The sequence below is a fragment of the Lasioglossum baleicum genome, unplaced genomic scaffold (assembly GCF_051020765.1).
Source record: "Lasioglossum baleicum unplaced genomic scaffold, iyLasBale1 scaffold0895, whole genome shotgun sequence".
In the NCBI taxonomy this organism is placed as follows: domain Eukaryota; kingdom Metazoa; phylum Arthropoda; class Insecta; order Hymenoptera; family Halictidae; genus Lasioglossum; species Lasioglossum baleicum.
In genome coordinates, this window is record NW_027469954.1 from 1 (window position 1) to 51,189 (window position 51,189).

Genomic DNA, 51,189 nt, shown 5'->3' on the forward strand with positions numbered 1-51,189 from the left:
AAAACAGTGGGGCAGAATGACGAAAACAAAGTACAATTAATGATACAAACATCTAGTAACTGACACCCTATTGAAGTATTTCAAGAAAGGAAGGGTGAAGAACAAAAAGTATCGGCAAAAGCAAGAAGTGGTTCTCTGGAGAACGCAAACCTGAGAGCATTAGGGAGACTTCAGTTGGATGATGCAAACATCATCAACATCTGAAGAAGATTCAAGGTGAGGAAGGAATTGCAGGAGGGTTAAATTGGCTTAGAAAACTAGACAAGGCAAAGAGAGCAAAATAGAATAGAGAGAGGTTAATCTAAAATCTAAAAACGATAACTGAAATAAGATAAGACGCACTAGAACCGTGTATCTAGCATGGGGGATCAAAATGACTCGTTTCGAACATTTTATTTTCGCGATTGCTGAAAATATGCAGCTGCTTTTGGTAAAAATTATGCCGATTTCTCTTCAAACAGGGTCGCAATTAATTAATACCAATCGCATGCGTTATATTTAAGTACATAGACATATTATACATTATGATATTAAGTATACAGACCGATAGTTCAAGCGTGAAGATATGTCGCGTACAGACGTTTAAACCAAAGTCTGTTGAAATAAAGATAACACGAGATACAGCTTTTCCTTGATTCCGGACAGTTTGGACGAGGCACGCGCGAGAAAATGACCATCGACCACGATCTGCCAGTTGTAAATTTGCAAAGGGAGCAAGATGACGAGTTGCCTCGTCGGTGGAAGCACGTGCTCGAGCGATAAGTCAAGGCAAGAGGGATGGTCCGAACGGTCTCGCCGATGCCGAAGAATTATCATTTCCGGTGTGCTGGTGTCGGCTGACGCGGCGCGAATTCCCGCGGAATTGGCTCCGAAACGCGGCAAATATTTCGACCTGCGGAATTTCTTGGTGGGAGCTTTTTGACGTAGCTGGTATCTTATAAAAAGACGCGCGGCGTCGCGACGCTGCAATTCGCACACGAGAGACGTCGCGAGAATAGTCCGCGGTCCAGAGGAACCGGTCACACGCGATTTCCATCGTGTTTTCCCTTTTATCCCACCGTACAGTATTAAACGCACAGCCTGATCCACATTTCGTCGGTTTCTGTCTCTTCGCCTAATCGCTTCCGCCTCGTCTGTCATCTTTATCGTACCTGTCGGGTGTTGCAACAGTTGACGGTGAAACCATGTCTTCGGTGATGTTTGTGAGTATCCTACGAGTGGTTTATTTATCCGCTTGGCGTGGATTTCGAGGTGGCTTCTCAGCCGCGACAGTGAACTTGAACATAGCCGGAAATAGGCTAGAAACCGACCGTCTTCTTCGAGCTGTCGTGTGTTTACGTTCCTTCCACCACTGAACGTTAGTCGCTTCTTCTATTCCCCATCGATTTAAGTCGAAATTTGCATGCTTCGTGAATTTACTTTTGCGTAACTTTGTGCTTTGGTATTATCTATTTCTATCTCTGTTTCTCGTGTCGTCTTTAGTTGACTCGACGAAGAATTAAAATTCTTACGAGTCATTTTAATTTTGCCACTTTTCGTGTATTGTATAACTGGTTCATCGATTAACGATACCAGTGTACTACGGAAGTTTGAATCTCGAAGAGTCCAGATATTTTACATGGATGACAGAATTTTGATTGCCAGAATATGGCAGTGTTTCATCGAGAATTGTTTAATGAAATTCCTCTTGAGCGTTAAAGAAGCGCCGGTAATTTTAACGTTCATTGATCACTTGCTCGCGTGATCATTTTTCCCGATTCACGAAACCGATTCAGGTGTCGAGGTGTCGAGTATATGCGTTCCCGGCGGAATTTGTCAGGATGCCATCCAGGTGTCTTTTATGGCCAGGGCCGGTCTTTAAATGGTCCAGGCTGGCCATCGTCCAACATCGTTGGTCAAACTCACAGTGGCATCGTGGTCTGTCTAGCTGTTGCCTCGAGTTCTTAGTCTGCTCTACGAACTTCCATTAGCTCAAGAAACTCGAGATATCCTTTACCTTCCTCCATGGATGTAAGTGGCGCTCATTCGGAACACCGTTTGTAAGTGAAACTGCTTCGAAATTACTACGACATGTGTCAATATTTGTTGTTCTCCTGTGTCCCGAGATAAAAGCGTTTAATTTCTTATTACGTTATACCATTACGTCGTATTACAGTGTAATTCATCTTAGGTTTTCAAAGATTGCAGTTAATCCAAACCGAATCTGACTCCAGCAATTTAATTCTTAAGAAATCGGCAGAGAGATTTCTGCAAAATAAAATGCTTCCGAGTGGCCATTGGCTTAAAACTGACACGACCTGGTGATTTTTGCATCGCGTTATAATTGACCCAAAATTGAAGCCGCGCATTCTTGGCATTTCAACGAGACAAATATATTTAAGTGCGCGCGAGGAAGAAATTGCCGTTTCTGCTAATCGAGGAAAATGTTGTACAGTGAAAGTGGTGTATAAAATTTCACCGAGGTGGCATTAACATCGTTGATCTCCTTAAAAAAATGACTAAGCGCTAATAATTCAATTACTAACCGGAGTGATTGTACGTATATTCGCTGGCACGTCGTATCCTCAAGCTGCTTTCACGGTTACGCGAATCGAATACTTTCTCAGCCAGATAACTCGAGATTTAGAAGCCTTACTGTTATTCCCAACAACGTTACACCAGTTCTTATTCGGCTACGCTGTGATCCGCTCGTCGACGTTTCTTTCCTCGCTTTTCAACAGCTCCGTATATTTCACAGTTCTCTCTTCGTCGTAAAGACACTCCGTTTCGTGTATTTTACTCGCTGTTACGCGAATATTACGAACCGATACACCTTCGTCGTTTTGTCGCATCGAATTTCGTTCCCTCGACTAATTTCGTGACTTGACAAACTCATCTAGTGAGTCTGAATAAAGCGATCTATCTATCTAGTATGAATATCGGAGCGAGCGAAACGAAATTAATTTTGACGAATGTGGACGAATGATCGAGAAATGCGTGTCTTATGACAATATAAATTCTGAGATTGATTAGAATCCGACGATTCAACGTTTCTTTCTCCGTTACAGGAATCGCTCAGCGACAAAGTGGCGATGTTCGACCAATACGCGAACAAGCACAAAGACAAGCAGAGCAAAAATCCGTTCACGTCTGGCGTAAATCTCGAGAAACGGACATTCTCGAAGGAAGAATATGGCAGGTGAGGTCACCTGGAATATTTTCGGATTAATTGCCGCGAAGCGTGCAATAACGGTAATTGGTTTTTCGTCGATTTCAGACCGGAAGCTGGCTCTTTGACAGACATCCGTGGCCGCAAAGCCACGGCGCACATTCTGAAAGAGGTGCTCGAACTCTGCGAGATCATTCATCAAGAGGGCACACCGTGTCGGGACCAACCAGAGGTCATCGCGATCACGTTTGGTGATTTATTCAACATTTACACCCACATCAGCGACAAATGCGTGGGTCTTCTGCTGAGAGCCAGGAAACAGAAGCTCGTGGAGTTTGAGGGAGAAGTACTGTTTCAGGTAAATCATTCGTAATTGCACCGCTGGAAACATTTCTTTATTAATTAAGAGACACGACTCATGAATTTCTGTAATTAACGGTGAGAAATTTTGAGAACCGATTAGCGATTTATCATAATCGGGTTAACGAGGAAATCTGCACGGTCGATAAAATAGTTTCAAAGTGGAAAATCAGTGCTCCGTTTTATATATTTCGCGCTAAAAGGAAAATTGTTCTCCCATTCCTTTAAAGAAATTCCTACGACTGTGACCACCAAGGGGTTAGTAATAGCAATTGCAATTAATTGGTTACAGAGACGAGACGATGACGTGCCGATCTATCTGGTGAAGCCGATCAGGGAAATTCGCGAATCGTTCAATCTACGGTTAAAAGAAATGGCAAAGGAGACGTCGATAAGTTAACGATCACCTTCCTTTCCCGATGTTTCCGTTCTTCGACGAATAATTCCACGTTGAGGAGTCCCCGATTCAACACGTTACCCTGTATTTATTTTACAACACAGCCGTAGAAGTACCGCGAACGACCATTGTATATTTCTTAAGTTTTATTCGACGTGTAACTGAAACGAGTGAGTGAGGCTGAAACTGAAGAATGAGCTGATGTAGATGGGTAAACGAAAGGACAAATATGTACAATGTGATATTTCCATAGAATTATTAGAAATAAAGAACCTTTTATAACAAAATATTCCCTTACCAAATTTCTCTCTCGAATCGATATCGCGTCTGAGAATAAACTCGAAGCTTTGCCAATCCTACCAACTTTTAAAGAGAATTCGTAGAAGCAACATATAAAGAGCGTAAGGGAATTAAATTTTAGCTGAACAGATACGAATGAGAATAAAATAGGGTGTCAGTCGCTGTGTTGTAGATTGGTCGAATAAAATGCAGCTGGCTGAAAAATCAGGATCAGTGGCAGACCATTGGCTCCGTTACTTCCAAACCTTTATTCGTACAGAACCGTTCACGTACAACATTAAAAATAACGCAAGGTTTGTCGCCGTCTTTTGGAAGATTACAACCAAGTTTCTCGACGTGTACTCCGACCTCGAGCGAGAACGATTAGGCAACGTCCTTTGATTTCGCGTAACAAGGGTTATAAACAACTAACACGGCGTCCATTCCGCTAACACACCGCCATTGTCTTTTGCAATCGAATTGTCCTCGATACTTTTTATTACCTTTGTCTTTCAATAATCACTTTGACAGCGTGCTTAACTTACATTACACTAGATTTAACAAGATAATCATCGTCTCTTATTAAAGATCTCGAGAAGTTCGCGTAAAGCTTTAATCGCTAGTTTGAGAAGTAGTTTGAAAAAGCGGTAACAAGTGACGATACGTGGAGGGTAGATACAGAAAGATAGAGAGAGAGATAGAGATATAGAAGAGTTAAAAACGGGGTTGAACGATGGAAGAACTCGAAAAGTTTATAATTCGTTAAACGATATCAGTTTTACACGCTGCAACGCGTTTCTCATCGGCTTTGGCCGATACCGAACCGAGCGTGTTTCAAAAATTGCCACTTTGTTACATAGTTTATTTAGCGAACAGCGTTTAAAGCTTGAAATCCCTAGAGAATTTACTCGCAGTTGCTGGTACTTGTTAAAAATATGCGACGGTTCGCCTTAAGGATAGCATTTTATAATATCGAGTTAATCCGCACCTTTAACCGACCAAATTAATTCCGAGAACATTCCCTTCCTGTTAAGTGTTTAAGTTCATCTTTAAGACGCAAGACTCGAATTGGTTATTTTAATTCTAGAAACAACGCGCTCCCCGCTTGGGATCTAGCTTGGCCAGCGGGATATTAATTCCTCGCGAAACGTCAGGTAAAAAAACTTGCAAACAACTACGAGCCACTGGCTCTTCCTGGCACAGACAGCGAAATTAATCGTTTCGAATTCCGCGTCGCGTTCGAGTTTCAGACTCGTCGTCGGCGTCGCGACTCGATGGATAACGGCCGAGATGAAACGCAATGAAATCAACGAAACACACTCCCACGGACGTTCTATCGTTCCCTCGTGCTATCCAACGCTGTTACTAGGACGGAGAGAAGATAGGAGACAGAGAGAGAGAGAGAGAGACGAGAGAAAAAAAAGGAAAAGAAAGAAAAGAAAGACGAAGATCCTGCCGGCGGTTCGAGCGATAAGAAGTGGGAGGCAGATGGAAGAAAAAGGAATCGAGGTAAAAGAAAGATAATTTTTTTTCTTTTTTTCCTAACAATCAGAATATTCACAGGCAGTTAAATTCCATCTTAATATTAAACCAATAAACTCGAAATCAGGAAACGAAGGTGAGAAAGAAAAGGCACAGGGGGGAACCGGGTTTCCATTTCTGTCGATTCGAATCCTTCTCGCTCGAGAGGCGTCCGTTCGACTATTCGAGAGGTCGCTCGGGCCACGACTGTCTGTGCGCTTTCTTCACGAAGAAAAATATATGTATATATATATTTAATGTCTCTTAATCGTAATAATCAATTTCTCTTTAAACATCGCGCGTGGCAACGTATCTCTCCGTTGCCCTTTTATGTACAATGGTTAAATCTCGTGAGCTTCGCCGACATATTTTTTTTCCCTTCTTTTTTTTGTGTGTGTGTGTGTATATTTCTTTTTTTTTCCTTTTTTCCTTCTTTCCTCCAGTGGCGTAAGTTTCGCGAGTATCCGGAAGCTTCTCCGCGATCGCTGTGTGCCCGTTTGGAAAACGAATCATCGATCATGATCGCAAGAACGACGACCGTCTCGCCGGAAGCCTCCGTTGAAAGTTACGCCACTGATCGGAATACACCGTTTATTTATATATATATATATTTTTTAAAATATTTTCTTTCACTCGTCCTAAAACGCGTACCACTCGATCCAACGACAAAAGGGAGGCAGGCAACGCTTCTTCGATGGCTTTCACTGTCTCTCCATCGTTTCCGCAGCCGGTTTCGATGCGCGTTAGTCTTCGTCGATCTGGTGCCTTGGAGACTTCCCCTGCTTGGCTTCTAAGATCGATACCGAACACGAGAACGATACTCGGGCTCGTGGTTGGTACGCCCTGGTTGGCAGGGAACCGAGGATCATCGTGACGATCATCGCGACGATGATCTTGGCGGAAACGCATGGGACGCACGTTCTATCGTGCTCTAGCGTCCTGGCAGACGTTCGACGGTGTCCATTGGACCGTTTCGTGGTTACTGGAGTATTTTTTGGATAGGAACCTTGAACGTATTTCAAGGGAAAGTCTTTCCAGGTGACAAACAGGCGTGATACTTTCTCGTTTTTCTTCGGTAGAAAATATAAAGTGTCTTTAAAGACGGTGATTGTTAGCGATAAGAGTACACGATTAGAGAGAAGAAACGTAGTATGGAAATTAAGAGAGAGAGAGAGAGAGAGAGAGAGAGAGAGAGAGAGAGAAAGATCGAAAAAGAAAAAGAATTGGAAAGAAGAAAGAAGAAACTAGGAGAGAAACAGAATAAGGGAAAAGGGAGAAATAAGTGGAAAGAAGAGAATAAAGAGATGCGAGATATATAGACACGTCCGGTGACGAGTTCGCCGATTAATCGGACAAGAGAAGAAAACAAATTCCTATTTAAACAATCGGATCGAAAGAACCTCTTTCCTCTTTCCATCCGATTTAATACCTGACCCGTTTGTCTGTTCGGAATCTCGAACCACGACTTTTGGATCAAACTTTCCAAACTCTTTCTCTCCACGGTGTCCTCGTTTACCGACGATACGATACAACGCGATACGACTATGTACACTCTCTACGCGAAGAGCAAGAAACACGGGAACGAAGTTTGCCCCCGGAATCGAGGACGATGAAACGGAAAAGCAGTAGCAGCAGTGCTTGGCGCGGTAGCCAGGCAAGGAAATGGAGGTTTGCAGAGAACGAGCGACCTATGGCATCCCTGCATAGCGTGGATTTCACTGAAAATCGTGGAGATTCGCGCGAGACCCGTCTGGTACCTCTCCGCTTCCGTGCCTCTGTCTCCCGTCTTTCCGCTTCCGGCCGTGCTCGCTCCTCTCCCGCGCTCTCGTTACCTCTTAGTTTCGTGACAGGATTATATCGTTACTGGTTAACATTCGCAGAGGGATTTTGTTGCCAACGGCACACGGCGAGACAGGCCTAGGCTCACTTGTCGACCACCGTTTCCCTTACTGCAACATAACACGGGCACATATCCATTAGTTCGATCCTTCCCTAAACCGTCCCAGACGAATCCCAACGTGCCCCTTCGCGATCCATGGATCTCTCTGTTCCGATCGGACGTTCCCTGCCGTTTCTCTTTCGGATTCTCCAAGCCCAGTGTCCCAAACTGACGATCGATCGTGTGCGTCTCCATTTTCTCTTCGTCAAAGCGACTTTTCTCGATTTCCATTGCCCTTTCTGCTCGAAAAAACGCTCGCACCGCCGTGGATCACGGGTGCTCCCCCTTGTCCTCTATGAATCCGAATCTCTCTCACTCTTTCTCCGAACATCCCTCTACTAGGGCGTGGTCACTATATTGAGCATAATCGATGGAACGAGTATAGCGAGGAATATTCCAAGGTTCCGAAAGTTCACGAAATTTCGCATCATCAGGGGCGCGCACGTAGCACGATTGTCTTTTCCTAATGTAATTAACGTCTTTTTTTCGTTTTCTTTTTTACGTCGCGGCAAGAGGAGAATAACAACGCGGATCCGAGTGATCGTCGAAGGAAAACCAGCAACGATAAACGCGCGAACGCAGCGAGAGAACGAGATTAACACCCAGGCTCAGGATATCTCGTCCGTGGTCCGGGAAATTCGCTAGAAACTCGCCATACTCGTTCTACCAGAAAGTACACGTTGCTCTTAACGAAAGAGAGAGAAAAAAAAAGAGAAAAAAACGCGTCCCCGCCATCTTTTCGTTTGCCCGTTTCATTTTCTCTATATACGACTCCTATGCTGCTCTGTATGTTTGTGTATGTATTGTGTGTACATATCGCGTGTGTCCGTGTATACGTGTCGATAGTGTCTCATAAAGATCTCTGTTCCGGCTCGATCCCATCGGTCAACTTGCGGGTTGTTGCTTGGGTGGGTGTTAAGTGCCATTCTGACGATTTTTCTCTGTGCCCGGACTGATGTCGATTTTTCGTCCTATCTAGTCCCCGAGCTTTATTTCGGCGGCGTCACAGGCGGTGCCACTGAAAGCATACACGCATAGCGTCGATTAATCATCGAGAAATCGTACAACGGGGAACAAGAATATTGTTCCCGGATACCTTAACAACTCGGTCGTAATGTCCGTGTTACGTTTTCTCCTATTTTCTTCCTTTTTCCTTTTTCAAAGGCTACGAACGCGGTACGGGATCACGCGTGTTTCTCACGGATCGTTCAGATTCGATAATCGCGAACAAGGATCTTAACCCTTTGCACTCGACGATATTTTGGCTAGAGTAAAAATTCAAACAATTTTTTTTATATAAAACTGACGATATTTTCGAGCGATGAATATGGAATCGTGTAGTAATTAATATCGTTACATTATCTGAAAATTTGATAGTTGAAAGTCGCCTCTCGAATGCAAAGGGTCAATTGTCAGATCGTTTAATCGAAATACCTTTACGTTTTGCAGTTGTACCGTCTTTCGTTAACGCATTGCGCAAAAAGTACTATTGAAAACATTTTTCCGTACAACGTGAATTATTCGGATTCTTTTTATTCAAAAACTGAACCGATACGGCTACTTCTTCTCTGTTTATGGAAACTATATCGTACGCGACAAATACGAGTATTTCGTGTTTCAAATGCAATGCGTTAAACGAAAAATCGTATTCTACTGTACGAAATGCGACTCGATTTTTCAAAGGAATCGATCGTCGGAAGAAAAGAGGAAGTACTCTGGAAGAAAATCAACTACCAGCGAATCGTCAACTCTCGATGTTCTTTTCAAGCGAACGATAATCGCTGTTTCACTGTAATTACAAATCGTGTCTCTTCTCGTTTCGTTGTCACAGTTTCGTCAAATACGTCGTGTCTCGTGGTGTTTTTCACAGGGCGACAAATAACAGGACATACATTATCCAGTAGGAGAAATAACGGAGAAAATGAAACTGTTACCTGATTGGTCCACGCATGGAGCGGAGTCTCTCCGATCGTATTGGTTTTACTCAATGACTGAATAGTTTTCACACACCAGCAGGCAGGAGTTAGCAAAAAAAAGTGTGTCGGGGACAACTTCTTCGATTAGGAGTAGCTTTTTTTTTCCGGTTCATTCCAGGCCAACACGACAGTTATATTGGTATTTTGTTGACTTTTGTCTCTCAGTTTGCTTTCATTTGTCCAGAGGATGCATGCAAAAATTCAAACAACAATTTCGGGGAGGGAACACAGAATGGCCGTGATGATGACGTATAATATAACGCGAGATGGCTGTGGCTGTTCCAGCTCCGTCCTTCGCCACTTCTTTGCCACTTCCGGTTGCACGAGGAATTTCGGATCCATCCGACGATATCCGTACGTTCGACCGATAACGGAGCGATCTTGCGATCCAGATTTCGGTAATTAAGAAAACGGTAGAGATCTCGGAGTGTCCATAGTGTCTTTGCAAAGGCTTTCGGGACGCTTTACGAGCGAGAGCTTTCTCTTTGTGCTTCCGCTTGGAAATGAAAGGTAGATAACAACAATTGAAGTCACTTCGAGTGATCAAAGTCGATCGAAGACGGTCATGGTCTTCGTTTCTCAAGCGAAATACGATCTCGACGAGAAAAAGAAAGGATAACGAAATAAAAATAAGAGGAGATATTTTTCGGAAAAGTACCATGCACACCCAGAAATCGCTGACAGTGGGAACTAAAGAGCAAAGGTGGTGGCACGATCGAGGATAAGGTGTGACAATAGTGAGCGATGGAAAGGGGAGCATAGTCGCAGGCGTGAATGGATATAAACACTTATTACAGTTCACATTGTATTAAGTGTTCGATGTTCGTACACGCGGCAGATGCCACTCTGAAGCGAGATATACCGTATTCTATCCAACGACCTCTAACTCGTAGTACTAGGCCGATCGTCGAAACTTTGAATACGCATTAGTAACACATCGTTTTTTGTATCTTTCTTAATATTCTCTTTTTTTTCCTTCTTTCTTCTTATTACAACAAGTAACACACTACTACGTCGGACCTTCGCTAATCGTCGTCAACGAAACGAATCGTAGCCGCGATAAATATTACTTTCACTTATAATTGTTCCTCCGGATCGAACCTCTGTGTATCTGCGATTGTGTATATGCGTACACGAATAAATAAAACGAACTGATAAATAAACCCTTTTTTTTTTTTTTTTTTTCTTTTCACTAACGGCAGATGAAAATACCTGTTGCCTATAGATCGACCGGGGTGCTTCTGTTAATTTACAATAGTCGATCGACATCGGTATACACGTATATGTACATATATATATGTGTATATATGCATAGAGAGAGATTGTTCTGTTTCACTGCGGTCTTGCGAATAATTCGCGATCGTTAATGACTCTTTGTATCGTTGTTTCTCCGTGTACATGACCAAACCTCGTCCCGATTATTCGTTAGACCGTGAATGTACTCGGGTCTAATTAATTAGGATCATCACACCGTGGCTCGCCACAACGTGCGTCTGTGGCGATGATAGTATGCATCAAAAAAAATCATTCAATGTAATCGCACTCTCTATTATAAGTTATTAATTATTATTATTATTAATATTATTCTTATTATCTTATTATCATTAGAAATAGGTACTTCCTGCACGAACGATGCAACCGTGGTTTCATCATCGTAGCTTTATCGTACTAGATTAGGTTAATCGGAGCGTTAGGCAAGCTTTGCGCGATTTTGCGCGATTCGCAATACAAGAAACGCGAAATTTTTGGTAACTTTACTCTCCCTTTCTCTCTCTCTCTCTCTCTCACTCTCTTTCTAGTTTTTAATTTTATCGTTGGTTAATTCGTTTCGAGTTATATCTCCTTCGGCTATGGAAGGTAAGGGGATTGATGTTATGGTTACAGGACAGGGGGCAGGTGAAAATAGATATTTCCCGACGGATTCCAAAATAATTTCTCTTCCGATCGTGAATCGAAGGAGATACACGCTCGAATACGCGCGGATCATGGTTCCGATCCGCGCGAATCGCGTGGCAATTCGCTTGCCCAACGCTGCGTTGGCTTTCTCTTTCGTCGATGGCACTCTACTGCTCCTTGGTTTCTTTTCACGATCTTTTTGAGGAAAGAAACGGAGAAAAAAGAAAGAGAAATGTAAACAAAATAGCGATAGAACGAAATACCATCCACACAATATGCAAGTACTTACAAACGTTCGAAACGTTGAGTGAACACAAGAAAGTACGAAATTTCTCTCGTCAACGTTCATTGAGCGTCGGTGAAGTGCTGTCAGACCGTGCCGTTTTTTTTTCTTTCTTTTTAATTACTTGTTTTTCCCATTTTTTTTTTTTTTTTTTCTTTTTTTTTCGTTTTTCAATTGTATCGGCACCATGATTTTCGCCATATCTTTATACCCATACGATCACACGATATTCGAGGAAGGAACAAAGTTAAATATTTTGAATGAATTCTCTGATTGTTTCGACTATAACGTTCCGCGCAGAAATGTCGAAGAAGATCGTGCCGATACGTGGATCGATATCTCGCTGTACAAAAAGTAAATCTCGTTATTTCGAATAAAACACACGAGTTAGTGGGTATCATCAATGCGTTGAAAAATACGTTCCAGAAGGGAGGAAAAGGAATGAAATAAAAGAGAAGCGTGATCTAGGGTGAGCTTACGCTCGAAGACTGCACCCCAAGTACGTGAACAAATATATCATACAAAATCTTGTCGGTTTCTTTACGAATCCTTGCTTCACGGATCTGATTAAGTTTAGTTATGCCTATACCAAAGTAGTATCACACCCTAACCGGTAATTAATATATAATATATATATATTTATATATATTACACAAGTCGTAACACTGCGGATGACGCTGTTTCACGCAAAATTAAATTAGTTATGCACTCGTCGCGCCGAACAAACAGTGGACACACAAAAGGAAAAAGAGAAAGAGAGAAAAAGAGAAAACGTTCTCGCTTCGGCTTTCTTTTTTGAACGCAAAAAGTACGCAAACCGCTCCTCGGGGCCACATCATCAGTCTTGTTGCGTTTGCACGTGGTCGAAAAGCGGTTCTCCGATTTATACTCTTCGCCTTCATCTCTCGCAAAAAAAAGATTTAAAAAAAAAAAAAAAAAAAAAAGAAAAACAGAAATGAAAACACGGCCCTCGACTCGGCCGAACGATACTCTATGTTCGTATCTTCCTAACGTCGTACGATTTATAAAACCTCGAATGAGAGAAATGACTAAGAGACAGGAGTTAGATGCGTTAAACAGGCCCACGTATACTCGTGACAACACCGGATTTTCCATTTTCGCATGTGGCGCGTGTGTACTCAATGGTGATTTTGAACTCGAAATCTCGCTCAATACTCGAGCACTGTTACATACATCGTTAATATCAACAGTGAGAAATAATAGAGGTGGAAGAAATGAATATCTACACGGTTCTCTTGGGTAACGACCTAAACAACGTTATAAATTTCAACATTGTTCAGATTTCAATAACTAAGAATCAACCACTAAGAATCAACGGATAAAAGTGAACAAAAATTATAAATGAATTTAACTTATCGCGTACTATTGTGAATGAATTCCTATATTTTCTTAAATTCATTGTTATTAAACCTTTTAGGTCTGTCATTAAATAATGAACGTTTATGACGGTGGCAACTCGTTCAAAACTCCTTTAATATTATTTGTCTAACAATGTATACGTTCGTAGAGACTATTATTCAAATTTATTTAAATTATTATCCTCTATTTATCTATTTCCACAATAAAAGAGCTGTGTCGGGAGTTGGCAATGTTCTAAATCATTTAGGAACGAAGTGCCCAGTCATTTTCGCTAATAGGAACGAAGATGTATCTTGAGAACGAGCATCTTCGTGTTCATATCACCATATTGAGGAAGGGAAAACATTAATATGACGAGACACGGACTGCCAAAGACAAACTAATAGTGCATTGTTTAATTTTCTTTCTTTCTTTAGTATCTTACACGCATGAGTCGTTGGAGTCCGTGTCTGGTAAATTAGTGGTATTACAAATTGTGTGGCATTAATCGGTTAGAGATACATAAATTACACCCGATAAAGGTAACAGAGTGGATGCAATGATAGTGCAAAGATGTTAGAATAATCCTGCCGTGCTGACGTAATTGAATAATAAAGATTAAAATATACGTAAATTTTTGTGTTTTACTTGCACGTAATTGAGGTTGAGTTTTATTTGAACTAGGCAAAATATCGTATAATTAATAAGACCGTAAAAATGAAACAGTTAATTGAGTATCATCGAAGAGATAGGTGTAGCACAGCAGGATTCGCTAACCGTTGACAGTGATTGTTCTACGAGGTGAATTTTCTTTTAGTTAGGATGTATCATCGGTAATACACTTGTGCATGCAATTATTCGTCAGGAAGGAAGACATAATAATAGATAGGTTCAAAGGTGAGATCCATTAATTTCGTAACTTCATGCACAATCTTTGCGTTGACATTTCAGCAACGGACTAGGCAGTTCCAGTTTTGACGTCTTGATTGAAGGGGACACTCCGGATGCTGGGAATTAATGAACAACAACCAGTTTTTTAAAATAAGCAACAATACAAGCGGTTAAGTGAATAGAAAGATAAATAGCGAGAGAAATAAATTAAGAGTGAAAAGTATAAAATATTCAAAATTTTCCACGGAGTACTGAAATGAAAATATTATATTTAGTGATGTGAGCTGCTGTGCGTTAAAAAAGTTAAGTGCCCAAAAATAGAACTACCGCAAAATAGGGTGCAACATGCTCTCTAGGACCTTATTCCGTTCTGTCGATGTTTTAACTAATTCAAAAAAAAATTTGGTATTCGATACTACTCAAAATACGCATTTACTTAAAAAAAAAAAAAGAAAAACTAAAAAAATAAATAAAGAAAACAGATTGTAAAAATAAAGCAAAATAAAAGTGTCAAGTTTTTTTTACACGTTGCTAAGACATCGTCAGATATGTGGTACACGTAGAACAGTGGGATGCTGATTACCAAAGGGACTACCGAAAAACTATTGAAGAATAAATTCGTGTTTTCGAAGTGCATTGTGCTCAAACATCATGCAATGTATAGGTGTTCGAAACAAGGGTCTAGGAAACGGATGTACTAACATATCAGGGTTAGAAAAAAACATTGATGGGTGTTGTTTTTCTTTTTGTTTGGGAGGAAAAGTTAATGTTTAAAAGGCACTCGTAGAAAATAATTTAACAATCACAATTGTTTTGATTGCGCGGGGTCTCTTTTTCATCACTCGAAGCCACTGAAACCCGTAATATGATTGTAGAGCGACTTCAGGGTACGGTGTGATGCGGGCATGGTGGGCCTTGGTGGCAAATCTGTATTGGTTGTACTAACACCATGCACAACAGTCAAACTGGTTAAAATCTCACTTAAACGCACTTCAATTAATAACTTATCTTCGAGGCTTCCCGGGCAACGGGGAAGAACTTCGTTTTTTGTTTAAATGCAATTGCAAGTCCGAAAACTCAGTTGCAAAATGTTTTCCATAGGAAAAACACTGTCTGTTAGACTAAATGTTTGTTTTCGCGGACGTTCTATATGGGACAAATAATTAATAGTCCAAAGAACACAGCCCACATTAGAACGATCCAAAGCACTGTGTCAATTGGACTCTCACCATCTGTGAACTTTCTGGCAATGAACTTCAGGGTTTCGTCGAGAAGTACCACTGGAATGGAAAACTTCATAACGGTAACCCACTCCTCGCCCGTTAGAGGGGTAACTTGGAATACAGACTGGAACAAATAATAATTCGCATTATTATATTACACCGATAAGAGTAGCAGAAAAAGAGTGAGCAACAATTTCATTTTGTCGCATCTGTATATACCGAAAGGACGTCGACGTAAAGGATGACAAAGTGGAGTGTGAAAGAAAGAGCCATAGAGGCAATGAGCCACATGTTAGACCAAGGCGGCATAGTGATGAGAGATTGATTCTCAGATAAACTGGAAGGAAGCAAAAATAAAAATAATATAGAAATTAATATAAATTTGAACGTATAGAAAAGATTTATTTACACGACGTTACCTGTTCATAGCGTTTAACATTTCAATGGTTACAAGTACAGACAGAGCCATTGTCATAGGATGAGGATCCGTGAAGATCTTACAGTTCACGCCCTTGAATTCGTCTCCGCCTCCAAGGCACGCCAAGTGATGAGTCTGCGAATTACAGCAATTAAGGTTACGGCTACATACCAAGGACGTCGTTTAATATAGTAATTACCAATTGGTAATAGTTCATCTGTGGTCCATTCGGACTGTACAGGAACCACCATGCAGCTGATCCAACAGTTGCAGCACCTACATATCCGCCAATAGCCAGATAGCGGAAGAACAACCAGCCAGAAATAAGAGATTCGTCAGCTTTGCGGGGAGGCTGTAATATTTTAAGTACAATTATAGTTTTCTTTCTTTCATATTTTCATAACTAAATAAAATTCGTCAGTACCTTGCTCATGATGTCCAAGTCTGGTGGATTAAAGCCAAGAGCAGTAGCCGGAAGACCATCAGTGACCAAGTTGACCCACAAAAGTTGTACAGGGATCAGAGCTTCGGGAAGACCAAGAGCGGCAGTCAAGAATATACTATAATTTACAAGAAGAACTTATTGGTTGTTTACATGCGTGTTAAATGTATTTAATGGGTGTATTAATTTTCCTACGCCTACCTTACGACTTCACCAATATTGGAAGAAATCAGATAACGAATGAACTGTTTCATGTTGTTATAGATGGCACGACCTTCTTCAACAGCGGCGACAATGGAAGAGAAGTTGTCGTCAGCCAGTACCATCTCAGAAGCTGATTTCGCAACAGCAGTTCCAGAACCCATAGCAATACCAATCTCAGCTTTTTTTAAGGCAGGGGCGTCATTCACACCATCACCAGTCTACAGTGGAGAAAGAGAAAACTAAAAATCATAATCTGTACTTCCTGGACTGCATACGCATCGATTAATCGGATAACCTACCATAGCTGAGATTTCGTTCATGCTTTGTAGGTACTCAACAATCTTAGATTTGTGAGCGGGTTCCACTCGAGAGAAGAGACGAGCTCTAGCGCAAGCAGCTTTCTGTTCCGATGAAGGAAGGTCGTCGAACTCACGTCCAGAGTACGATTTTCCAGTCGTGTCCTCGTCTTCACCGAAAACACCGATACGTCTGCAGATGGCTTCAGCAGTGGCTTTGTTGTCTCCAGTGATGACAATTACACGAATACCAGCAGCACGACACCTCGCGATAGAGTCGAACACTTCTTTGCGAGGTGGATCAAGCATACCAACGACACCGATAAAGGTGAGATCCTTCTCATAGGTATAGAACTTTGTGGAGTCGCCAAGATCCATATCGTCAGGCTTCATTGGGTGATCAGCAGTGGCAAGAGCAAGACAACGCAGAGTGTCTCGACCAGTACCGTATTGACGAGTCAAGTCTAAGATACGGTTCTTCAAAGTAGAAGTAAGAGGAACCTTATTAGAGCCAACACGGGCATGCGTGCACCTGTCCAAGACACCTTCTGGAGCGCCCTTAACGAAGAGTTTCGGTCCAGTGCCCAATTTAGTCGGTTTCAACGGTGTACAATAAGAGGACATAGATTTACGGTCACGGGAGAATTCCAAGGTGAATTCCTTCTTCCATTTCGTCTCCATGTCCTGCCTAACAACGATAGCAGCATTACGCCTGTCCAGTCCATTCTTGGAGGCACCGTACGGGTTGATCTTCTCTGCAAGCACGATAAGAGCGGTTTCCGTTGCCTCGCCAACCTTCTCGAATGCTTGTTTGAATTCGTTGAAATCGATAGCAGAGTCGTTGCACATGATGCAAATCGTGCCAATCTCATGAAGAGTTTCATAGTCTTGACCACGGATTTTCTTGCCCCTCACGAAAATGTCACCCACCGGCTCGTAAGTCGAGCCAGTGATCTCGAACTCGTGGAAGCTGCTATCGTTGCCCTCGATTTTGTCGAAGATGAACATTCTGTAGATAGTATCGATAAATGTTTAGTAATCCACAGCAAAGATTAAAACTACTTTTCGAACTATACAGATCGCGAATTAAATCGACGGATACGCGAGACTATGTTAATACCTTAATTGATTGATAGAACTTACCGACTAACAGACATTTGGTTGGTGGTCAAGGTACCGGTCTTGTCCGAGCAGATAACAGAGGTACAACCAAGGGTCTCGACGGATGGCAAGGATCGCACGATAGCGTTCTTTTTTGCCATACGACGCGTACCCAAAGCCAAGCAAGTGGTAATTACAGCCGGCAAACCTTCGGGAATGGCGGCTACAGCCAGAGCAACGGCAATCTTGAAGTAATAGATGGCTCCCTTGATCCAGGATCCACCGTGAGCAGGATCGTTGAAGTGTCCAATATTGATAGCCCAGACAGCCACGCAAATCACGGAGATAACTTTCGACAATTGTTCGCCGAACTCGTCCAGCTTTTGTTGCAGAGGCGTTTTGATCTCCTCGGTCTCGGACATCTCCGTACGGATCTTACCAATAGCGGTATTCAGTCCGGTTCCAATCACTACACCGCGAGCCTTGCCAGCGGCCACATTAGTACCGGAGAACAAGATGTTCTTCTTGTCCTGTTCCACGAAAGAAATACGATTACGGTAAAGCCTGCATTAGAAGTATTACCATCTGTATTACTGCGGGAATGGAGAGCAAACTGATATATTAAGAGAGATAGCAGATCTTACAAGGAGATTGCAAGGCCTTGGGGTCACCCCGATTTAGTTCAAATTTTGAAGAATGACAGATTCCACTACTCAATAATTCAAATTGCAACTGGGTTGGGTTTAATTCAATTTTGTTTGAAATAATGATTAGATAATGGTTCAATGCGCTCTACTAAATCGTTACGCGGCAATTATATGAAACAAAATTAAATTAAATCAAATATCTATGAAATTATTGAGTAGTGGTCCCTATAATCTTAAATTTTCATCGTCAGGAGAAACTAAATCTACCATCCTGTAAAATTAAAATTAAATCGATGACCTCAGGGCCTTGCAGTCTCTTTGTTAGTTTCAATGAAAGGAACCGTGTACAAGAAAATCGAATGAACGAGCATATCCATGACAGTGCCGAATGTTTAGGATACGTAAGAAAAGCATGATTGAAGAAGAGAGCATGAGTATGAAAGAAGACGGAATGCAAGGTTTAAATAAGGGCGATAGGATATGAGCGAATGGCAGAGTCAGTGTTCGAGAATTGTCAGTTCCAGTAGCCAGGGAAATTTAGAACTTTTTGCCACAGGCTCCAAGATTTCATTTTAAAGGAATTCCGAAAAATCTAGTGATACTTAGTTTCAGATACAGTGCTAAAAAGGCATTTATCTTTTCTAATAATTTCTAACTCGTACGGTTATAAACTTATTCCGTGACCAATTACAATCTACTACGAGATATCTCGTAGTTAGCAGTGAATGGGTTAACCCCTTAACATACAATGACGAGTTAGACTTGTAATTTCTTTCAAGGACCGTCTTTGATTTTTCTAAGTATTTCTCTCCGTTGTATGTCAAGAGATAAATTTTATGAATCAATCTTATCAATAAAAATCCAATATTAAAAAAAAAGATATGTATTCCTTTTCAGCTTCCATTCTCTAGTTCAACTTAGCGAAATAAAATAGTATTTTTCAATCGTATCAAGTGTATTTAATTTGTGTGTCAAGGGGTTAAGGATAGTCAATACGTAAGTTTGGGCTGGTGCAACAATGAAATCCTACGTTACCAACCTGATTGACAGCGCGTGGGTCAGGAACGGGGTCCGTGTGTTTGATGACCGAGACTGATTCACCAGTCAGGATAGACTGATCGATCCTGAGGGTGGTCGAGAAGATCTTGGTTAAACGGATATCAGCCGGGATCTTGTCACCGACGGACACCTCGACGATGTCCCCGGGCACGATCTCCTTGGCACGAATCCTTTGGACACCGGATTTGTCCATTCGTAAGACCTTGCCCATCTCGGGCTCGTATTCCTTCAACGCTTCGATCGCAGACTCGGCGTTACGTTCTTGCCACACACCGACCACGGCGTTGGCGATGAGGATGAGCAAAATAACGAAGGGCTCGACGAAGGCCGTGAACGCATCTTCGTGCTCTTCAAATAAAGCTAATACCTGGAAAATCGTCGATCCACCGATTAGAAGCCGCTTTTCAATCTTTACTCGATACGCCAAGAAATACCGAGAGAAACGGGAATAACGAGCATGGTTATCTGGCTTCGGGATTTTTATTCTTATCTTTTTATTTGCGAGCAAAGGATTGTTTATTCGAAAACCGAGACTCGTCGTCGAGGAATTATAATCAGCTGGTTTTGCCAGCTGGAATATTTATCTTTATCTCTATCCTCATTTCTCGGATACGCTGTAACGATAGGAATTTCGATGATTTATAAATATAGGGGAAATTTTGTATCGGCGTGAATAGGATATTCGCAAAGAGGAAAATTTACTTTGGTAAAACACACGGCAGAGAGGATAAGCCGAAAGCACGAGCGTTTTATATACGTTCACGAACAAAGGATATGTCAATATGTAAACATGGTTTCTCAACAGGATCGTCTGGCCAAAAAGCGATAAGAGAAAGATGAAATAAAGGAAGCAAAAATACATTTATTATCGATTCACTGCCTCAACTGAACAGGTCGGCGACATTTATTTAATCTGTTTATCCAAGGCGTATTTACCAGACGAAACCATTGAACGCAATCAATATAATTCTTCTTAGTATCAACAATCAACGAGTTGTATAATCCGTTATCAAGTGTTTAATATTTATATCGCCAATAAAGGAAAATTTTTTCAGTCATCAATTTTGATTCTCGTCTCTTATAGCTTAATCTTTCTATTTCTCGCTTCTGTGTCCGGGGATAAACGTCGAATAAATAATTAAAACAGGAAATGGAATTGACTTAAGAAGTTACGTATTTAAGACACTTTGAAAGCTTAAATATTTGTTCTCACCTTTAGCATATGACTAGTCGGAATATTAAAAACACGAAAAAAGAAGAAAAAATATCATTTTTTACTCCATAAAATAGAATTCGAGGCTACATCTGAATTTTCCATATCCTGACCTTTATTTTACAAGTATCCATCACGAATTCCCTACACGTGCGTAAGGATAACTATACTGTCGGTAACGGCGACAGATCGATGGGCTATTTTTTCACCTTTGAAACCAAATGTATTTATAATGAGTGAGCCTTGAACCCCCTTGTAAACATAGTACGACTTCGAAGCTAACTAATAATTACTTAGCCGCTCGCGGATGAGCATAATATGCTGCTTCGATTTTATTAATTACCGTCGTCTCGCGTCACGTCTAAAAATAAGCAACCATCGGTTGCATTCGATTATTTATCCTCGATAAAATCAGCGGTTCAACGTTTTTCCAATGGCGACCAATGATTATCGCGCAAATCCACGGAATGAGAGAAATTACCTCCTTTATTTCCATTTATTAATATTAATCGAAGTGCTCGTCATCGAAATTGATTTCAAATTGAAGATTATCGTAACCGATAACGGATCGCTAAAGGTGACTTCGAGGAATTGTAAAGGATCCTCTCGTTATTTGTTGGATGCCGATGAACTATCGGTAGATGTTCACTTGGCTGAATTTATTTTAACTCTTTGCACTCGAAGACCAAAAAACTTTCGCCATAAAGCTTTCCTTACGTTTCTATGAGCTCGGTGATACCTTTTGCGTCAAAATATTCAAAGAAAATTATACGTTTGCGTTTAGAATAAGCGGAATTATTTCGATATTTCGCGCGTAGTTATTTTTAATATTGTCTCTTATTCGTGTTTAAATTATGGCATTAAAACGAACGGTGACTGAGAGTCGCCGCTCGAGTGCAAAGGGTTAAAACATGAACGATAGTAACATCGAGTGTATACGTACAAAAGAAATAATAGCGGCTAATAGAAGAATCTTAACTAGAAGGTCGTCGAATTGCTCCAGGACGAGTTGCCATATAGACTTTCCTGAAATTAGCAAGCAGAAAAGTGTTAAATCTCGCTGTTTTACAATTTTACGTTGCAGCAGAGTTCAAAACGATCGTTTCGGTAAGCAAACGTGAGAAATAAATTTGGGAACGGTTCGAGGAGTAACAAATTGGCATTTTACAATTTTGTCACGAGATTGGCTGTCGTCCGATCCTCGGGGAAAAAAGGGTCAGTTATTCGTCAACGGGATCCAGCGACGATTCGTGGAAGCGCTGGGTGACCATAACAAGGCACTCGACTTCGTATCGTGACGCGACATCTTTCGCAAAAAACTTACCACATTTTCCAATTTAACGTACGATCCAGAGCGATATATTCGAGCAAACGATAACAGGCAACGATCTAAGAACCTCCGTCAACTTTGAACGACATAAATTTGCGTGGATTTAAAATTGAAAAAGAAACGAAACATAGCTAACGTAATTGTCTGATAAGCTGTCTAACTTCTTACGCGGTTCGAGTACCAGTTTCTCGGTTAATTCCGATTCAATCCCATCCAGGGAGAAAATCACAACTTGGAAAGGGTACCAAGCGACGTCCTCGAAGGCATACTCGATGCAAAAATCGGAAGCGAAGTACCATCGAGCAAAACGCGTAACCATGGGATCAACTTAAACGGTCGAGTATGCCATTTCGATGATCCAAGAAGGAAATATCACGACCTGTTGACATCACGACTAGACAAGCGTGAAAAGAAAACGGAAAACGCGGGCAAAGAGGGAAAAGAGGAAAGATGGCGGAAGCAAGAGTAATCGGGAGCAGGCCCTGGTGTCCTTGACGGCAAGTGCCTTTTGCCAGCACGCGATTGACGTCACGTCGCTCCAACGTGCCGTACAATCGACCATTTCATTAATTGTAATCTACGAGCAGAGACGAGTGAAAATCCGATTGCCGGCCAATTATAGGAACGCGTTTCTACCTCGTCGATCCCTATCTGTCTTCGCGTTTCTTCTGGCCATCCTCGCTGATCATCTTTTCCACCAGATGCACTTAAACCTTCGCTTGCTGTGCTCGAATTTCGTTACGATGTATAGATCTAATTTCTACTTCCTCCTCTCTTCCCTCTTTTTCCTTTTTTAATTTTTTAATGCATTAGTTTAACGACGAAGTAATGCATTTTGCATCTCTATTACGGCTACTCTTTCGTAATTACGATTTTGATACATTTTACACCGGTGCCCTTTCTTCGTTGAAAAATCCGAATATCGGCCTATTAACCGTTTTAATTTATCAAATAAAATATTCGTGTCGCAAAAAGGCAGATCTCGTCGTTAAAGCGTATTTAAAGGAAGGAATATTTCATTCGAGAGACTGGAATGTTAACTGTTCGCTGCCAAACAAAATTTGAATGGAAAAAAAAAATGTAGGTACTATTTTTCTCAAAAAATGAAGAGCGTTTGAAAAATGTCGGTTTCGAGTGGCAACGGTGACTCGACGAAACGCGATTTGCGACAGCGATATGTCATCGATGTCCCTTTCGATGACTCTTGTGCAAGCATCAGTTTCATCACCGTATTTGTCTACGCAATACGGATATTGTTAGTCGATCAATGACGCTCGAGCGCGGAACGAGCAACGAGCAACGAGAACGAAGCGAGAAAGAGAGACACGGCTTTCCGCCTTTGCGGGCCCGTCGCCGTCGAATTATAAAAGAAATTTCATTAACGCGAGCCTTGATTGGCAGACAGACGTCAAGGAGAGAATCTTGCGGCACGAAATCAACGGTAACGGAAGCGCGTGGTTACGTGGAACGAAGAATAATGAGCGGCACGAAACAGCTCGGGGCAACTTTTGCGATCTGTTCCATTCTATCAGCGACAGTCGATTTTTCTAGCATTCAAAGGACAATCGTTAGTCGATAATTTGATTTCCCGGAAACAGACCTGATTGGAAATCGAGAATTTCGATTTGTAAGTTGTCGACTCGCTTCTAAAGCGGAAGGCGGAATGACAGAGTGGTTGCACGGACGAGTTTCAGATGATTCCGAAGTTAAATCGAGTTACGAGATTTTCGTTTTACGAACACCTTGACACCGTTGTACTTTTCAACGATACAAGACCGTACGAACATTCTCGCGATTTTCATCAAAATTCTATTCGATCGATTTAATGGACAATATAGGAGGGTAAGTTAATAATTTTGAACTATGGCCGACATGCATCGATCCTCGCCAAAAGCTTGTACCGCTTCGCCGTCCCCCTCGCTGATTACTCGGTCGAACACGGGAACACGAGACTCGTGGTCACGGATCGCGTGCTGCTCTGTTCAATTACCAGCAGTTACACTTTGCATCGCGATTCGCGTCGCTTTGGACATTAATAGATCATCGTGCTTGTTGCTCGAGGGTTTAGCTTATCCCGGAGAAAGTAAACAGGGGTCGCGAAAAAAGGAACGAAAAATAGAGGAAGCGTTTAACCCTTTGCACATTTATTCGTTTCAGGAAAATAGTCATTCGAAAATGGTAAATAAGAAATCGTATAGAAATTAAGACGTAGAATTGTCTTACATTCCACGCATCGTTGGCTAATTTTAAATTCGACATATTAATTAACATCGACGTTTAGAATCTAATTAAATGACGACTGAGCGTCGGATCTCGATTGCAAAGGGTCAAAGAAACTTATAACGAGAATTTCGATAAAAAGATTCAGATTTAGCAGCTCGAACGTCTAGACATTTTCCCGAATTAAAAATTCACCGAGAATATTCGCGGAGTACTCGGCAAAATAGACTATTCCTCGAACTTTACCTAACTAATGTACCATCCAGAAGTTCACAGCTACTCCATAACCAGAGACAAATGTTCCAAAATTGGCGAGAAACTCGGCAGCCTTACCCTACGTTCTAGAACTGCATAACCGGTTTCAAACTAATCCAACATTTCAATTCCGCTAACTCTCTCGATCAAAACTCCGTCGCTCCTCGACTTTCAGCCCACATCGGCTAATCCCAACTCCGATTCGAAATATCCTTGGCAATCATCCTGTTCTCTGGAGCGGAAAGTGCGAACCATCTCGGGAAACGAGTCAATCCTCCGTCGAAGGGCAACCTCGGCTAACGTAACGAGGCGCATTATCCCTCGAATCGACCATGCATACTGTTGACTCGCAATTACATGGCGTAGCAAGTAGCGAATTAAACGACGAGCGGGATGACCGACGTCTACTCGTCCAGCTTCTCCAATTTCTCAGCCACGCACATGGTTAAGGGAACACGTGAAACGGTAATGCAACGTACGCGAAGGCCTGGCCTGCTTCGATAATCACGTTTTCTATGCACCCACGACGCGTGCCTTCTTCTCTGGGCTCGACTTCTGGCCTAAGTGCTCGATATTGCAGCCGCGTTCCGTATTTTCGAAGGCGCTCTGCATCTTTGAGTACCTCCGATCGACCGTCCTTTGATGTCGTTCGCAGATGTGAGCTTCTTCCTCGCTTTAAACGCGGCAATATCTAGAATCGAGTACGATAACGGAGGAAATTGGGTCGTTCGATTGATCGAGACGTTTCGCTGATTCGTTTGGAACTTTGATTTTAGTTGCAGCCGTGATCAGTTGCGGTGAGTCTGGTTCTATTTGCCGTCGTAAATTTCATTTCGGCGTTTAACCGTTTGAATGCCAAAATCGCGCTTCTATTTTGTGTTCAAAAGTGCTTTAGCCGACAATCATAACGTGCTCGGTTTTTGTTGATGCGTTTACAGTTACCATTCAGTTTTAGGCACACTAACCCTTTAACATACAATGACGAGTTAGACTTGTCATTTATTCCAAGGTCCTTTTTTTACTTTGGTAAGTATTTCTCTCCATTGTATGTCAAGAGATAAGTTTTATGAATCAATGTTATCAATAAAAATGTAATATTTAAAAAAAAATGTATATTACTTTTCAGCTTCCATTTTCTGGTTCAACTTAGCGAAATAAAATAATATTTCTCAATCGCATCAAGTGTATTTAATTTGTATGTCAAGGGATTAAGATAAAATTGGAGTAATATTATAAACGATATAACGAAAGAATTAAAACTTATCGCGTATAAATAAAAATCAGCGCAATCGGCTTCCTTGGCATTTTTGGACGCGGAATATGACAAGCGTTATCACGCTGCTTGGCAATTTTCGATTGGCAATCAACAAAGACGATTAAAACGTACAATGAGATATTGGCATCTGGAATAATTGAAATAAATAAATAAATTATCGCTGTGAAAAGGTTCCAAGAAATTTTCAGGAAGCGATCATTAAGCTGCAGATCGTGACTCGCAATTTGTTTGCGATACTCGTTCATTATACTGTTAATACTTCTCCCACCACGTTCGCCAGTAACCAGTGATGGATATTCATGTCTGTTTTGACTTAAAACAAACGGTGCGTACGGGTTATCTTCTCGGATAACGAGATGTTTACTGTTTTCTTATTATCGCCGTCTTCGTTGTTCTCGATAACATCTTGATTAAGTCCAAACATTTCCCAAGCTCCAACGTGCTGAATACCGGAAAATATTTTTCAACGCAAAGTTACACATTGCCGGTCGATTTAAACTCCAAAGTAGAAACGTCGGGAAACGTTACAAGACTCGTGGTATTCTAGCAATAATGAACTCTCGAGGTAAAAAGAAATTCCCGCAACAACGGAAACGCATTCCCCTGCAATCTAAACGAACGTAAATCCCCCGTCGTGCTTCATACCCTTTTCGAGTCTTCCTGAAACCGGCTAGATTTTTCCTCCTGCGTTCCAAGAATCGAGGAAATGGGAGACGGGTATATCTACGATAACCCCGATATTTCATTCGCGAACCTAATCCAAACCGAAATTGCTTTGGGAAATCCCTGGAGGCGAGCCGGGGAGAATCCAGCTGACGAAGAGAAGCTTGCCTCTTTGAAAATAATTAGCGACAGCTAAGAGGAAGGTGAAATCGATCACGCCTCTAGGAACAAGACCACGTACAAGTGCGTCTATTTTTAAGGGATCGCAAGGTACGCGGAATCACGTGTCGAGTACGTAAACAACGAGAAGGAAGCCTCGATTTTGCATGATCCGAAAGCTCCGGGAGAACCTATAACTGCTAGAGATCTGGCATTAAACGCTCGTTTTTTGTGTCATCGTGGCTGACGCGCGATCCGGTAACGTTGGAAGGGGCATTTTCTCGTTGGGAAAACGTCAGTAGTGACGTTGAGATGCAAAATCATCGGCGTGGCCGACTAGCGGAGTGCAACGAGATAAGAGTCGCCTCTCGTACGATAGTTAATGGCCTCCCGAAGCAAGTGATACTTTTTCCGCGATGCTTTTGCTATTCTTGCTGTACGCTCTGTTTGCACCGTTGCGTGCCTGTATTTCGAAACGGAAATACGTAGGAACGTTTCGTATTGAGTAACAGGGACACTCTCGTCTCGACCGTGCATACGGGGAAACGTATGGTTTTAACGAAAGCTGAGAAAAGGAGCGCGAGATGTTTCGAGAGATACTTCGTCGCGAACAATGTCGCGAGCGTTATGTATGCAAATTTAGCCAATTAGAACCGCCGAGTAGTACCATTTGGAACTATTATATCTGACAAACAGACGTGTATATCGTTTGCATCGCGTATCTCTTTACGCTCTCGCACCTACGAACTGCGAACACGTGGAATCGGTCGCGAAATAATCCTATCGCTATCTCGACGAACGTCTCCGTTATCCCGAGACGCTCTAAACAAGATCAATGCCAATTTGTTAACAGACGAGCTTACCGTGTCGATCGTCGTCGAAAGAGGAAAAGCATTCGCTGGTAGAGACTTACCCTCCTCGGCCGGCAATTCTGAAACAGACAAAACGAAACGGAGATAAGTAACCGTTGTTCCAATCGGACGTTGCTTTTTGTCGATTTTTAATCCTCTGTAATGGAATTTTTCGTTCTCGGTGCGGCAACCACGAGTCACAGAGGGTTAAAATCGAACCGAAAGGCTAGCCCGTGAACGGGGTCGTTCGTTATCGTGAACCAATTATTATTTAGGTCGTTTCTAATCCTCGCAAACGTTCTCAAATACGATCTATTAGCACTATGCTGTCCGGTAGCACCACGTTGGTGCCATGCGCGAAACAACACAAACAATCTTGTACTTATTTACACATGTACATCCTTGGAATTTTGAGAAAATAGAGGGACAGGATTGAAAATTCACGAGAAGGAGATTTGTAAAACTTGACGATTTATTATATCCAAAGAATCACGGTTAGATGTGCGTACGACATAGTGTTAACCCATTCGCATCTTCGCTCTAAAGAGAGTTTATCAAGCCTTTGATTGAAATTAAGCGTAACAAAGGAACTCTTGTTTATATTCAATCGAAAAATTATACGTACTCTAAAATCAAATCATTTTATACGACGTTATAACGTAAATACTCATTTTTGCAGGTAGTTGCGCGGTAAATAAATTTAAAATAGACCAGTAACAGTTAACGGGCGCGGATTATTTTGCTAAATGATGCAAATGGGTTAATATAATTATATTCTCGTACCGCGGAGATGTGGTGTATAAATGTCCACGTCGAAGGTATCGAGGATTTGCGATCAACCCTTTGTAAACGGGTTAAAAAGCCAGTTAGGGTGGTTCGTACGTGCAATCTCGATGGTTTAACCCATGGCAGCTCGCAGCATCTCCTTTAAGCTAGCCTACTTCGAATTGCTGAAGCACCGTTCGCGTACTGACATCGCAAACATCGTTTTCCTAATCGATAATAAACGCCCTTACATGGTGACGGCTCATCGGCGCTCGTTACCGTGACAACCGATAAAAACTGGTCCAATCTGGGGGAGGGGAAAAAAAAAAAAAAAAATAACGCGAAATTTCCCAGTGGCTTTTCAACGAAGAAACCATACGGTTTTCGAGTGAAATTCTAGAGGCTGACGCCTCTGATCCGACACGTGCTGGGGGGTCTGACGCAATTTAGGATCCACCGAGGCGCCATCGCGTCGATTGGACTTGATGGACGTGTACTTGCGTACCGTACGAAAAGGGTGTTAAAGTGTTCTCCATTAGTTAAATTCAATTGTAATCCATGGAATTCGATATTCGCGAAAAAAACATACCGTATCTATAAATATTCTCCTTTTTACCGAAATATTTCGAAATTCGGTTTACGTGATTTTCGAGGATGTCTTCGATTTGACAGGTTTCTTTCTTCTTTTTCTTCCTTTAGTTCGCGTGAATTATTTAAAGAATAAACGGGTATTTTAATCCTCCCAGGTATTTTATACTAATTTTCTAATTTCGTTGCAGATCCTGTGGGGATGAGGAAAGTTTAGGAACTCTATTTACGTATTCTGATAATATTTCCGATGTGCCGAGTTCACTTTTAATCAAAGATGCCATAATTTCTAAGAAACAACGCGAAGTTTATGTTTGCAAAAGTAGATTCGGAAAGTTCGCGGATGTTATTTACGCGCAATTTTGAAACGAGGAAAGGCAAACGAGACGCGGAGCTGCGATTCGGATAACAAGTTCCGGGAAGCAAACCGGAAGCAAACCCGATCTCCGGTGCAGTTTTTGCTAGATTCGGCAAATTCGACGCGGTATCGCATTCCGGCTGGGCTCGCCTCAAAAACACGTCGAAAAATAGGGCCGAGACCTCGTTCTCCATCGAGAATTCTCCGTCTATGGGGATAGAACATCGTGTACCCTTGGGATATTCCGTGCGGGAACCGTGCACTCGGTAGTACTTTCAATTTTAACGAAAAAACTTTGGAGATCCGGCGAAAGCATTAAACTAGGGAAAAGATTATGTAAATTCGGTAATCTTACTTCCTTACAAGGAACAACCTTCTGTTCTATAGCTTCTATCGTTCTTTCAGTCTTCAACGTTCGAGAACTTTAGTTGCGTTCTCTTTGCTTTCTCTCTCTTAAAGCCCTATCGATTCTCTTACGTTTCTTTATTTAAAAATGCCAGTACAGAAATCGCGTTGGTTATAACTCGCCACGCATAAAAGCCGTAAACGTAGAACTATAGGCAAGAAGGAAAAAGAAAAATTATAACTCTGAACTGATGTCTTGTGTGGCAATTTGGCTGCACGACGTCGATAGCTCCTCGAAAGAAGAATCATCCTCATATCATGTCATCCGCGATATGAGCACCATGGAAATCGATACCGATGCGTCCAACGATTATGCAAGTTTCACGTAAACGAACCGTTTATGCGAACGCTCCTCGAGCGCCTGAGTCATCAAGTTGAAGATCGTCGAGTTCCTAAACCAACCATCGAAATAGCTTAGTGGTCCACGTAACCATTTCCCGAGGATTAATCGTTCTCTTCGCAGAAGCTGCAAGAATTCGTTGGAAACGGTAGGAAAATGAGTCGGTTTAACGGAGAACGAGGTGCATTATATCTCTCTTGAAAGAGAGAGCAGACAAAGAGAGGAGTGAGATATGGAACGTGAATGTCACGAATTTTCGTACGAGGAAGTGGCGTGCCGCCAAGAGGATCGGGGTTGTTTGCATTTTGCGGATGACAGAGACTCGATGAGATCGGATTTGTGGCAACTGGCCCGAGTCCCGAGGGAACGAGAGCGGCGACTGGATTTTCGTGGTTAGAGATAGTAAAATCGTCTTTATATTCCTTGCATCCCCTCGTGTCTGCGATAATTTAACCGGGAGAAAGTGGAAAGTCGAGAGTCGGAATGAAACGCGATAGTCGAAACAGAAGTGCAATTTTGGCCGAATATAATTCGCGAATTATTTTATACTGACACGAGATACCGAGAAATTGATTGTCCGGAGAGAGAATTTCTTTTTAATTTCACCGAGCTTGAAATTGGACAGGAAATGTAAAAACACGAGAAAAAAATTGAATAACAGGGAATCAATGATGTATACGAGAAAGCGCAAATCGCGTGTTTGCCGACGTTCATCCGCTGACGTATACTGAAAACGCAGCAAGTTGTAAGTAGAACAAAAGTAGATCAATCGCAGGAACTCGGTGTTAAACGCGTGTTTGTGCACGCACGAACACGTACGTTTGTACGGAAGTGATTTGCAATCTTGACGCAAGTTAGAAAATACGTAGCTAGAAAGAAGTCGATATCGTCGTTGCAAGCGCTTCACGGGTGTTGGTAATATCGAAAAAAGATCGGAATCTCCTTCGACAACTGCGATAATAACGATCTATATCGAATAGGAGATCCTCGCGTCCATTTCTCCAATTTTCAAACTTACAATTCATCCTTCATCCCGCCGCTTCACACCGCGCGTACCCCTGGACACGTAATACCATTATTTCCATTCATACTCCGTCCATGTTCTTCCAACGAGCGTGAATTCTCGTTTCCGAGGTCTGCGTTAATTTCATCCCCTTCTGCGTCACGCGGATCGGCATTCGAATACGCCCGATTCGATATTGGATTACTCGAACGCTTAGAGGCTTTCACACGCGCGAATTACGTCTCGCGGTTGCCGTTGCGGTTAACTAACGTATCTATGCATCAACCGAATCGCGATATCGTCTAATCTGCGGTGTAAAAACAAAGCAATTAACCAATATCCAATTCGACACCGGTCATCCATCATTTCCAGCCTCGAACCAACGGACGCGGAACACTGATTCGATGATAATCGAATTTTATCTCGATTATTACTCGAAGACGTTTTCGTTACGAAGAAGCTTTGCTTATGTTTCTATAAGCTCGGTGATATCTTTTACGTCAAAGTTATACATTTGCGTAGCGGAATTATTTTTATTATTATTTCATTATTATTTTTTTATATTTCGCGTGTAGTTATCGTCGCTTACTCGTGTTTAGGTTATGACATTAAAACGAATGGTGACCGAGAATCGCCTCTCGAGTGCAAAGGGTTAATCTGCGTTGAAACGAAGTAGCATTATCAGAGAACGAAGTAGAGAACAACGAATATCATCGTAAATCTGTCGGTGGAAAGATTTACAAACGATTCTCGAAATTCCAGTTCCCCTCGACAAAGTATGTCTCTCCTTTCAGGTTTTACCACTGCGCGACAGATGCGAGTTCGCATAATAGGGGCGCGTTTCATTCGCAGAGAACCACTTTTATTTACTCGAGGGACAAGGGTGTTTCGACGCCGGTCCTCGAAAGGTATAGTTTGTTTATATCGGACCGTTTTACTCATTGCTGATTTGCGCAGAGAAATTATTAATTCTTGGTTCACTCGTCGGAACGGGAAACTATATTCGATCGTAATCTTGCAGACGAGCAGAGAAAAATCCGATTAGAAAAGGTTAATACGGTATTAACACATTCCCTAACACTGTTGGCCACATGCGCTGTCTGTCGAACTTTCCGTTCAAGTCGGATATTTCTCTAGCTAAATCTGGCACGATACATTTCGTAAAATCGCCAGTCGGTGTACAAACAGCCCGAATTTTTTATCCCGCTTATTTTCCTTTCTAATACGCATATAAATGAACACCACGCACTCGTGTTAAATAAACATCTCGGAATCTACGCGTTTAAACGTAAATCGATGTTGAGGTAAATGCGTCCTGTAATTTATTTATTTATTCAGCCAGGTGTTCTTTCGAAACACGGTCAAACCAGAATCGGACATTATTATTGCCAAAAGGTATCGCGTCTCCGAATTAAAAGAATATCAGAAATAACCCTCGAAAAACTGACAGCTTTTTGGGGATTCGAGAGTAATTCAAGAGAAGTGCCAAACTTTATTACCCCATCTACTGCACCCTGGGGTCACCTTAACCCCGCCGGATTATTCGTCGAGAATAAACCGAATCCGATTTACTAGCGAACCGATTACATTCCCAAACCAAAGAGATAAAAGAGAGGAATAAAATAAACTCGAAAGAAATTCGGGATTCAAAGTCAAAGAGTTAGAATGACCAAGGTCGGTCAACCAGGCACCAGGATCCAGCAAACGTAGAAGGCATGCAAACCTCGCTCGCGACTGTCGCGAATTTTCCGCGTTTGCTTTTCGCGAATGGCCTCTGATACCCGTTCAGAAGGCACATCGATCGCGACCACGTACACCGTGTGTGCGACACACGCTCTCGCGAGAACAATGCGCCACCTCCGTGCGAGTAGAAACGTCCGGGGAACGTGGGAGAAGAAAGAGAAAGAAATAAAAACGAAAAGGCAGAAGGGAAAAAAAATATGAAAAGAAAAATGTCCAGTCCTCCCGTTGGCGGAGCGTCACGGTTACGAATTAATCACACAACGCTGAGTCGATGGCACACGATGCTAACACCAGGGCTACAAAGCTGGGCTAGAGCCGTGACAAACGCCACGTTGACACAAATTTCGGATTAATTTTCCTTTTCCATCGGCTGAAATTTGTTCGAGAAAAGAACGCTTTGGGAATATCGGATTTTTCTTTTAAAGATGAACGGACATTGAAGAAACTTGACGAAAACGGTGAAAGATTGCGTGGAGAAGTCGAACTCGAGGTGGAGAAGTAACCTCGGTGCATCTCGGGAAAGCGTGGTAGGGTAAACGAGACTCGACGTCCTCGAAGGGCCATCTTCGACACGAGCTATAGCCCCGTAACCTATCACCTTTGCGTTCGAAATTTTATTCTTCAGCCTTGACACGCGAAATCTCGGAACTTGGCGGAAGAATATTCTTGAAAGAAAGTCGCGTTAAATAGTTTCAGTTTCAACTGTTGGTTTTCCAAGTGGTAGTTGCCGATCGGTCGGTCGTTAATGGCGGGAACTTTCCTACGCGATCGTTCGGCTCGAAATTTGGGAAATATAGCGAATCTCGGGCCGGATATAAATACCGGGCGGGCATTTCACGTGCTTCTGTGCCCGCCTCTCGGGTCTGATTGTGTATTTTTGAAATGTAGGTTACGGAATGCCAGCAAATGCAAGTATCTGATAAAAGGTTACGTAAGTTTTGGCAAGTACATCGAGGTGGAGATCTATTTGCGTTGTAAAAACACCGCCTCGTGCGTATTGTTATTTATTAACGCGGGCTAGCTGCATAATCGTGATTTATGACATCGTAATTAGAATGTACACGGTGCGAGTCATCGGAGCACGGTGGCCCGAGTTCCTCGCAGATCGAACGGGCAAATCGCGAGATTTGATAGCTGCGAGTTACATAACCGATGTCTCGTAGGTGAAAGATCGACTTCGAGAATCGACCGGCAGAAAATTCCGTGCTATTACGCAGGAAAATGGCTTGGAGGATTTCTGCGTTACACGATTCTGGAATATCGTTAGTATCGTTAGTATATATAAGATGAGATTCGCGTTGTTCCACGAATTTCGAAACTTCCGATGCTCCGTGTCAGGTCACCCGGTATAACGACGCGTTTCCAACGCGAAACCATTAAGTCAGCTCGTTACGAGTTGCACAGAGAAGGTCATCGATTCGCGTGCTCGCGTTCTCCCTAAGCGAAATGTTAATTGGATCTGTTTTAACGTAATTACATTTGCGGAGCGAGAAGACGAGGCACGATCGACACTCGGCCCGGAAATCCCTCGCGTCTTCGGCTCTGCCGCGAAATCCTTTCGGGGCTGTATTAAAGAACTGTGCAAACTCGGGTTCTTTAACACTTGGTCGACTAAATCAGCACCGTGACACGTCTGCAACGGCCGAGTGTACTTTGAAATTTGTCGCGTAAGCTGCCTTTTTCCTCTACCAATGTCAAATCCCGACGTCGTCGCGGTAATGAAAGTCGTTGGAAGCGGCTGAAAAATTCCGCGCAAATCGCGAATTCGCCGTTGAAACGTTTATCGGAAATTGTGGCCGATGAAAGTGTCTCGTCTCGGCCTCGAGTAATAATGAAAATCTCGAGTTTGCGAGCCGGAAGAGGCCACGAAACCACGAGTTTCTCAAGTTTCTGGCTCGCTTTACGCTAGGATACACCGCGCCTCGGCGTTGCTTATTTCTGGTGTGCTACATTACGCTATCACGTGTGACGATTTATCAGCGTTTCGAAGGAGGGAAAACATCGGTTCTAGAGTGCATCGAGGGAAACGGGACCATCTGCGTGCATTTTTCCGGGCCAATTACGCGACATGATTAACGATAATGAAACGCTCGAAAATATAGCGCGCATCGCTATCTTTAAACCTAGGATCCATGGAGCTCGGGTATCTTGGCCCAGCTGACCATCAATTACTTTCCTCCGCGGATAGATGCACGATTCTATTTCGATTTCCAATCCGAAGTGTCGCGGCGCTGAATTTTATGGCGATCGGTTTCCCGTACTTCGCAATCGTTCCGAATCCCGTTGAATCGGATTGCGAATTAAATCGAGACACCTTGCATCTGGCGATAAATTTCCATTCGTTGTCCTGTGAATTGTATTAGAACGGAGATCGATTTTGACGCTGTTTAATAGATAAATCTCGGATGATCGTCTATTTTTACGGTACCAAAAGACGTATTCATCTCGCGCAAAAGCGTTGCTAATTCGAAGAACAATCGCGCCATTGTAGCAAAATTGAAACTATCGCGAACTTGAAACCGAACTTGAAACGGCTACTCGTGTTTAACCTAGACATTTTTCCTGTATTTCCAACCAAATCGCTATTCCTGGTCTATCCCCAGCGGCTAAGAATAAAACAGAGAGATCCGTTGTTAAAGCACATAAAAAATATAGATCACTCTGCGATAAACGAAATTAAAATAAATTGCACGCGATAATTAATTCGATATGTCGATACACGTTGAAGTCCAAGGCCGGCCTTAAAATTAGAATCCACGAAAGGTCATCGCGATTGCAAAACGAATTAATTATTTCCCTTTTCCCTTTTTCCATCCCCTGGGCAATTTAACGCACACACAGACACAAAGAAGAGGAAACACGATTCGCACACGAAATTCCTGCTGAATTAAACAAAATTTACGTATTACAAAAAGTTTATAAAAATGTCGAATTTTTAATCGAATTTGCTCGAGGTGAATTTAATTGAACGTTAAACGGAAAAACCCTTCGATTATCCCGTAGGAGGAAAGCGAGAAAAATAAAACTCCACATTTCAACTCCACGTCACTATTATATTTCCATCGAACGATCGAGTGCATCGTGGACACTGGATTTCAAGCGACAATCGCATATCCGTGCCATCCACATGGAAACGCGCCTAACGTGCAAACACATCGGACACTGGAAGATGTTTAGATCGATCGGTGGCCAACGCGAGCGTGAAAATTGTTGCTAAAATCGGCCTAGCCCGTTAGTTACCCGTGAATCGACCAATCGCATTGGTAAATTATCCACCAACATTATCTGCCAATTTTTAACGAATTATCCAACGTTCAACGGACTCTGGGACTCACTCCTCGACGTATTCGCGTCATCGCTATCTCCTTTTGCCGATGTTTCGCCTCGAGTGAAAGTGCACCGACGCTTAGACATTTCTCTTCAGCGAATTTCCCGTTTACGAGTCGCAAGCTTTCTACTTTCCACCGGGAACGCATGTTTTTATTCGCAAATATTGAGAAATTTTCGAAATTAATCAGTCGCTGACGCGAGAGGCTATTAACTTGCAACACGGTTATTACGCGGCTCATTAATTATTCGAACATGGGAAATTTCACGGCAATTCGGCCGGCGATAGGATCTCGATCAATTATAAATAATTGCACGCTGACTTTGCGTTTGAAGAATTCACGGTGAAGCGAAACCGACTTCGTCTACGGGCAAAATTCGAAACTTCAAAGCTTTTTACTCGCGAAGAAACTATTTTTAATTCTACGGCAAAACTTCTGATATCCAGCTTTAATGAGAGAACTTTTGGACGGAAGAGGCCGATTATCGGTAATTACAATCTCGAAAATAACACACCTACGAATCACCGTTCATCGCAAATACGCTCTCCTCGCGAATTCGTATTGCGAAATCGGCATTCCTTCGACGATACGTTACAGCCTGTTTCGCGGAAAACCCGTCGATGCTATCTCGAAGTATTCACGAAGCTCTTGTTCGCGTTGATTCTCCCGACGATCGTTATTGCGAAATTCCTATGGCGGACATAATTTTCCACCAGCACTTAACGAATTACGAAGATAATACCGATGCGTGTAAAACGTTCGCCTGACACGGCTGATACGACGTTAATGACTGGGTCCGCGCAAGCTGGAAAATCATTAGAGTGCTTCGATTACGTAAATTCGTTCCCGTTGATATTAAAATGCAAACTGCACACGTGCTCCGACCGATCGGTACCGATCTTTCATTGCCGAGAGAAGATAACACGGCTGCTTCTACCATGACGACACGATGTAAATATACGCATGCATGCATGAAACATCGCGACAATAGGAGGGTGCTATGTTACCGTTAATTTAGACGGTGCTAAATTGTCATAACGTTGCAAGCGCGACAAAACATTTTGACCTTTTGCTGGCCACGTGGTCATCCGACCGTATATCGCTTCGTTACCTGCGACTATTGCACATGCACGGACTAAATCAACTGTCGTGCATAGTTTGCTAGCGTGCGAGCGATAGAAATCATCCAAGTTCTCGTTGTGCAATGTACAAGATGTATACACGTTTGCGTAAGGAATAATTTAAATAGCGATTATAAACTAACGAAACATCACTGTTGTTTAACGATGTTTAACGATGTTTAACGATGTTCCTGTGTTTCTCCCGTTCGCGACTCTTGCGCGACTTATTTCTGAAAATCGATTGGAAGACTGGCAAATAGTTCTGAAAGAAGAAGGACGCGAGGCAACTTTGTCCTAGTTTCTGATAACCGAGGTAAAGTTGCTGGAAAAAGTACGGCGAGGTCAGGAAGTATCGTAACATACATTGTTGTAATTGTGTAATTACGATTTGTCCATAGCCAGAAGTACAACTGTTATTCGCCGATCGAAGTCTGATGCATACTTTGTCGTTCGTGCATACATAACGGTACAGCCTAACCGAAAAGAGTTAATTCGTTTACTTATTTATCCGAAGGCATCAGCTTTGCGAAGAAAATTCCCAGTTCTGTTCTAGAAACATGGAAATTTCAATGTCTGATCAATTATACGACCTCGCTATGCCGTTTGCAGTGACAATACTGCATCTCTATTACATAAAACAGCGCAAAGACGCGATGCGATCTTCCTCCCTGGGAAGAAACAATGAAAAATCGCGAACGGGAACGAACGGTTCGTGTGTGCGTAACGCAAGAATGTTTCTTCGAAGCGCGATGAACGAACGGGAGCCATGAAGGTACCATTTGTTCCTATTACCGCGAAGCAGAAGCACGTCACCACCCTGCCATCTAGTTCGTTAACCTGTCAACCGGTTCGAAATTGAAACGTCTCTCGACCAATTAACGCGTAATCAACGATCGAAGAAGAGAGAATGGCGAACGGGGAGGGAAATCCTAGCTAGCCTGACGATATTCGGGCAACAGACGTCGGCGTCGGGACGTGCGCGAACCGAGAACATGCTAAAACACCGCAAACGAGCCGTAACTTCCAAGTGCGGCCTTAAAACGAATTAACCCCATTTGCCGCGACAACTGCTAATGCAATTTCACTGTAACGCGCGCGATTTACTCGCTATGAGCCGATTTTCGCCAAGAACCGAGCGTTATTTCGTACGAGAACGACGGATGTCCAATGCGGAACCAGTTTCAGTCGTGGATCTCCGAGGTTTCGATCGCGAGCACGCGTGTATATCGCGATATAGGGAACGAAATACGGGAGAACGTAACTTTCAGGAGAACTTATTAATAATGAATCAAACGGCGATGCGGTCTGACGTGGTTGCTTACGCTCCGACTCGACCACGTCAGATTTAAGTCTCTAAGCTGGCTAGACCTGCTATGGAAAATCGAGTTCTCGTCGCGTCGGTCAATCCGATAGGAATAATTAATATTCATTTTCCGCCTTTTCCTCGTCTTTCGTGTCTCCTTTATCTTTTCCTCTTCCGAGCTGCATATTTCATTACCGATGATGTCGGTGAAAATAATCCAACGCGTTTCGCCAAACGATGGAGAGAGGTAATTCGATTTAGAAGGACTCGATCGAGTAATAATTTTTTCATTTTTTCATCAATCATCTCTATCTTTTTTCATTTTTTTCCCCCCGGATGAACGCGAGGAACAATAGAACTCTCGCCAAGGTATTTTCTCCGTTACAATCCGAACGCAATATCGATGGTAAAATATATATATTTGCGCGTACTACGAGTTCTGTTATTAAAATACTGGTTTCATCGATTTCCGCGATGCCAGGAGATTCTGGAAATTTCTCATCGAGAGGTTCGCGTTGAAATCCGACATTTTCGAAACTATTCGTCGTCTATGGCTAATCGGTCCACGTTAGCTTTCAACCAAACTCCTGCGTTTTACCATCTCATTTCAGTCGAATTTAACGCGTTTTAACAAGAACCGTACGGAATTTACGATTCGTTTTCTTCCGCAAGATATTTCCGCCAGTTTTACGACCATGTCTCGTGCTCCTGACTGTTTCCAACGGATCTGTAAATTTCGTAACATCGAAGTCAGAGCTCCTCTTGCCCGGACTCGGCCAGGGTTCCGCGTTTCTGGCGTTATTACTCTTCCAAATTGGAAATAGGCTGTAAAAGTGGTTTCCAGCACGAGGTTCGTCGTGTTTCGTGGCAGCAGAAGCCTGGCATTCGGGCAACGTGCAACAGGCACTAATATCGTCGTTTATTTGAGGCCATGCGGAAGCCGACACGCGCGTTCTTCCAGTTTATCTCGATTTAAAGCTGTTTATTATATTTCGCGTCTGTGTACGAGAAAATCTATTTCGTGCCGGTAACTGTTCATTTCCTATTTCTAGAATACCTTGACTTTTGATACAATTTTCTGCCCCTCTCTCTTTCTCCTCTTTTCTTCTTCTCTCTTGGGAGAAACGAGTGTCATTATTCGAGGAAAATTCGACGAGAAGTCTCCACTGATATTTCCTCGAAATCTCATTTTGCAACTTCTACCTTCAGTTTGCTCTGTATTATCGCGAATTAAAACAAGCGCGCATAGTTATCTATCTAACTGGCGTGACTGTCATTTCGAGTGAAATTTTCGAACTATCGTTATTTAACGCGAAATAATATTTATCGGGGGTTACAGATCGCAGGGAAAAGAGGCGAAAGAGAGGAGAACGGAACTAACGCGCAACGAATCGGGAATCGTAACGTAGATAAAAGACACATTGTATATCAACGACGCTCTGTTTACAGTGACTACTCTACGCGCTAAGCAATTTACATCTGGCACGATAATGACGATGAACATCCGCGATAATGCCGTTACAAATAACACCGTTTTCAATCTTTCACACCTGTTTATTCACCTTGTCTGATCGAGAATTCAAGCTTGTCCGTTCTACGCTCGAGTCCTTAATTATTCCTGTTACTTCTTTAATTATTCATCAATTCCAGAAAGACACTTCGCAGCAAGGAAATGTCAAAAGAACGGTTGATTTTAACATCGAAGATAGACGTTTCCGCGAATTCTCGTGTGTCTTTTGAATTATTATAACGTAAAAACACATTTTTCCAGAGAAAAAAAACTACGCTGGTCGATCTTGCATCGAGAGTCGGAGATATGGGAAGAAAAAGGAATATATAGAACTTCGAAATCATAATCCTCAAACAAAAGAAGCGCTACCGCTCGACGTTCAACGCAGCAGATAATTTACAATAGTAGCACGTTATATGGTTCCTGATTAAAAACCGTCAGGCAGATTAAAATCCTCGAGATAGCCCGCGATATCGCTCCAGTGAATTTCCACAGTGTTTCTATGACGTATTAAGGGAGCCACGAGAAAAAGTGTCTACATCCACGACTGTGCAATCAAACAACGACCCAACGAAAAACGTGAAGCATAATCGTGGCATAATAAACTGCCACGAAAAATAGAGTTGATTTGCGCGATTTTCCGCATAGCCATCCGACACGGTAATCATCGCGAAATCCTGGCCATCAATGTCGAATGGAAAGAAAAATCCGAGTGGTCGCAGTACTTGCTCCGATTTTAAACTTGAAATACGATAATTGATGAAAATGGCAATAACGGTAACAAGGTAATTATAAAACGAAAGAAGAAACAAGGGTAACAGTGAATTAAAAAAATAAGTAACGTGCAACGATATACTAATCCTACCACGATTCGAATAATCATTTTTAAAACTTTTTTTTCTTCTCTGCGTGATTTTTCTTTCAATATACGTGTAATTGTTCGATATTTTTCTTAAGTTTCTTCTTTCCTTTTTTCATTCATCGGTCATTGTAGGTTCAGTGCTACCCCTTAAAACTTTGTCATTCTTCCTTTTTTTACAAAAATGTAGCGATTCGAAGACCTTCTGTCACAGAGTCGAGGATATTTTTAAATCAAAGTAAATAAGAAATCTTACTTATTTGAAATTTGATCTTCGGAATTTGATTAAACGGTGACTAAAGGCAGACTCTCGAGTACAAAGGGTTAAAAATATAAATATATAGATGCGAAGAGACGGGTGACACTGCACTTTGTATTCTTGCAGTCGTTGTAGAAAATAAAATAAATTGGTAACGGGTCAGCGATTTGGGTACACGTTTTCAAAGTCGCGGGCGTAACTAAGGTTAGTTTCAATTAGTACAGTTAGACGGGCTTTTATTTCTGCCTGTACTATTCCTCCTATGTACCCCGATGTCCTTAAACGTTGTATTTCCACGAGTCCTTCGAAGCTTATTTATAAGTATCTCTTACTGCATTTTCATTCAAGCTTCACGTCTCTTCAGTTTTTATATCTCTTTTTTAGATATTTCTTTTACGTTTGCTGCTGTTTTTAAATTATTTACTTTATTTTCTTTTCGACTTTTGCACAACTTTCCTCGCCATTCTCTACTCCACTGGCGTCTTTTCTTTGGACGATTTTCGTACGACAATTTTTAATCGGGCAATTTCGAGTCGAGGTGTTTTTCACCACAGCCGCGCTTTATCGCGGTAATTAGTCTTTCCGTTACGATTTTATCACTGACGCGAAATAAGCAGCACGCTGTAAACCGTACAGATACCAAAACACGATATGGCGGAAAACGAAATTCGATTAACGCTTAACGTAAGACAGAGTCAACGTACTGCCGCCGCGATGATTACAAGTTTCTCGAAATAGCGAGAGAAAATTCTGCGAAGATGACTCATCTATCGTAGTACGGAATTCACATGCCTCCAGAAGATTGACTTTATTTCAAAGAAATCTGTTATTGTTTCCGATAGGCGCCTATCTCTATGACGTCAAGGAGATCCGGGAAGAATTTCGCTGAACGAAAACCGCCATCATCGAACCTCGACATTTACGCGGATAGAATAATCAACGATTCGAAAAAGGAAAAAGAAGAGAAGTAAACACAGAGTGAACAGCAATAGCACTTATCAGACCAATATAAAGTACTTTCCTATCCATGAATTTCCTTTCTACTTACAAGTTTTTGTAATATAAAATAAATACGGAAAATTTAGAAAATTCTAAAACGTCTGAAGGTTCTATAACAATATTTTGCCGGGATCTAAATTACCACGAATCGAATCACTCGATTTTTGAGAAACCCCATAGATGCTAGTGTGCGATTTATTCGTTACAACTGGTACGTGTAAATAGAACTGTATCCGGTGCATGTTCTATCGTATTAATTATTTTATTTGCTATCGCGTCGGTAGAATACTCGTCAATCAAAATGTAATCACTTGAAAAGAAAAAATCGCCCATTAACTTTTACCAAGTTTCATAAAACTGGATATTACGTTTGAATTTTTCCAATTTTTTAAAAATGAAAGCCCCTAGAAATGTTATTGTACGATTTCCGCAAATATTTACGTAGCGTATATTCAATTTTTCTCTTCATATATAAATATAGGAAAAAAAAAGAAATAAAAGCCGCGAGCAATAAATTAATGGAAAGGATTTAAACCGTGAATTCGTGTCGTCATGCTGTCGTCCTGTACCTAGTTTCAGTGTGCATTGTCCGCGAAAGAGGCAGCGTGCTCGTTCCAGCGTTCTCAGGAAGTACCCTCGTTGCTTTTCTAAACAGCAGACGTTTCCCGGAGGCTTTTCACCGAAAAAAGGAAAACGTCGAGCTCCGCGGAACGTCGTAATTACTTCTTGCTCGGCCAGTCCATATAACGTCGTCGATAAGCTTCGCGTGGAAATAAGCAGACCTTGAACTTCCTTTTCGTTCCAACAAACGCAAACGCGTCCGTTTAGATCGTAACGATGGTGAAATTCGGATGAAACACGGCGTACAGCGGTTCCAGTTGCCTCCAGATAAAATATACAGCGAATCCAATAAATTTGTAGGAATTTACTTGGAAAAAACGAGAAAGGAAGGCAGAGAGACGTTAACGAATGGTGTGGGTTAGGAATAAATATTTTGTTTCGTTCTAAAAAAAGGAAGCCAATTACGATCTCTGGCGTAAGATAAATACTCGATATTTTGGTACAATTTTGTATTTACGAACAGCCGATTAAAGGCTAATTATCATTCAACTTTGCCTGATATATGTTCGATTAAATATAAAACCACGTTTCCAAAATTGACACACGCTCCGTTCCAACCTAAATGATCTCATATCTCCTATACCTATGTTTACATTTACCACACGAGCAAAGTCAACGATTGATATCTTGACGAATGAGGAAAAAAGAGGGAAAAGGTGTGAAAAAAAAAAGATGAAAAAATGCAAAATTCGTAACTGGAAGATTTTAATAACCTCGACTGCGATAAAACGGAAATTTGGACGAAAATGTTGAATGCTGCATCAGGCGTAGCGGCCAACTCGACGTGGCTCGTTAAAATGGAATCGTGACCATAGATCGGTTTAACTACAGATTTTTCAGCAGGGGAAACGTTCGTTAATTACTATTTACGCGGCTCGTGCGTGGCGTGTTCGTAGATTTAAAGGCCGTTCTGTCCTATTTAAAGCGTAATTTCGTTATCTAGCGAATGTGCACGCGCACAAAAGAACGCACGATAAAAGGAAGCGGCACGATTGCGTCCACAGGTTCATTACGATATGGGAATATTCAAAGTAATTTTTCCTCCCTCAGCCACGAAGCGAGTTACGAATCGACATTTCGCAGAGAATTTTTCTCGCCTCAGAAAATTCTCATCTATCCTTGTAAATATCAGAGAACGCGCCCACGGGTGTACAAAGAGTTTCTTTCTTAGACCAGCTCGACTGTCAATGAGTCGAGAATTAGAGCGGGAAGCATCGAGTACGATATATACTATGGTCTGGGTTAGGTTTATTTACCGTAGTAATATACATATGTAATACGAAAGTCTAAGAACGAGTAAAGCAACATGAAGCCAAATCGAAGCACAGGCGAAGGTGAGGTGTTACAGGTAACGCTATCAAAACTATACGTCGCTATCTCGTACAAAATTTACTCCGAAAAAATTCGACGCGAACTATCGTGTAACTATTCCTTTTGTGATGTTTCATTCGAGCTGACTCGATGTTACGCGCTACTGAAAACACCGGATCTCGATAATTAATTTATCGTTACAACAGAGTTTCTCAATCTATGAAAGTAAAATTTTCGCGCGAGAAATGTGATACTACGTATATTTTTAATAAACTCAATCATTTGTGGGATACGAATAAAACAAAGGAGGTAATATAGAGTCATAAATCAAAACCAAAGACCGAGAAAGACTCGTTAGACTCTATTGCAACGACTAGGTAACGTGGTCAAGCGATTATAAACCGATTGCATCAATTCCACCGTCTGCTGGTCGTCAGGAAAATTAAAGTGTCTCCGATGCTGTTCCACTTGTAATTGAAATCGTCCATCTGTACAGACCTCGAACCGATTCGTAATCATACGACAGTTCCGATGTATCTGAACCTGTACAGTCAATCAAACGTCGAAATACGATGTCTCCGGTAACTACATCTCGATCTCTACGTCAGCCAGACCCGTACACTCGACTGGTGCCTAGCGTTGAAAGGTTGACGACACGGTGCTTCCCGCAGTTCCAAATTTGACAAACGAGCCCGTCGCGTGTAACCCGGCGATTTGCCGTGGAACCCAAGCCAAACGCTCCGTGTTTTGTCGTAATTTTATTTGTCCGTTATTCCTCTGCTCTCCGCGAAGTTCGGCGAGAATTTATCCTTCCGCGAAACGACAGTCGAAGCTTATTCGCGTCGTATCTTCGCGGGTTTACTGTCGCCATGTTGACGCGCTCTCAACCGTGAATCAGGATCCGCTCGCAACGCGCGCGAGTCGAAACGAAGAAGAAGAAGGACGCAGAGCGTCGCGCGAGCACCTTACGCGTCGACGTCTCGAATATTTCGAGATCGAAATAAACGAGCCGCGAAACGCACACGCGCGCGTTTATTTTTCTATTCGCTACACGCTACCTTTTACGATCTATCGAAAATTATTTCACACGAGATAAGAGAGAGACACACGTGAACGCTGAGGGCTTCATTAAAGATAGAGCAGAATTCAGATGGTCGACGGATATTCCAAACAACCGATCTTTTATGAAGGAACTACTAGAAAACGACTTTTACAAAAATACTCGGGGAACAGCTTCGTTTCATCGAGTGGTATTTACACTTCGAGTTTAACGCGATCTTTATCGACTATCCTGTATACAGATGCTCCATCCGCGATAAACGTTTCGTCCGGCCCCAATGATGAATTCACAGGCGCTAGTTGATCGGTTATAACAGGTACACCGAGGTTGTTATTTTCACTTCTAGTTACGTAAAATTCCACCCAACGAATGACTCGCCTGTTTCCATGCCGAACACGTTTGCGACAATCGCTTCTCGATGTATCGTTTCCGTGATCCGGGATCGAAACATCGCGAGGGGCGACTGTGTTTATCGGTCGTGCAAAGTCGAGCCGGTGTAATTAGACAGCGAGTCGAAATACGATAGCTGATAGTATTCGAAGCGTAATACAGTGTATTAACCCCTGTCGCGATATCGTTTATCGAGTTTCCACGATAATCGATATAGGTCGCGCACGCAACCGGAGGATCCACGAAGTCGCGAGATTTACGAAAAGACTCTTCCGACTGAAATTCGGTAATAAAGCAGCCGGTGCTGGTTAGCGATGCTTCAATTTACGACCTCGTTATGTCCTGGCCTTTGTAACAAATCTGGCAGAGTTCATTTGGCTCGAGATATAATGAAAGGAACGGTCTATTCGGTCTAAAGATATAAGCCTTTTAAAAAGGAACGGTAAGTTCGTGGAATTTTGTGAAAGACCAACGGCCTAATAACTAATTCCGCGACAATGAAGGCTTGGCAAAGGCGTATTTAATCAGAAAATCCAATTACGAGAGATTCCTGGCAATATCTGATGGACTAAAAGCGCAGCGAAACTTAAACTCTGTAGACAGGCCGGAATATCTATAGTCTAACTCTTTCGCGACTCTCGGTTATTAATAAAATCTACAAAAATTCTGGATCATTTACCAGAATCTCTGGTAGATTGTACAAAAGTGCTTCGAGGGAAATGCTTAAAATATCGTACAACGAAGAAAGAGGATTTTCATTGGAATCGTCAACGACCTAAATTACCTACAGAGGGTTCGGTATACTCTCTTGCAAAACACGAGAAACGTGACTTATCGTGTTTCCTTCGCGTATACGCGGCTTTCCACTCCTCGAACCGAACAAACGAATAATCGTTGGTCTAAGAGTGGAGATCTCGTGGTCCCCTAAAGCTAAGTCAGGCGATCCTGTTTGTTTTATCATATCCGATACGTTTCGTTTCATAATTGGTATAAATAACCGTCCTTTGCATAGATGGAAAATGAGATCAGCCACGAAAGAGTTGCGCCGGCTAATCGAATCGAATTAATCCCGGAATTCAAATGCAACCCGCGCAAGATCCAATTTTAGAGTCCGAACGTTTGCAGACGCCACGATTCTTCCTCGCGACTATGAAGGATCGTTGTGCAAGCAACCTAACCGAAAGCGCGTATAGACCAGTGCCTGTTGGATTAATGCAGCGGTTAGTAACGCTTCTCCGACGATATACCGACAAGAAAGCGTCGTTCAACGACTACAGCAGCCAACCGTGGTAGCCAAGAGTGTCTGACCGAGTCGAACGGGAGAAACAGATCTGCACCAGCCGCTGGACTTTGTTTCTCGCTGTATTTTATTTTCGTAAACGAAAGACGATACTTGGCGGAGCGCGAACGTCTATTTCGCGTGAGCCTCGCGATCGAGGATCCCAATCGGACGCAGGCTCGTGGAAAATCGCGGTTTTTCCCCGCGAACCAGAGATCGTAACACGCTCTTTCGGGCTCGTGTAAACGAAACTGTAAATTGTAACCGGTGACGCGCGGTTTGTTTCGGATTTACGGTCTGCTCCTCTGAACGTCGAGCCCCCTGTTGGTCACAGACACTTTAATCCTCTATAAATCTAGGGACTAACATCGAGAACTAGCAAACAATCGTGAGTTAAGAGAGTCGAACAAGACAACGGTTAGATTATAAATCGCGAAATCTTTCGTGGCTATTGTGTATCGTAATTAAAGTCACCCGAGACTCAGGGTCGAAACGTATTGTTTACGGTTACTTCGACTAAATGCGGAACCCGAGATAAATTGAGCTACTGCGTCGATTTTTAACGACATTTAGCTAAATCCATCCGGGACAGTGAGATCTGGCGCGTTGAAGTATTACGATGCCGATGAGTATAGGAGTGTGTAAACACGTTAATTTGTTTACGAAATCTGGTCGAAGAAACGCGCGGTGGATTAACATATGCGAAACATAACGAGTTGCCACGATACGAACAACGGAGGCAGATTTTTCTCGGATATTTTTATTCTGGCGAAGAGAGTGTGCAATGCTTACTTCTCCCAGGGAGAATCAAATATTTAAACTAAAACTTTCCTTTTCTCCTTTTCTTCTTTCACTTCTCTCCCTCTCTATTTTTTCTCTCTTTGTTATGAATTCTTTGAAACGTCAAGGACGAGATTCCATTCTTGTGAATAATACCGCGATTTGAAATAACTAAGAATAAATAGAATAAAACCGAACTATACGCGATGCAAAATGAACGGATTCGCATCGCGCAATCGCGCAATTCTCGACCTCGAAATCGCTGTGACCGCAAAATATACGACGAGGACCTGGTTGGCGGAACGTAAATCGGGAAATGCACCACCGATAATCAGTGCCCGTGGTCGCGAATCAGCTGTTGATAACGCGATAATCGGCGTGTTTTCAGAGCGACGTAGTACCAGAACAAGTGCGTCATTCGCTCCGAGAGTTTGCATTCGTCGACGCGACGAAAACGAAGGACAGAAATAAGGAGGAATAGATAAGAGAAAAGAGGGAAGAAGATTCTCTGACGGTGCTCTTTTGCGATATCAATAACGAAGCCAGAGCCAGCCAAGTGCAAAATATTCGCGTTTCGTGGAGTTCGCTGCTATGACCGTGGAAGATCGAGATCGTTTTTAGATCACGTAAATCACCTCGATTATTTATCGGCGTTCCTCGCGGAGCGAGAGAAGAATATCTGGCACTCGATGTTTAGCCAACCGAAAGACCGTTCTGCGAAAATAAACGGTGGATGCCACGTGCGATTGCACGATTCGATCGATTCGATACTAGGATACCGATTACGAAAAAGGAGGGGGAAAAAAAAAACGAAAAAAAGAAGAGAAGATAGGAAAGCCATTCTATCGACGTAACGGTTCTGCTTTACGTGTCTCGCGAGCGTGATGTGGGTATTTACCCGAGCATTGGAGTCATTCATGGATCGTCGAATCGATTCGATAGCACGCTAACTGGTTTCGATATCGAATTGGAAAGTGTCCGCGATGAGAACAGTAGCTGTGTACGTGTCATGCTATCGAGACTCCTCTAACTCTTTCAGGAGTGCGACCCCGCATGCGGGTACAATGGAGACCTCCATGTGGATTAAGGACTCGTGATCGCTGTTATGTCATTGAATGTTCCCTCGAATTTTGTAACCGCAACGTCGAGAAATGCCTCGACAAACACGACGTATACAACGTGTATTGCAAATGGAAAGGTGCTTGATCTGGAGCAGCCTTTGTCGTGGGAAGTACTAGGTCATCCTACAAACAGTGCCGTTTCTTTTAGCTATCTGCATTCGAAGGAGAAATATTATATTTATCACGAATTACTCAACCAACTCGGGAAACCGTCAATGAACAATACGTTCGACTTATCGATCATGAACAGTTCACGTACCTTAGATCATCCAACTCAAATTGGGGCACGTATATAATAATTTCCGGAAAACTGAATAAAGAAATAGAGCATGAAACAATGCTTATAACCGAATGTCTAAGCTTGCCTTCGTTCTTCTCATTTTCTTTTCCTTTTCACCTTTTTGTGTGTGCGTGTGTGCGCGTGCGTGTGTAGGAACGCAAACGAAACCTGCTGATGGAACGATAATTGTAAATCCTCGATATCCAACTGATTCCCTTTATTCTCGCTGAAATAGACTCAAACGAATAAATTAAACATTAGCGAAGTAGGTCATACGTATTGAGAACGTCAACAGGTTCCTTTCGGCAAATACAGTAATTTCCATCCACTGAGTGGTTTTCAGTGGAAAAAGCGTATTAAATTACGCGTGACCGTTCGTTAAACGCGTTTCCAATCGATTTTACGTCGTCAACCAGCAGGTATTCCAGGCTGCTTCAGAAAAGGTGCAACGTATATCTTCCGACTGGTTGTCCGTGAATGCCGTGATTCTAATGATTCAAGGCTACTATTGACAATCCACGACCTATTATTATTTTCAAATACAACGCTCAGTTGGGAACAACCTTGCGGTGCTAACGCTTTCTCCCACTTTTAATATTGTCTGACAAGTGAAAAAGGGACAATTTTTTTTCTCTTTTAGCTTGTTTCAAGACTGATATTAATCCTGAGAGCTGTTTAATTGAATAACGATTAACATAAGTAGCTTATTAGGCTTTCATCGAACACTTAATTTCAATTTTATCGTTCAACGTTGATTCTATACCTATTTGTGATCGTTATTACACGGATACACGAAATAACGACTCTGAAAGGAAAGCTTTCGAATATTACTTCATTTAAATATTTGTTTAAAGGCAAAGTCAAGTGCTACTTTTAGTGTCTCCGAAAACTTTAATGTAATAAAAAATGTTTGATAGTATACGTTATACCTATGTAAATGTCGAGGAAAGTAATACTTGTAAATATTCTTTCCCGTTCCGATAGATTCAAAATTATTCGAGGGATAAACAGATTGTATTAAATAGGAGAATATGCGTATCGTAAAGGTAGAATAGGCTTAACCCTTTAGAGACGAGTGTCAAAATATCCATAGAAATCTTTTATTTTTTAGAGCGAAAGCTGCTTGAAACATAGCGAAAAATAATTTTAACATTGCCATCAACGTAGCATATATTTTTTTAATTCAGAAAATTTCCCTCAATTTCTAATTTTCAATTGCTCAACGTATCTCATGGTATGGTTATTTTCGTTTCATGTCCGCAAAGGATTAAGAAGCGTCTGAACAATTCGGAGTACTTTATCGATGCGAACCATTGAGGAAACTTCGAACACGTGTACTAAAGCACTGGCAGTGAAACCGTGCATGGTGGGGGTAAATATCGCGCGTCGTGTACGGACCAATGCTAGCAACTACTTCGATAGACTCACTTTTACCGCGGAAATTGCCTTTGTCGAATAACAAATTTTCGATACACTGAACGTGTAACATCGTCTTAACATCGTCTTTAAATCGTCTCCAAAATATTATTAATTTCAAAGCTCTTTTTTTTTTTGCAACTCTTTAAGTTGGGGTACAAACATGCACAGCTTTCTTAGATTCATAGGTTAGTTACAATAAGCAGTATGTTATGCTGCTATTTTATAACCCTATTACGTTATCGATAATAAACGATAAACTGTTTAATGATATCTTGGAGACATAAAATTGGTTTATGATTGATACGTAAAGACTGTGAGTAATAAGAGTAAAAATCATTGCACGTACGAACCAATAATACAGCAATAGTCAAAGAGACATAGGTGGAGACATAGAAAATGAGTTTACTTACCGTTGAGACCATACTTTTCCTGGTTCCTCTTGACTTGATCAAGTCCTAATCCCTTCTCAGGTTCAACGTTGAAGTAATTTAAAACCTCGTCCACTGTTTTGCAATGGCCGTCCTCCATGGTTACCTCTTTATTAGTACGTCACTAATCTTATCTGTTCAGTGGCTGTCCACGTTCATTCACACTGCAGTTTTCTGTAATTCCAACAAACGGTAAATTATTAATCAAAATGTTAAGTCCTTTATTTGTATTCATTCGTTACTATATATATATGGGTATTCATTAATATAAGTATACGCGCAAACAGACTGATATATATATATATATATATATGATACATACATAAAGTAAGCACGACTAAAGTATAACTTGCTGAGAAAAGCAGAAATCACTAAATAAACGAATAAAATGCTTATCTTATTGGATAGAGATAAACATTTTAATGAGTTTTAATTTCGTCTATTACAAAAATTCGGATAATTAAGAAAAAACTAAAATCTTTTGAACATATTCTACATTTAGTTCTGGAATT

At 41.9% G+C, this 51,189-nt stretch overlaps 2 protein-coding genes across 3 annotated transcripts; one reads left to right on the forward strand and one right to left on the reverse strand.

Moving 5' to 3' along the window:
• The first annotated feature begins 1,184 nt into the window (after window positions 1-1,184).
• Window positions 1,185-3,908, forward strand: LOC143220396 (actin-binding Rho-activating protein-like). The gene is made up of 4 exons (XM_076446051.1): window positions 1,185-1,202; window positions 3,048-3,178; window positions 3,257-3,506; window positions 3,801-3,908. The coding sequence occupies exons 1-4, from the start codon at window positions 1,185-1,187 to the stop codon at window positions 3,906-3,908; spliced, it is 507 nt and encodes a 168-aa protein (XP_076302166.1).
• A 4,725-nt stretch (window positions 3,909-8,633) lies between these two features.
• Window positions 8,634-50,777, reverse strand: LOC143220395 (calcium-transporting ATPase sarcoplasmic/endoplasmic reticulum type-like). Of its 2 annotated transcripts, XM_076446050.1 has the most exons (13): window positions 50,660-50,777; window positions 27,469-27,486; window positions 21,596-21,678; window positions 19,420-19,806; window positions 17,776-18,263; window positions 16,636-17,641; window positions 16,334-16,554; window positions 16,115-16,250; window positions 15,890-16,042; window positions 15,692-15,825; window positions 15,492-15,609; window positions 15,279-15,396; window positions 8,634-8,662 (listed from the first exon to the last, which is right to left on the reverse strand). In XM_076446050.1, the coding sequence occupies exons 1-13, from the start codon at window positions 50,775-50,777 to the stop codon at window positions 8,634-8,636; spliced, it is 3,009 nt and encodes a 1,002-aa protein (XP_076302165.1). The 2 variants fall into 2 exon arrangements, with proteins under 2 accessions (XP_076302165.1, XP_076302164.1); XM_076446049.1 differs by lacking the exon at window positions 8,634-8,662 and having other exon boundaries at window positions 15,196-15,396.
• Between the last annotated feature and the right edge of the window lie 412 nt (window positions 50,778-51,189).

Coding starts and splice junctions, on each gene's coding strand:
- LOC143220395 (XM_076446049.1), bottom strand. CDS start 50,777: ATGGAGGACGGCCATTGCAAAACAGTGGACGAGGTTTTAAATTACTTC. Junction 16,251..16,333: donor AATATTGGTGAAGTCGTAAG/GTAGGCGTAGGA, acceptor TGTAAATTATAG/TATATTCTTGACTGCCGCTC. Junction 15,610..15,691: donor ATGTTAAACGCTATGAACAG/GTAACGTCGTGT, acceptor GCTTCCTTCCAG/TTTATCTGAGAATCAATCTC.
- LOC143220396 (XM_076446051.1), top strand. Junction 3,179..3,256: donor TCGAAGGAAGAATATGGCAG/GTGAGGTCACCT, acceptor CGTCGATTTCAG/ACCGGAAGCTGGCTCTTTGA. Junction 3,507..3,800: donor AGGGAGAAGTACTGTTTCAG/GTAAATCATTCG, acceptor AATTGGTTACAG/AGACGAGACGATGACGTGCC.